This window comes from Jatropha curcas, chromosome 2 (genome assembly GCF_041381405.1).
Source record: "Jatropha curcas cultivar XTBG-Jc1 chromosome 2, XTBG_Jcur_1.0, whole genome shotgun sequence".
NCBI classification, from domain to species: Eukaryota; Viridiplantae; Streptophyta; class Magnoliopsida; order Malpighiales; family Euphorbiaceae; genus Jatropha; species Jatropha curcas.
This window is the reverse complement of record NC_143152.1, coordinates 5,995,549-6,067,637: the sequence shown is the minus strand read 5'-3', so window position 1 is coordinate 6,067,637 and position 72,089 is coordinate 5,995,549. Positions and strand designations below refer to the sequence as shown.

At 33.1% G+C, this 72,089-nt stretch overlaps 5 protein-coding genes, 1 long non-coding RNA gene, 1 other non-coding gene and 2 pseudogenes across 8 annotated transcripts; 8 read left to right on the top strand and 1 right to left on the bottom strand.

The window, feature by feature from the left end:
• The first annotated feature begins 5,223 nt into the window (after nucleotides 1-5,223).
• Nucleotides 5,224-6,205, top strand: LOC149498128 (short chain aldehyde dehydrogenase 1-like). The gene is made up of 2 exons (XM_089718075.1): nucleotides 5,224-5,261; nucleotides 5,407-6,205. The coding sequence occupies exons 1-2, from the start codon at nucleotides 5,224-5,226 to the stop codon at nucleotides 6,203-6,205; spliced, it is 837 nt and encodes a 278-aa protein (XP_089574201.1).
• Nucleotides 6,206-16,403: 10,198 nt separating this feature from the next.
• On the top strand, nucleotides 16,404-16,510 carry LOC149498127 (small nucleolar RNA R71). The gene has a single exon (XR_016319865.1). It is a non-coding gene; the product is annotated as a small nucleolar RNA R71 (small nucleolar RNA).
• Nucleotides 16,511-20,302: 3,792 nt separating this feature from the next.
• LOC149498126 (short chain aldehyde dehydrogenase 1-like) lies at nucleotides 20,303-21,519 on the top strand. The gene is made up of 2 exons (XM_089718072.1): nucleotides 20,303-20,415; nucleotides 20,631-21,519. The coding sequence occupies exons 1-2, from the start codon at nucleotides 20,378-20,380 to the stop codon at nucleotides 21,430-21,432; spliced, it is 840 nt and encodes a 279-aa protein (XP_089574198.1). The 5' UTR covers nucleotides 20,303-20,377; the 3' UTR covers nucleotides 21,433-21,519.
• Nucleotides 21,520-36,716: 15,197 nt separating this feature from the next.
• LOC149498125 (short chain aldehyde dehydrogenase 1-like) lies at nucleotides 36,717-38,013 on the top strand. The gene is made up of 2 exons (XM_089718034.1): nucleotides 36,717-36,904; nucleotides 37,120-38,013. The coding sequence occupies exons 1-2, from the start codon at nucleotides 36,867-36,869 to the stop codon at nucleotides 37,919-37,921; spliced, it is 840 nt and encodes a 279-aa protein (XP_089574160.1). The 5' UTR covers nucleotides 36,717-36,866; the 3' UTR covers nucleotides 37,922-38,013.
• A 996-nt stretch (nucleotides 38,014-39,009) lies between these two features.
• On the top strand, nucleotides 39,010-40,006 carry LOC149498124 (short chain aldehyde dehydrogenase 1-like; annotated as a pseudogene).
• Nucleotides 40,007-43,068: 3,062 nt separating this feature from the next.
• On the top strand, nucleotides 43,069-44,320 carry LOC149498123 (short chain aldehyde dehydrogenase 1-like; annotated as a pseudogene). The gene is made up of 2 exons (XR_016319690.1): nucleotides 43,069-43,263; nucleotides 43,448-44,320. The product of XR_016319690.1 is annotated as a short chain aldehyde dehydrogenase 1-like (transcript).
• A 4,437-nt stretch (nucleotides 44,321-48,757) lies between these two features.
• Nucleotides 48,758-49,974, top strand: LOC149498122 (short chain aldehyde dehydrogenase 1-like). Its single transcript, XM_089718279.1, has 2 exons — nucleotides 48,758-48,915; nucleotides 49,111-49,974. The coding sequence occupies exons 1-2, from the start codon at nucleotides 48,878-48,880 to the stop codon at nucleotides 49,907-49,909; spliced, it is 837 nt and encodes a 278-aa protein (XP_089574405.1). The 5' UTR covers nucleotides 48,758-48,877; the 3' UTR covers nucleotides 49,910-49,974.
• A 3,870-nt stretch (nucleotides 49,975-53,844) lies between these two features.
• On the top strand, nucleotides 53,845-55,653 carry LOC149498121 (short chain aldehyde dehydrogenase 1-like). The gene is made up of 3 exons (XM_089718036.1): nucleotides 53,845-53,994; nucleotides 54,065-54,292; nucleotides 54,935-55,653. The coding sequence occupies exons 1-3, from the start codon at nucleotides 53,954-53,956 to the stop codon at nucleotides 55,506-55,508; spliced, it is 843 nt and encodes a 280-aa protein (XP_089574162.1). The 5' UTR covers nucleotides 53,845-53,953; the 3' UTR covers nucleotides 55,509-55,653.
• Nucleotides 55,654-65,673: 10,020 nt separating this feature from the next.
• On the bottom strand, nucleotides 65,674-70,333 carry LOC110009656 (uncharacterized). Its single transcript, XR_002284534.3, has 3 exons — nucleotides 67,981-70,333; nucleotides 66,260-66,367; nucleotides 65,674-66,168 (listed from the first exon to the last, which is right to left on the bottom strand). It is a non-coding gene; the product is annotated as an uncharacterized LOC110009656 (long non-coding RNA).
• Between the last annotated feature and the right edge of the window lie 1,756 nt (nucleotides 70,334-72,089).

Here is a 72,089-nt window from a genome sequence, read left to right as displayed (position 1 = left end):
CATAGTTCCAATGCCTACATTCTAATAGTGAGAAAGGATTAAATACTACACAAAAATAAAAAGATATAACAACATAACACAATAATAATAATAATAATAATAATAATAATTATTATTATTATATAGGCATAATTGTTAAGAAGAAAAAAAAAATAAATAATAATAAAAATGGAAAGGAAGCATGCACTGTAGCGCAGGAACTGTAGCTGTAGCACGGCACTGTAGCACGACTGTAGCACGGGCACTGTAGCACCACTCCAAGAGTCAGAGGATAGCACGGGCCAGGGCGTGCACTGTAGCACGGGGGTGCTGGATAGCACGGGAACTGTAGCACGGGCGTGCTTTTTTCCATTCCAAGAGTCAGAGGCTTGCACGGGCCAGGGTGTGCACTGTAGCACGGGCGTGCAACTGTAGCACGGGGGTGCTGGATAGCACGGCCTGGGAGGTGCAAGAGCCTGACTTTTTTTTTGGACCTGCAATATGAGCATAAAACACCAAAATAAAAGAAAATAATGGTTTAAGGATGGGAGAACAAAATAAAAAATATAAGTAAAAATAAAAATAAATAAAAGAAAATAAAATAAAATAAAAATTTGCAAAGGAAGAGAAAAAAAATGATGGGTTGCCTCCCATTAGCGTTTTGTTTAAAGTCTTTAAACTCGACTTTTGAGAAGTTTATCAAATAAAGGCATTCGCCCATAGTATGTATCATGTAGTATCACACATGGGTCTTAGTTGAAAATGCCCTCAAGATTGGCTAGGTTGAAAAAATTTATGCTCGTCATATCAACAACATCTCGCTTTGAATGAACTTGGGAAAAAACCTGTATTAGATCATGAAGAACACAATTTATTAAATGTGAGATTATTGGAAAAAATGGATCTTCTGGTGGTGTATATATAAAGACCATTGATGAGCTCAAATCAATAGTGTCAATTATTTCTTCATCCACCAATATTGTTTTCTTCTTGTTTTCATTTAGACTCTCAACCAAGGTCCCTTCCAATTGTACCTCATTAATAATCATGTCTGGAAACAAGAAATTGAGATTTAACTCATCTTCAAAGGAATAACATTTTTCACATGTAGGTTTTACATCTTCTAAATATGCAATTTCCCATGAAGTTTCCTCAGAATTCATTTTGCACTCATTATCTTGATATCCATTAATTGCCATGGTTATCAATTCCATTGCTCGTATCTCCAGATTCTTTATTGCTGCTTGTTGGATCTTAAAATTCTCACGAGTTTCATTCATAAATTCAATGTGAGAATTAGTAAGGGCAGAAATCAAATCCTCTAAATTCTTTTGCTTTTCTTCTTCATACTCAAAATTTTGAGGATATTGGTGATTCCAATCCTGCAATGAAGGATCCAAATGACAACGGTAGTCAAAATCTACCATATCATTTAATATGTAAAGTACATCTTCATGGCTACTTTCAAGAAGGTGAATATTGGTTACAGAAAATCCATTATCTATCCAATTTTTAGTTTCTTCATCTAATCCATAATAGAATATGTAAGTGAGATATTCATTTGTAAAATTATGATAAGGAAATCTCTCTAAAAATTCATTAAATCTTGTCCAAGCTGCATAAAATGGCTCTGAATGTTGTTGAATAAAACTTGCGACTACTTGTTGATGAAACATCTCAAAATAATTCGCAGGAAAATAATGAAAATAAAAATCAATAAAAATAGAGAAACAAGAAACTACAAATAATATAAACAAATATTTTAATCAAGAAATAAAAACAAAATGTCTAAATTAATAACAAGATAATTCATATTGATATTGGTATTGCCAATCCCCGGCAACGGCGCCAAAAACTTGACAGCTTATTTCGCAAGTGTACGAATCGCTACAAGTAATATATGATGAGTAAGATATCGTTCTCACGAGGATTGTAAACCAAGTACCAAAATTGTGTTATCTTGTTATTATTTAAACGATAATTAAGAGATTTGTTGTATAAATGTAAAATAAACAAGAGTCAAGTAAACAAAAATTGATTAAAAGAAATCAAGGAAGTAAAGCTACTAGGGGTTTTGATTTCACTTAACTCTATCCAATTTATTTCATTAGTTCATTGATCAATTTAATTATTCAAGTAGGGGAAACAACCCAAAAATCACTAACAAGCTCTCCCGATGTATTGTTAGCTATTTTAACCCGATCTAATTACCTATCTTCCAATGGCGCAATCAAACATGAATTAAATCATTAAGTTTTATGGTTTGTTTTGTGAATTCATAACCTAAGGTCATTAACTTATGAAAACCCTCCATGAGTCAAACCGTATAGCTTCCGCATCAAGTTATTATTCTCATGTGTTTTATTAACCTTTTCATATCAAAGATCCTTCTTCCGATAGTGATAATTGAAATAAATCAATCTAGGGGAAAATTCTGCCTAGAAGCATTAGTTCATTAATAAATCATAACTTGAATAAAGAAAAATAAGTCTAATTGCATAAATTGGAAAAGAGATTAAGCTACATCAAACCCCTAGTATAAGAATTTAGTTACACATAGTAATTAAATAAAATTCAATAATACTTGATAAATATTCCATAATCAATAAAGATAATGAAAGAAATAAACAAGATTAAGAGTTTAGAAATAAGAACTAGTGATAAATTGCTTGGATCCTTGAAAACCTTGCACAACTCTTGAACACTTAACTTCTAAAAACAAACTATATACAAAGCTATAAAATGAGAGATGGGAGAAGAGATGTAGAGTATGCCAATCCCTTTTACAATGCATCCTTCCTCTCTTTATATAGACTTCTTGGGAGAGAACTTCTACATTGTTTAGGGAATAAATTCCACCTTGTTTATGGAATAAAGTTCTCAATCAAGCCTTGAATTTCTCTCAATCATGTCTTCCATGTGCATAAATTAAGGCTTGATTTGTATGTGAAGAAAGTTGTCCAAGATTAGCTCCATAAATTGGTGGAAGTTGGTTGGCAACTTTTGACTAAGTTTAGGATTCCTTGCTTGGCACGGGCGTGCACTGTAGCACGGGCTGGGGCGTGCACTCCTCTGGAAGTCTGATGCAATAACAGCACGGGCGTGCTGATTAGCACGGGCACTGTAGCATAGGCGTGCTTAATGAATTTTTACCTTATTTTTGTCCTTTTTCTTGGCAAACCCTACATTTTCCCTCAAAATCAAGTGAGTTGTGTTTCAAGGAAGCTTTTAAATAAAAACATATTAATATTACATAAAAACTAATTTAAATAAATTAAAAGTAATAGAAATTTTAATCAAAATCACAATAAAAATACTATAAAAATAACACTTATCAAAATTCCCCAAACTTAAACCATTGCTTGTCCTCAAGCAACAAACTAAAAACTAAGAAAGCTAGCTTAATATAGTAGGAATAATTATTCACGAATTTAATAAATATCCAAATTATTAACATAAGAATAAATTGTATATATTTCCTATGTTAGTTATTTCTAGCCAAAATTAATATAACATATTCTTTTTATTAAACATGAGTAAGAAATATTTTTGTCTCCTTCTTTAGAATATTAGTTACTTGGGACAAGTTTAGCCTACATGTAATATTTCTCATCTCAAGGCATTTTTAGGTAACCTACTTCTATTAAAGAAATTGGTTGCATTTTATGCTCCATACCACTTCTCATCTTTTTCTTCTTTTGTGGTTGCATTTTATGCTCCATACCACTTATATATTTATAGGAATATAAGTAATAAGTAGTTGCATTTTATGCTCCCTACTACTTTGTTTAAAAAAAAACCTTCATCCTTTATTGATTTAAAACATACATGTAATATGGCTTTAGTGTCCCTTGTTTTATATTCAAGTTAGGATTCAAAATTTTCTAAACAATTGGTTAAATCAAAGAAGTATGTTAACAATATCAATTTGGTTTCGGTTCAATGAACCGCCAGTTTCGGTTCATTGAACCGCCGGTTCGAGATGTTTAAAATTTTGAACCGAAACCTGCCCTTGAACCTCCGGTTCCGGCACGGTTCAGCACGGTTCCGGCGAACCAACGGTTCAAATTACGGTTCCGATTCGGTTCCGGCATTACGCAAATTTTTAAAAAAATAATAAGATTTTCATTTCGAATTCATGAATAAATAATAATTTTAAAATGTTTAAATTTTATTAACTAAATAAATTATTATAAAATTTTAAAACAAAAACTTCTATTAATTTAGAACTGTTATTACATTAAATTTACAAATTTTGCTAACTCACTAATATAGAAAATGAATAAATGGAATATGAAATTAAATGGAATTTAGAATTGGATGTATGAAAATAAAGCAATATTAAGAAGAGAAGAGGAGAGATAGAATATAATTGGTTGTGAAAAAAAAATTAATCAACTCATCATATTTATACATATTTTTCATTTATGTAGTTTCCCAAATTATCCCTTATAACAGAAAAAAAACAATTATATTTTTGGATAATTTAGTAAATTATAATAAATAAATAAATAAATAATTAATTAAATTATAATAAACAATTATATCCATTTGAAGTTTTAACATTGTGTAAATTGTTAATTGTATAGTTAAAAAAAATATGTGTTTGTAAACAAAGTTCAACGGCTAAGTGAAAATAAAACGATGAGCTTTCAAAAAAAAAAAGTGAAATGATGATGCTTCCTTTTTTTTAAACCAAAATGATGATGTTTTTTTTTTCACTATTTTTGATTATTGCGATAAATAATTTTGTTTGTGAATCCGGTTCGAACCGGACCGAAACCGCCGGTTAACCGCCGGTTCCGGGCCGGTTCAGGTTCATTTTTTAACATTCACATGAACCTTAACCGGCCCTTGAACCGCCGGTTCCGGTTCAAAATTTTGAACCGCCTGTTTCGGTCCGGTTTCAGTTCATCTACAGTACGGTTCGATTCCGGTTCGATTCCGGTTAGAACCGAACCGGTGGCCATGCCTACTTATTCCTATATATGTTATTACAAAGATCTAATATTATATATTAAAAAATATGCACATTTAATAAGAGTGCTTCACGTTTAAATTAATAAATAGTTTGTTCATCATCGTTTGCCGTAGAATAGCCTGCCTTTGACGCCTCAGTCAAGCTAGCTAATTATCCTTTGTCTATAAAGTTGCAATTAATTTACATAGAAAGCAAAATTCACAGTTAAGCTCATAGATTTTATTTGTACAGGTTCTTTTGCTTTCATCAATTTCTTGGAAAACATGAGTTCTGATCTTTCAGCAACATCAATCACTAAAAGGTAAATTGACTAGCCCCTAACTCATTTCTATTTCTATTTTATTTTAATTTTTTTGTATTTTCTTACTAAAAAAGTGAAATTTGTCTATCCAATTTCTACTACAATTCTATGTCGAAATAATATTATAATTTATGAAAATTTGTAGACTTGAAGGGAAGGTTGCATTGATAACCGGTGGAGCTAGCGGCATAGGGGAGTGTACGGCCAGGCTATTTGTTAAACATGGAGCCAAAGTATTGATTGCAGATGTACAAGATGATCTTGGGCTGTCGCTCTGCCAAGAATTCGACTCTCCGGAAACCATTTCCTTTGTCCACTGTGATGTAAGTAGTGATTCTGATGTCAAAAACGCCGTGGATTTGGCCGTCTCCAGGTATGGAAAGCTCGATATAATGTACAACAATGCTGGAATTGGAGGTAATCCAGACCCAAGCATATTGTCAGCTGAAAATGAAGATTTCAAGAAAGTCTTTGATGTAAATGTGTTCGGTTCCTTTTTGGGTGCCAAGTATGCAGCCAAGGTTATGATCCCAAACAAGAAAGGTTGTATATTATTTACTTCAAGTGTAGCTTCTGTTTGTTGTTCAGGTTCTCTGTATGCGTACATCGCATCAAAACATGCAGTGGTTGGGCTTGCAAAGAACTTAAGTGTAGAATTGGGGCAATATGGCATCAGGGTTAATAGTATTTCACCATTTGGAGTTGCAACTCCCATGCTAAGAAATGCTGTTGGAAATAAGGAGAAGAAAGAAGTTGAGCAAGTGATTGCATCAGCGGCGACACTGAAAGAAGTGATATTGGAACCTGAAGATATTGCAAATGCAGCTTTGTATCTTGCAAGTGATGAATCCAAGTATGTTAGTGGAATTAACTTAGTGGTTGATGGAGGTTATAGTCTCACCAATCCTTCATTTGCAATAGCAATGCAAAGCTTGTTTTCTTAAGATTGAGAAATTTTGGTCGAGATATTATGCACCGGGTATGAATAAATTTCTACAGTTCTTGTTCTATGTACCCTTTTCTCAATAAAAGAGTTTTTCTCATCGACAAAACGAAGTATTATTTTCACTTCAAGTGTTCTGTCAATCACTCATGGAATTGTTCCTCATTTGTATGCATTATCCAAGCCTTTGAATGATGAGTCTAACTACAATATTAGTGATGGGTTTGAATTTAGTTGTCGATGGAGGTTATAGTACTGCTAATGTGGCTATTGGAAAGAGAATCAAAAAATTCTTTTCTTCAGAACCGCCCAACTCTCACAAATGTCTGTGTTTGTCATCTCTCTCTCTCTCTCTCTCTCTCTCTCTCTCTATATATATATATATATATATATATATATGCATGCTAGCCATGTACATATTTTTTGCGCTGAACATGCAATTTTGTTATTATTTTTAAAATTAAAATAACATTATCCTCTTTCCATTCCATAATTTTTTACCTGTTTTGACTTGCAAATAAATTGTAATGAAATAATACTGCATTACCTCAATGGAAAAAACTCAGCAAATAAAATGGGATATCATCCCAAATTTGGAGACGAGCATCAGATGCTTTAGCAAGAGTTTGAGTATTAATATAATTAAATTATAAGTTTTGCATTATTTTTTTCTTAGTATATCCTTGTATTAGTGTTTCATTAAAATGAAATGATCCATATTAAATTAAATTATTATTAAAATCAATCAAACATAATTATTTATCCAATGATCAAAGCAATTTGCTAATCTTATATAGATTTGATATCCTTTTGGCAAAACTGCTCCCACATTCAATTTCAGCATGATTTTTTTAAGAAGCATAATTGCTTTGCGGATTCTTTGACGAAGAAGGTTGTTGAAATATCTAATGGTTTTCTACTTTAGTTTTTGACAGCTTATTTTGCAAGTGTACGAATCGCTATAAGTAATATATGAATGAGTAAGATATCGTTCCCACGAGGATTGTAATCCAAGTACCAAAATTGTGTTATCTTGTTATTATTTAAACGATAATTAAGAGATTTGTTGTATAAAAGTAAAATAAACAAAAATCAAGTAACCAAAAGTTGATTAAAAGGAATCAAGGGGTTGAAACTACTAGGGGTTTTGATTTCACTTAATTCTTTCCAATTTATTTCATTAGTTCATTAATCAATTTAATTATTCAAGTAGGAGAAACAACTCTAAATTCACTAACAAGCTCTTCCGATGTATTGCTAGCTATTTTAATCCCATTTGATTACCTATCTTCCAATAGCGAAATCAAATATGAGTTAAATCATTAAGCTATATAGTTGTTTAAGAATTTACAATTTAAGTTTGATAAATTATAAAAACCCCCCATGAGTCAAACCATATAGCTTCCGCATCAAGTTATTATTCTCATGTGTTTTATTAACCTTTTCATATCAAAGATCCTTCTTCCAATAGTGATAATTGAAATAAATCAATCTAGGGGAAAATTCTGCCTAGAAGCATTAAGTTCATTAATAAATCATAACTTGAATAAGGAAAAATAAATCTAATTGCATAAATTGGAAAAGAGATTAAGCTACATCAAACCCCTAGTATAAGAAATTAGTTACACATAGTACTTAAATAAAACTCAACAATACTTGATAAATATTCCATAATCAATAAAGATAATGAAAGAAATAAACAAGAGTAAGAGTTTAGAATTAAGAACTAGTGATAGGTTGCTTGGATGGCTTCCTTGAAACACTTGACAACTCTTGAATGCCTAACTTCTAAAAGAGAAACTATATACAAGCTATGAGAGGGAGAATAGATGTAGAGTGGAATGTAATGTGTGGGATGGGATGATTTGAGATGAACTCTCCTCTTCTTTATATAGACTTCTTTGGTATAGGATTCCATATGGTTTAATGATCAAAGTCTTCTTTTGTTAGGTTGTAAAGCTCTCTTTTTAGGTCTCCATTTTCTTTAATCATGACTCACCCATGTGCATAGAGTTGATCTTGGTTTGCATGTGAGGAAAGTTGTCCAAAGTGAGCTATGAAAATAGTAGGAATTAGTTGGCAACTTTTGACTCAAATTCAGGATTTCTTGCTTGGCACGGGCGTGCTGCCTGGTACAGTCTGGGGCGTGCCAGGCTCTGGAAGTCTAAGGCTCTCAGCATGGGCCGTGTTGTTCAGCATGGTCTGGGAAGGTATAGCGCGCACGGGCGTGCACATTGGCACGGCCTGGGATGTGCAAGCCCTTGGAAGTCTAGAACATGTGTAGCACGGGTGTGCTTCAGCTGCACGGGCCAAGCATTCTCCAGCTCGCGCACGGGCGTGTACCTTGGCACGGTCTGAGGCGTGCAAGCCCCTGGAAGTCTATGGCTGTTGTGGCACGGGCGTGCGGCTCAGCATGGGTTGGGGCGTGCGCGTCTCTGGATCTTTGCCTATTTTTCCTTGCATTTGGCACGGCCGTGCTGATCAGCACGGGCTGGAGCGTGCTAAATATGTTTTGCCTTTATTCTTGCATAATCCTAAAATTTTCCTCCAAATCAAGTGAGTTGTGTTTCAAGGAAGCTTTTTAATAAAAATATAACAATATTATATAAAAACTAATTTAGATATATAAAATATACTAGAATTCTTAGTGAAAGTTAAAATCAAAACACTATAAAACTTAGTGCTATCAAAATTCCCCAAACTTAAATTATTGCTTGTCCTCAAGCAATAAAATTCCCTTGAAATAGTATGGAATAATTATTCACGAATTTAATAAATACCCAAATTATTAACATAAGAATAAATTGTATATATTTCCTATGTTAGTTATTTCTAGCCAAAATTAATATAACATATTCTTTTTATTAAACATTAGTAAAGAACACTTTTGTCTCCTTCTTTAGAATAGTAAGTACTTAGGACAATTTTAGCTTACATGTAATATTTCTCATCTCAAGGTATTTTTAGGTAACCTACTTCTATCACATAAATTGGTTGCATTTTATGCTCCATACCACTTCTCATCTTTTGCCTCTTTTGTGGTTGCATTTTATGCTCCATACCACTTATATATTTATAATTTTATATAGGAATATAAGCAATAAGTAGTTGCATTTTATTCTCCATACTACTTTGTTTAGAATGGATTTCCTTCAATCTTTCTTTTTCATAATACCTTCACCCTCTATTGATTTAAAACATACATGTAATATGGCTTTAGTGTCCCTTGTCTTTTTATTCAAGTCAGGATTCAAAATTTTCTAAACAAATGGTTAAATCAAAGAAGTATGTTAAAAATATAATTTTGGTTAAAAACAATTAACTTTGGAAACATCATTAATTTATTCAAAGGTTAATGAATTTAAGATAAATTTTAAATTTTGATCATAATTATTCCATACTTATTTTATTAAAACAAAACAACACTTTATTAGAATTAATTTTATAGTTTAGATAAGATTTCTTCCCCCAACTTAATTGAGCACATTGTCCTCAATGAGCTAGATGCAATTCCCCAAACTTATGAAAGTTTTAATAAAGAAATAAAGAGTGGAGAAAAGTACCATTTTTTTTTATGTGAGACAATGCGACGTTCATCCAAGCTATGATAGAAGAAACATACTAAAAAGATAATCAAAATAGTGAAAGTGAAAAGCAATTAAAAGTCCAAAAATGTAACCGCAACAAACTGAATTCCAAAGTATTTAAACAAAAGCAATGTGAAATGTTTGAAACACAGAAAAATAAGAGAGAATAGCCAAAATGAAGTAAAAAAAAATATCAGGCCTCTGGTGGTGGAGGTGGAGGGGGCTGAAGCAAGTGAAGAATAGTCTGAAGCTGAACCTGCATAGTGTCAAGGCGAGAATCGATGCGGCCCTGCATGATCTCAAGTGACTGGAAATGATCAGTGATCATGGACTCCATGCCAGTAAGCCGAGTGTCGAACACGTCCATGCGAGAGAGCATTCGGGCAAGCACCTCATCATTGGACACAGTGGAAGTGCCCTGGAATGAAGGTCCAGCTCCGGAGGTACCTGCACCAAAACTAAAACCAGGGAAAGGAGGTGGAATATCCTCCTCTATGTCAGCGCCTCCTGCATCCTTAGTGTCTGCATGAGCAGAACTGTCTGCTGGAGCGCCCACTAAACGATAAGAATCTCCGGCTTTCTCCACTATCCGCATATGGATCATCATATCGATATCTAACCTAGTGCCTCTGCCTCCAAAAAGACTGTCATAAATAGGTCTAGCAAGGTTCCACACCCTCAAATAGTTAGCAATGCGTGTGACAAAGCTACCCATCATGATGGCTCCCTTATCCGCTCGTGCCACCCGAGCCCATTTTTGACCCAACCAGTAACCGACATGCAGCAAAACTCCGTGGTTAATAGCCCATAGAAAGTAAAGCTCATTTCTTCTTAAAACTCCATCAGTTTCACTTCGGCCAAATATGGTACTGACCAAAAATTTGTGTATGTATCATAAAGTAGGATTTTTCAGTTTGGAAGCCTTAAAGACTCTAGGGTTATAACTGGTTTCTCTCGTCAATTCATGCCACCTATTTGAATCAAAAGAATCTGTAGGGATTTGTGTAATTGCATTCTCAGTGGGAAAGCCAAAAATGTGATTCAATTCATCTATTGACAGTTCAAAATCTCTACCAAGCAGTCAAAACCGAACAAAATTCCGAACACATCCGACTGGAAATCTAATGAGTGAAGAATACGAACTTAAAAATTCTAATGTCAGAGGGGCATATACCGGATCCTTCATTTCAATAAAATTACCCCACCCCACTCGCCTCAATGGCTCAATTACATTATCCCTAAGTCCAACAATTGACAAAGCATGCTCATCGATAAATTTATTTGGCAAAATAGGGCGTGAGGAGAGTTTGTGATACCTTTCTAGTTATGCGGGAGAGCTTGTTTCAAACGGAGGAAGGGGTGGACTATCGGATGGTGGAGAAGCAGTGGAAGATCGAGAAGAGCGTCGTCCAGCGGCTACAGATGAAGCAGGTCTGCTTCTTTTGTACCTGGGAGGCATGATTGTAAAAAATATTGAAGAAAATGTGAAGAAAATGAGAGAAAAGGATAGAAAATGAGAGAAAATGAGAGAAAATGGAGAGAAAGGGCGCTGGCGGCTAGGGCGTGAGGAGCTGAAGTGGGGCGTGCCATTTAAATAGCATAGCGCGCATGGGCATGTAGTTCAGCACGGTCCGGACCATGCGTGCTCCTGGAGGTCTGATTGAAAGAGGGCACAGGCGTGCGCCTTGGCACGGCCTTGGTCGTGCAAGCCCCTGGAAGTCTATGTGCGAGCGGCACGGGCGTGCACCTTGGCACGGCTGAGGGCGTGCGCGTCTCTCCTGCAAGGCAAGGCTAACTCACCTGGCACGGGGGTGCGCTTGGGCACGGCCTGGGGCGTGCAAGCCCCTGGAAGTCCTTGTGCAAGCGGCACGGGCGTGCGCCTTGGCACGGCTGATGGCGTGCCATGCTCTGTTTCTAAATTTTTTTTTTTTTTTAGTTTAAATACCATACTTTGACCTGGCTAGGGCATGCTGTCTTTTGATTTCTTTGGTGTTCCTGAAACAATTTAACCAACAACAACGCAAAATAAACATTTAAATTGAAATGAAATTGGGTTGTCTCCCAAAAGCACTTTTGTTTAACGTCGTTAAGTTCGACGTACTGAACCTGATCCAAGCTAATCAAGACTGATAGCAGTTTTAATGAGATCAAAATTTCCACCTTGGTAAACCTTTAAACGGTGAGCGTTAACTTTGAAACTTTGGTCATCATCCATTATCTCAACTGCTCCATGCGAGAAAATTTCTTTAATCGTGAATGGGCCGGACCATCTTGACCACAATTTTCCTGGAAAAAGGCGGAGTTTAGAGTTGTAGAGTAATACCTGTTGGCCTATCCTTAGATTCCGTAGGATGATATGCTTATCATGCCACTGTTTTGTGCGCTCTTTATAGATTTTGGCATTTTCATAGGCATGGAGCCTCATCTCATCCATCATGTTTAATTGAAGCAGCCTCTTTTGGCCAGCTTCCTTAGTATCAAAGTTGAGGAATTGGATTGCCTAATATGCCTTATGCTCAAGCTCGACAGGGAGGTGACAAGCCTTACCGTATACCATTCAATATGGTGACATGCCAATTGGTGTTTTGAATGCAGTTCTGTAGGCCCAAAGAGCATCATCGAGCTTCTTGGACCAGTCCTTCCTTGATTGGCCAACTGTTGTCTCCAGAATCTTCTTGATTTCCCGGTTCGTGACTTCTACTTGTCCGCTCGTTTGAGGGTGATATGGAGTACCTACACGGTGTGTAACACCATATCTGGAAAGTAGTAAGTCAAGATACTTGTTACAGAAGTGCTTACCTCCATCTATGATTATTGCTCGTGGAGTACCATGTCGTGTGAAAATATATTTCTTGATGAAGCTCATCACACTTTTGGCATCATTATTGGGAAGGGCAACAGCTTCTGCCCATTTTGACACATAGTCTACCGCCACCAGGATGTATTGGTTTGAGTATGATGATGGAAAAGGTCCCATGAAGTCTAGACCCCAAACATCGAAGATTTCGACTTCAAGTATGCTATTCAAGGGCATCTCATGTCTCTTCGAAATGTTACCTAATCTCTGACAACGATCACAAAGACGAACATAGTTAAAAGCGTCTTTAAATAGATTAGGCCAATATAAACCGCTTTCCAACACACGCGCTGCTGTCTTGTTGGCTCTAAAATGCCCTCCACATTCCATTGAATGACAGAATTTAAGGACACTTTCCATTTCACTTTCCGGTATACACCGCCGGAATAGCTGATCACTACAATATTTGAACAAAAAGGGCTCCTCCCAGTAGTAGTATTTGATATCATGGAAGAATTTTTTCTTTTGTTGATAAGAAAAATTGGGAGGAGTGATTTTGCAAACAAGATAGTTAACTATATCAGCATACCAGGGGGTTTGAGTATGTGCCATTAGCAAAAGTTGCTCATGGGGAAAGCTTTCATTGATTTGTAGCTTGGTTGTATCCTCTTCCCCCAATTCTAACCTGGAAAGGTGATCAGCTACTAGATTCTCGGTTCTCTTTTTGTCTCGAATTTCCAGATTAAATTCCTGCAATAAGAGAACCCAACGAATTAGTCTTGGTTTAGCATCCTTCTTTTCTAGTAAATATTTGATAGCTGAGTGATCTGTGTAGACTATTGTTTTGGCTCCAATTAAGTAAGCTCTGAATTTGTCAAAAGCAAAAACAATAGTTAACAATTCTTTTTCAGTAGTTGCATAATTCAATTGCGCATCATTCAATGTGCGACTAGCATAATAGATAACATGCAACTTCTTTTCCTTCCTTTGCCCAAGAACGGCTCCGACAGCATGATCACTAGCATCACACATTAGTTCAAACGGGAGAGTCCAATCTGGTGTAGTGATGATAGGTGCTGAGATCAACTCCCTCTTTAACCTGTTAAAAGCATCTAAACACTCTTTGTCAAAATTAAAAGGAACATCTTTAACCAATAAATTACAAAGAGGTTTTGTGATTTTCGAGAAGTCCTTGATAAACCTTCTGTAGAAACCTGCATGACCTAGAAAACTCCTTATTCCTTTCACTGAGTTAGGAGGAGGAAGTTTTTCAATTACCTCGAATTTGGCTTTGTCTACTTCAATTCCTGCTTGGGAGATCTTATGCCCTAAGACAATACCTTCACTAAACATAAAGTGACATTTTTCCCAATTTAAAACAAGGTTAGTGTCTTCACATCGTTGCATTACTAAAGATAAATTATGAAGACATGCATCGAAAGAAGAGCCAAAAACAGAAAAATCATCCATAAATATCTCAATAGATTTCTCAACCATATTAGAAAATATGGACATCATGCATCTTTGGAAGGTTGCAGGAGCATTGCATAGTCCAAAAGGCATTCTCCTATAGGCAAAAGTGCCATAAGGGCAAGTGAAAGTAGTTTTCTCTTGATCTTCAGGAGCAATAGGTATTTGAAAGTATCCTGAATATCCATCCAAGAAACAATAGAAAGGATAACCTGCAAGTCTTTCAAGCATTTGATCAATAAAGGGTAGGGGAAAGTGGTCTTTGCGTGTTGCTTTGTTCAATTTTCTGTAATCTATACACACACGCCAACCTGTGACTATTCTAGTGGGAATTAATTCATTGTTTTCATTTGAGATAACAGTCATACCTCCCTTTTTTGGCATAACTTGAACAAGACTTACCCAACTACTATCGGAGATTGGATAGATAATGCCAGCATCTAGAAGTTTTATGATTTCAGCCTTCACTACCTCCTTCATGTTTGGATTCAATCATCTTTCATGCTCAATTGAAGGCTTGTAGTCTTCTTCCATCAGGATTTTGTGCATGCATACACTCGGGCTTATTTCTTGTAAATCAGAAATCGACCACCCTATTGCTTTCTTGTGCTTTCGAAGAACCTGCAACAACCCTTCCTCTTGATCAAGCGTTAAGTGAGAGGAAATAATAACAGGAAAAGAGTTGTTCTCCCCTAGAAATGCATGCTTCAAATGAGGAGGAAGCTGCTTCAGTTCTTGTTTGGGTGGTGTACCTTCTTTTTCTTTTTCTTCTGTTTTATTTTCATTATCATCTAGGCTATGTAAAGTGTTCTCTACACATTTATCAATTACATCTATTCTAAAGCAATCATCATAGTCCATAGGAAGTTTACAAGATTTTAACACATCAAAAACAGCTTCTTCTTGACCTACTCTCAATTTTAGTTTCCCATCATGTACATCAATTAGAGCTCTTGCAGTTGCAAGAAAAAGGTCTTCCAAGGATCAATGATCCTTCTCTGCCTTCATCAATGTCAAGGATGACAAAATCAACTGGAAAAATGAATTTTCCTACCTTGACTAGTACGTCCTCTACAATTCCCTTGGGGTATTTGATTGATCGGTCAGCTAATTGTAGAGACATCCTCGTTGGCTTGAGCTCTCCCATACCTAGCATTTTAAAGACTTTATAAGACATCAGATTTATGCTAGCTCCTAGGTCAGCTAAAGCCTTTTCGAAATTTAAATTGCCAATATTACAAGGAATAGAAAAACTCCTTGGATCTTTAAGCTTTGGTGGCAATTTATTTTGAATGATCGCACTGCATTCTTCAGTCAGTTTCACCATTCCTTGGTCATCAATCTTTCTTTTCTTGCTCAAGATTTCTTTTAAGAACTTCGCATAGCTGCGCATTTGAGCAAGAGCTTCAGCAAAAGGGATGTTTATTTGAAGCTTTTTGAAGACGTCCAGAAATTTCATGAAGCTTTGGTCATCCTGCGTCTTTTTCAACCTTTGTGGAAATGGAACGGGTGGAACGTATGGTTTCAGTTCTTCCCTCTCCACCAGATCAATGATAGGCGCCTTTCTCTCTTCTTCTTTCTCCTTCTCCTTTCTGGGCTTGTCTTCCAATTCTTTACCACTCCTCAAGGTTATGGCCTTTACTTGTTCCTTAGGATTTTTCTCAGTGTTACTAGGTAACGTACCTTGAGGTCTAGCTGCCATCATGTTTGCAAACTGTCCCATTTGGATCTCCAGATTTCTTATCGCAGCTTGTTGGATTTTGTTGTGTTCTTTTGTTTCATTCATAAAATCCATGTGCGATTTCGAGAGGGCAGTAAGGAGATCATCATGAGACTTTTTCTCAGGAGGCAAGAAACCTGATGGTGCATTTAAACTGTTGTTAGAATTACCATATGAAAGATTCGGATGATTTCTCAACCTATGATCGTAATGATTCGAATATGGATAATTCCTCCTCTGTTGGTTCATCACGTAGTTCACTTGCTCCAAAGTTTGTGGATTTGCAGAATCTAATATGCATTCTCCAACTCCATGTGGTTCGTTGCATCTGTCACAGGTTTGCATGATGGAGTTCACAGATTTAGTGGTTAGTAAGTCTAACTTTCTCACCATGTTGTCAACCTTTGCATTTAGTGCAGTGATGGCATCAATTTCATAGATCCCAACAGTTTTTCTTCTTTCAGAACTGCTTTGATAATGGCTATTGCTTGCCATTTCTTCTATTAAATCGTATGCTTCATCGATCTCTTTTCTTTCGAAAGATCCTCCTGCAGCTGCATCAAGTGTAATCTTAATATTAGGTGACAATGAATTATAAAAAGTTTGGACTTGTAACCATTTGGGCAAACTATGGTGAGGACATTTTCTCAACAAATCTTTAAATCTTTCCCAAGCTTCATATAAGCTTTCTTGATCATGATGAACGAAAGTCATGATCTCATTTCTCAATTTGGTGGTTTTAGAAGATGGAAAGAATTTAGCCAAAAATTTATGGGCTAATTCTTCCCAAGTTGTAAAACTTCCAGCTGGGCAAGATTGTAACCATGATCGTGCTTTATCCCTTAGAGTAAAAGGAAAGAGTCTTAATCTAATGGCATCGTCAGAAACACCATTTTGCTTAAAAGTATCACAGATTTCCAGGAAATTAGTGATGTGAGCATTTGGATCTTCACTAGGGAGTCCCCCATATTGAATAGAAGTGGAAAGCAACTGAATAATTGCTGGTTTGATTTCAAAGTTATTAGCTTCCACTCTTGGTCTAGTGATGCTGGAGGTAGCACTAAGAGAGGGCGTGGTGTAGTCTCGCAAGGTGCGAACATTTTGTTGTTGTCCGATCTGAGGATTTGCAGCAAGAGGTATGTTCGGAAGTTGAGGATTAATGTCGTCCATGTTTGATTGTTGCTCGGATCTGTTTTCTTGCGCTCTCCTTGCTGCGTTATTTCTTCTACAGGTTTTCTCAATTTCTGGATCAAAGATCAGAGGTTCTGTTCTCCTTGATCGTCTTTGCATAAAACCTGAGATGTTTTAAAAAAAATAACAACAAATGAATAAGTGAATGTCTAAATTAATAACAAGATAATTAGTATTGATATTGGTATTGCCAATCCCCGGCAACGGCGCCAAAAACTTGACAGCTTATTTCGCAAGTGTACGAATCGCTACAAGTAATATATGAATGAGTAAGATATCATTTCCACGAGGATTGTAATCCAAGTACCAAAACTGTGTTATCTTGTTATTATTTAAACGATATTATATAAAAACTATAACAATTTAGATAGATAAAGTATACTAGAATTCTTAGTGAAAGTTAAAATAAAAACACTATAAAAATTAGTGCTATTAGTTTTGATTAGATAGGTTGCCGGAAAGTTGTGTGCTTTTAAATTCTTTTTACTTTCTTATCCTAAGAAGGGTGCTATTGAGGGTTTTTTCATATTTTTATACTTATCATTACGAATTAGGTTGGGTGTATTTCGCACACTAATGGTTTGGATTTAAAATTTTAAAAATCCTTTTTTGAATATAAATTAATAAAATAATTATACAGAGTTCTCATTATTCAGTTTTAATGGAGATCTCCACAGCTAAGAAGGGTGTTGAAATATCTAATGGTTTTCTACTTTAGTTTTGATTAGATAGGTTGTCGGAAAGTTGTGTGCTTTTAAATTCTTTTTATTTTCTTATGACGATGAAGGGTGTTGAAATATCTAATAGTTTTCTACTTTAGTTTTGATTAGATAGGTTGCTGGAAAGTTGTGTGACTAGATAGGATAAGAAAGTAAGAAGGGTGCTATTGAGGGTTTTTTCATATTTTTATACTTATCATTACGAATTAGGTTGGGTGTATTTCAGACACTAATGGTTTGGATTTAAAATTTTAAAAATCTTTTTTTAATATAAATTGATAAAATAATTATACAGAGTTCTCAATATTCAGTTTTAATGGAGATCTCCACAGTTAAGAAGGGTGTTGAAATATCTAATGGTTTTCTACTTTAGTTTTGATTAGATAGGTTGCCGGAAAGTTGTGTGCTTTTAAATTCTTTTTACTTTCTTATCCTAAAAGGGTGCTATTGAGGGTTTTTTTCATATTTTTATATTTATCATTACGAATTAGGTTGAGTGTATTTCGGACACTAATGGTTTGGATTTAAAATTTTAAAAATTTTTTTTTTGAATATAAATTGATAAATAATTATACAGAGTTCTCATTATTCAGTTTTAATGGAGATCTCCACAGTTAAGAAGCATTTTTTTTCTTCTTCTTCTTTATTTAGATTTTCAATGGTGACATCACCTTCTATGTCATGTACTTCTTTAGCTTGGTTGTAGTTATTTTTTAGCTAAGAAGGGTAAAGGTCATAATGCTGCAGTAGATTTTTTAGTTTAATTGTAGTTATTTTTATTACTTCTTTATTTGATGGTATGTGAATTTTTTTAGAATATTTTATATGTCTTTCTCATAGCTCAAAAGAAGAAGAGATTTTTCCTGATCAGGTTGTGTTATTTTTGTCATGTTTTGGTTTAATGAGGCTAACTAAGGGTATATCAGGAAAATCTATTGACTTAGGATAGATCTCTGAAAATGCACTTAAACTTTTGTTGCTGATGAAAAAAAAAAGTAATGCACATCTATTATCAATTTTGCAATAGCTATAATATTTATGTTTGTAGGTACATATTGTAACTGTTCAATCAAAATAATTTATCATCTATTACTAATAATTTGAGCTTTGAAATGGATTGTTATTAATTTACTATTATTTCATTAGAGTATTATATATTTTCTCTTTTCTGCACACAGATGATGTAGCTGCGGGCCGCCTTGTATACAATAAAAAAGAAATGATGAATCGTGCAATTTGATCTTTCAATTACAAATAAAAAATTGTGAAATTAGATTTTACTTCATAGCTAATGGATTGATTTGGATTTTTAATCTAATGCTGACTTTCTTTTCTTTTTTTTTTTTTTTTTTTTTTTTTTTTTTTTGGCTTTTTCCTTTTTTTTCAATAGTGCTGACCATCTTCACATGGGCATAGCAGTAGTCATAATTTAGACTATATTTTTTTAATAGGCAATTTAATTATTTTATTAATTTTTGTAAATTCAGAAAAAATGTAACATCTTGACGTGTCTAAATTTAATTTAATATATATTTGGTAAACGAGTCTATCAACTATCAAGCATGCTCAACTTTAATAGAAAAACTTACTTATGTCAAGGCATAAATAGAATTTTGGATCAATTCAAATTGAATTACTCATTATATGAGTTTATTTGCCTTTAAGAATTAATTTAAAATTCAATAATTTTATATATTTAAATCAGGTTGAATTCGAGTAATGCGAAATCATATTTGGGTCGAGTAATCCTCAAGTATGCTAGCCATTTTAAGTTTCATTTGTTTCCGTAAAATAATTTATAGAAAAATATTTTTCATAATTTTCCGTTGTTTAGGGGCGTCAGAAAAATAAATCAATGGAAAATATTTTATTGGTTAAAAGAAAATGACTTTCCATTTTTAAAAGCGTAAATATTTTATAGGCTTTGAAAAACTTATTATAACTAACATGAAAGCAATTGTGGTAAAAATGATATTGTATTCACCACTGCTATTTACATGAATAAAGGAATTGCTTTTATATACAAGAGATAGCTGGAAATCAGTTATAAGATTCCAGCTAAGCAAAACTAAGCAAAATATAATCTAACAACTCTAACAAATTTGTAACTAAATTATAACAATTTAGAACTAATGATAAATTAATCTTTTTTCTGCTGTTTGCATTTCTTTTCTTCTAATTTCTTTTGGTGCTGCAGCTATTGCTGCTATTGTTTATCTGTCATCCGTTGACAATAATCTCATAAATCTATATTTTTTTTAATTTATTAATTATCAGTAGTCACTATCACCGCTCATCGTTTACCATTCCCCATCACCGTCAGCCACCATAATCAGTCATTTTAATATTTTTAACTAATTTTTAATATTACAACCAAATAATAGAAAATAAGTCATTTGAAAAATATTTTAAAGGGTAAATTATTTTCCAGAAACAAATAGAGCATTAAATTTTATATAGATTAAATCAAAAGTCAGTATATATTTTATTAATCTAATTCCAAACAATGCGCATAGTTATGATAATCTATTTTATTAATTATAATAGAACATATCTCTCCGAATCTAAAGTCAGTATATACTCTTTGTCTTTGTCTATAAAGCTGCAATTTACATAAAAAGCAAGATTCACAATTAAGAGCATATATTTCATTCTTTAGCTTGTTTATTTCAACAATTTCTGGGAAAGCATGACTTCTGATCTTTCAGTACCATTAATCACTAAAAGGTAAATTAACCAGCTCCTATTAACTATTTTTATTTTATTATTAGTATTTTGTTCTAAGAAGATGAAATATGTCTACACAGAGAGCACTATGAGGCATAGATACAGACGGGCTAGAACGATTATTCTCAACTTAAATATAAATATGCACATAAAAAAATTGAAGTTTTCTTACTTTATAAATCTGATATAATAGTACAATTTATCAAAATTTGCAGGCTTGAAGGTAAGGTTGCATTAATAACTGGTGGAGCTAGTGGTATAGGGGAGTGTACGGCCAGGGTATTTGTAAAACATGGAGCCAAAGTATTGATTGCAGATATACAGGATGATCTTGGGAAGTCATTCTGCCAAGAATTCAGCTCTCCCGAAACCATTTCTTATGTCCATTGCGATGTAAGTAGCGACTCTGATGTAAAAAATGCTGTGGATTTAGCTGTCTCTAGGTATGGAAAGCTCGATATAATGTTCAACAACGCTGGAATTTCTGGTACAATGGAACAAAGAATCTCGTCAACTGATAATCAAGATTTCAAGAAAGTGATTGATGTAAATGTGTTTGGTGCTTTCTTGGGTGCCAAACATGCAGCCAGGGTTATGATCCCAAACAAGAAAGGTTGTATATTATTTTCTGCAAGTGCAGTTTCTGTTTGTTCTTTAGAATCTCCACACGCATACACAACATCAAAACATGCAGTGGTAGGGCTTGCAAAGAACTTAAGTGTAGAACTAGGGCAATATGGGATTAGAGTTAATAGTATTTCACCTTTTGGTGTTGCAACTCCTATGCTAAGAAATGCTTTGGGAGGAGTGGTGGAGAAGAAAGAAGTTGAGGAAGTGGTTTCATCATCAGCTAACCTGAAAGAAGTGATATCGGAGCCTGAAGATATTGCCCATGCAGCTTTGTATCTTGCAAGTGACGAATCTAAGTATGTTAGTGGGATTAACTTAGTTGTTGATGGCGGCTATAGTCTTACTAATCCTTCATTTGCAATAGCGATGAAAAACTTGTCTTCTTAAGATTTAGAAACCGTACTCAAGATATTATGTAGTGATTATTAATAAATGTGTAGGTTCTTTTATCTACACTATCAAGGTCAAATCAGAAATCACCTCAAAATTTTAGATTTTTTTTTACTAATTATGTCTATTCTATCAGTAATTATTTCCTGTTAATTTTTATTATTAAGCATCTTAATTTTACATAGACATTTAGCAAACATTTAGACCCATCGACAAACATGGTACAAGACATAAAACATTCTTCTTTTTGGTTAATCAATTAGGTTAATTAAAGTTAAAACGACATAATTTAAATTTCTAATTATTAAGAAAAAATTAATTTAAATTGATCACAATTTTTTTTTTTTTTTTTTTTTTTTTGTAAATCACCGGTATATCCAGACTCTATAACTAAGGACGTCTAATTTAGCTTGGGGCTCGATCACAAATTATTTAATCAAATGCTAATTAATTATTTTTCCTTTGTATACAGACTACAGTGTGCCATATATATGTATCTTTAAAAGGATATATATATATAACCAAATTGTTGACAATTGGATATATATAACCAATATATATATATGTATCATAGGGGTTCAAAGAAGGAATCATTATATAAGGAGAAATGAAATGTGTACATCAAATCTGATGCAAGAATTTTTAACATGTAGACTATTTCTTTGAATGTGATGTTAAATAATATTTTTTTCCTCCTTGATAAGGATTTAATTAATAGTTTTTCGATGTACATTGACTGTAACACCCCTTCCCGGTCCACCCGTTAACCCGAATGAACCGAGTCGAGATGCTACAACACTGGTTGACTGTATGATTAGACATGCTGATATCATAATACTGAATATTTATATATATATACCGATGCCGTTTACATTACTAGTGTACTGAATATTTATATACATTATACAAGTGTTCAAAATGAGATGGGCCCAACTGTGTGCCCTGTACATGCCATGAAAGAATAATAAAAGATACATATCAAAATAGGGAGCTACCCTGAAGACCGTGTCTTCTACAGATGAACTGCTGCAGTTGTACGCTGACGCTCTATAGACCAGTCTCAAAACCTGCGAGTTAAACAGGTAACTCGCTGAGCTATTACAGCTCAGTGGATATCTCAATATAGAAAGACATAATTAAGCACACATATATGCAGAAAGAATTATGTAAGTACATATAATCACACATAACATACGGCTTTCATTTCACCTTGATGATCTTTCTTACTGTTTATTTTACTGTCTGATTCATGCAATAGCAAGTTAAAATATCTGTATGGCTCCATAAGGTTATAGTGAAACCGAAGTGATAAGATAAACTGTATGAAACTGGATGAAACTGTATGCTATAGGCCCCGAACCGGATTCGCCTATGCCAATATTGTCCGTTTTGGTGCCCCTAACCGGATTTGCACCGCACGGTTTAATCATATCCACTCAACGGCTTGTAGCCGGAGTTCCAAACTGTATGGGGCGCAGATCTGCTATTCTATGTCGCGACATAGCCTTATCTACATGGTTTCTACCTAACCTCAATGGAGCTTAAGATTAGCATGTCAACAATGTAACACAATAGCACATAAATGGTTTCACAACGTCATAGTTCATCATATTGATTTGATTTCACACCATATAAATGCTTACATGTTGTTTTAATCCATGTTCTTATATTATATTTTTGTTTTACAATGATTGGATGCATGCATGTTGAGCAAAGGAATGTAATTGTATAGAAAATGAAGTCCAAAATGCATGAAAACACAAGTCGTGAGCGCGCAGGGAAAAGTCGCGAGCATGAGATGCTTCCCAGGGAGAAGTCGCGAGCGCGTCTTCAAACCTCGCGAGCGCGAGAAGTGCAATCGAGAGTCAGAGAGGTTTCTGGCTCAAGTCGCGACCGCGCAGCACAAGTCGCGAGCGCGAGATGAAGTCGCGAGCGCGCTTGTGGAGTTCGCGAGCGCGAAATGTGCCATTTGAGAGTCAGAGAGTTTTTGGCCAAAGTCGCGACCGCGCATGTGAAAGTCGCGAGCGCGACTTGCTTTCCAGACCGCGCGGGCGCGCGACGTGTTTCCAGATTGTGCAGTCTGTGTTCTTTTGGCCATAACTCTCAATATACAACTTCAAATTGAGTGATTCAAAAGCCCACGTAAAGATAACACATAGAGGAACAAATAACTCTTCTATGACAATTCCTAGTTCCATCATTTACTGGGGTCAAAATCAAGATGAAATTGCTGGTAAAATTTCCAACAAACTCTGGTTCATAAACTCATTCCATCCCCTGTTTTCACATCATTTTCAATCCTCTCACTCCACAATAAGCAACATATGATCTCATGAGCAACACTCCACACAATTTTTCATGCAAAGAACATGGGAAATAACAAGAGATATCAAACCTGTCTTGCCACAAAGCTGGGGCTCTGTTTTAGCTTCTCTTTTCTGCTACCTTTGAACTTTCTTCTCCTATACACAAGAATTCTCATAACTCATCTCCAATATAACTCAATTAAAGAGTGAATAACATATAACTTCAAGGAATTCTACTTACTTGGAGTGGACTTACTGCGTAACTTGCATGAAAAGTGCAAGGAAATGGAAGGGAAACGTAAGAAGAAAATGAAAAACGTGAAAATAGGAAAGTGAAAATGATAGGAACGGGTAGACTCTAGAAGAAGTGATTTGGCTGTGTAAACTCTCTAATTGGTACCTCAAGTATACAAAGGCTGCAACTTACTACCCAAGCTATATGTTTGGAGGCAAACAAGTCCTAAACTTTCCATGCAAATAAGTCCACTTATCATCCATTCTACCCCAACCAGGTTTGGTTCAACCCGACTCAACTCAAGAGGATGTTACAGTTCTCCCCTTCTAAATAAAAACTTCGTCCCGAAGTTTACCTGTTGTAAACAAATGCGGATATTGTTGTCGCATGTTTTCTTCTGATTCCCAAGTTGCTTCTTCTGTCTTATGATTCCTCCAAAGAACTTTCACCAATGCTATTTTCTTGTTCCGCAATTCTTTAGTTTCTTTGGCTAGGATCTGAACTGGTTCTTCTTCATACGTGAGATCCGGCTGAATTTCAATCTCGTCTGCTGATAACACATGTGAGGGGTCTGATCTGTATCTTCTCAACATGGATACATGAAATACATTATGGATTCGATCTAAGGTTGGAGGTAATGCTAGGCGATAGGCTAATGGTCCTACGCGTTCAACAATCTCGTATGGACCAATGAACCTAGGACTTAGCTTACCCTTTTGTCCAAACCTTAGGATCTTCTTCCATGGTGAAACCTTCAAAAATACTTTATCCCCAACTGAATACTCAATGTCTTTTCTCTTTAAATCCGCATAGGATTTCTGTCGATCACTTGCTTCCTTCAGCCGTCTTCTGAAGATTTCTACTTTCTCTTCTGTGTCTCTCACCAAATCTGGACCCAAAATCTTCTTCTCACTAAGTTCTGTCCAACATACAGGTGTTCTGCATCTTCTACCATACAATGCTTCATAGGGTGCCATCTTGATGCTCGCTTGATAGCTGTTGTTGTAGGCAAACTCCATGAGAGATACATATTTGTCCCAACTGCCTTCAAATTCAATAACACATGATCTCAACATGTCTTCCAGGATTTGAATCACTCTCTCTGATTGCCCATCTGTCTGCGGATGAAATGCAGTGCTGAAATGCAGTTTCGTTCCTAATGCCTCTTGAAGTTTACCCCAGAACTTCGATGTAAACCTTGGATCACGATCAGAGATAATGGATGATGGAACTCCATGTAGTCGAACTATCTCACTAACATAAATTTCTGCTAACTTGTCCAGAGAATAGTCCGTCTTAACTGGTAGGAAATGAGCAGACTTGGTTAATCTGTCCACAATTACCCATACTGCATCATGCTTCCGCTGTGTCTGAGGTAAGCCAGTAACAAAGTCCATCGTGATCTGATCCCATTTCCATGTTGGCACTATTATGGGATGAAGTAACCCGGATGGCAGTTGATGTTCTGCTTTTACTTGTTGACATGTTAAACATCTTGTTACAACATCTCCGATGTCTCTCTTCATGCCTGGCCACCAGTAGCCTTTCTTCAAATCTTGATACATCTTGGTGCTACCTGGATGCATTGTATATGGACTGTTATGAGCTTCATGCAGAATCTTTTGTCTGACCTCCCCTGTCTGTGGTACAACAATTCTATCTGCATAAAACAAAACTCCATTGCTATCCAATCTAAATTTCCCACCATGATCTGCCTGGACTTGTTTAACCCATAGGGCTATTTGTGCATCTTTCTTCTGTGCTTCTGCAACTTCCTGAAGCCAAGATGGTTGTACTTGCATCTGTGCGAGAATAGCTCCTTGCTGTTGTAACTCCATACTAATTCTCATTAAGCTCAAAGCATACAAGGATTTCCGGCTAAGGGCATCCGCTACCACATTAGCCTTGCCCGGATGATAATTAATGACATAATCATAATTAGCCAGAATCTGCATCCACTTCCGTTGTCTTGAATTCAAGTCCTTCTGTGTTGGTAAGTACTTTAAACTCTGATGATCTGTGTAAATGTAACACTTTTCACCATACAGATAATGCCGCCATACTTTGAATGCTAGAACAATGGCTGCCAGTTCTAAATCATGGGTTGGATAATTCAACTCATGTGGTTTCAATTGTCTGGAGACATAGGCGACCACTTTCTTATCTTGCATGAGTACACATCCCAACCCAGTATGAGAGGCATCACTGTAAATCTCAAAGTCTTTACCTGACACTGGTTGAGTTAACACTGGTGCTTCAGTCAACTTTCTCTTCAAAGTGTCAAAACTCTGCTGACATCTAGCATCCCATTGAAATACAACCTCTTTTTTCAATAGTCTTGTTAAAGGTGATGCAATGATGGAGAATCCTTTTACAAACCTTCTGTAATAACCGGCTAAACCCAGAAAACTTCGAACTTCTGTGACATTTCTGGGTGGTCTCCAATCAACAATAGCTTCAATCTTCTTAGGATCCACTCTGATACCAAAATTTGTAACACCCCTTCCCGGTCCACCCGTAAACCCGAATGAACCGAGTCGAGATGCTACAACACTGGTTGACTGTATGATTAGACATGCTGATATCATAATACTGAATATTTATATATATATACCGATGCCGTTTACATTACTAGTGTACTGAATATTTATATACATTATACAAGTGTTCAAAATGAGATGGGCCCAACTGTGTGCCCTGTACATGCCATGAAAGAATAATAAAAGATACATATCAAAATAGGGAGCTACCCTGAAGACCGTGTCTTCTACAGATGAACTGCTGTAGTTGTACGCTGACGCTCTATAGACCAGTCTCAAAACCTGCGAGTTAAACAGGTAACTCGCTGAGCTATTACAGCTCAGTGGATATCTCAATATAGAAAGACATAATTAAGCACACATATATGCAGAAAGAATTATGTAAGTACATATAATCACACATAACATACGGCTTTCATTTCACCTTGATGATCTTTCTTACTGTTTATTTTACTGTCTGATTCATGCAATAGCAAGTTAAAATATCTGTATGGCTCCATAAGGTTATAGTGAAACCGAAGTGATAAGATAAACTGTATGAAACTGGATGAAACTGTATGCTATAGGCCCCGAACCGGATTCGCCTATGCCAATATTGTCCGTTTTGGTGCCCCTAACCGGATTTGCACCGCACGGTTTAATCATATCCACTCAACGGCTTGTAGCCGGAGTTCCAAACTGTATGGGGCGCAGATCTGCTATTCTATGTCGCGACATAGCCTTATCTACATGGTTTCTACCTAACCTCAATGGAGCTTAAGATTAGCATGTCAACAATGTAACACAATAGCACATAAATGGTTTCACAACGTCATAGTTCATCATATTGATTTGATTTCACACCATATAAATGCTTACATGTTGTTTTAATCCATGTTCTTATATTATATTTTTGTTTTACAATGATTGGATGCATGCATGTTGAGCAAAGGAATGTAATTGTATAGAAAATGAAGTCCAAAATGCATGAAAACACAAGTCGCGAGCGCGCAGGGAAAAGTCGCGAGCGCGAGATGCTTCCCAGGGAGAAGTCGCGAGCACGTCTTCAAACCTTGCGAGCGCGAGAAGTGCAATCGAGAGTCAGAGAGGTTTCTGGCTCAAGTCGCGACCGCGCAGCACAAGTCGCGAGCGCGAGATGAAGTCGCGAGCGCGCTTGTGGAGTTCGCGAGCGCGAAATGTGCCATTTGAGAGTCAGAGAGTTTTTGGCCAAAGTCGCGACCGCGCATGTGAAAGTCGCGAGCGCGACTTGCTTTCCAGACCGCGCGGGCGCGCGACGTGTTTCCAGATTGTGCAGTCTGTGTTCTTTTGGCCATAACTCTCAATATACAACTTCAAATTGAGTGATTCAAAAGCCCACGTAAAGATAACACATAGAGGAACAAATAACTCTTCTATGACAATTCCTAGTTCCATCATTTACTGGGGTCAAAATCAAGATGAAATTGCTGGTAAAATTTCCAGCAAACTCTGGTTCATAAACTCATTCCATCCCCTGTTTTCACATCATTTTCAATCCTCTCACTCCACAATAAGCAACATATGATCTCATGAGCAACACTCCACACAATTTTTCATGCAAAGAACATGGGAAATAACAAGAGATATCAAACCTGTCTTGCCACAAAGCTGGGGCTCTGTTTTAGCTTCTCTTTTCTGCTACCTTTGAACTTTCTTCTCCTATACACAAGAATTCTCATAACTCATCTCCAATATAACTCAATTAAAGAGTGAATAACATATAACTTCAAGGAATTCTACTTACTTGAAGTGGACTTACTGCGTAACTTGCATGAAAAGTGCAAGGAAATGGAAGGGAAACGTAAGAAGAAAATGAAAAACGTGAAAATAGGAAAGTGAAAATGATAGGAACGGGTAGACTCTAGAAGAAGTGATTTGGCTATGTAAACTCTCTAATTGGTACCTCAAGTATACAAAGGCTGCAACTTACTACCCAAGCTATATGTTTGGAGGCAAACAAGTCCTAAACTTTCCATGCAAATAAGTCCACTTATCATCCATTCTACCCCAACCAGGTTTGGTTCAACCCGACTCAACTCAAGAGGATGTTACATTGACAGCTTATTTCGCAAGTGTACGAATCGCTACAAGTAATATATGATGAGTAAGATATCGTTCCCACGAGGATTGTAAACCAAGTACCAAAATTGTGTTATCTTGTTATTATTTAAACGATAATTAAGAGATTTGTTGTATAAATGTAAAATAAACAAGAGTCAAGTAAACAAAAATTGATTAAAAGAAATCAAGAAAGTAAAGCTACTAGGGATTTTGATTTCACTTAACTCTATCCAATTTATTTTATTAGTTCATTGATCAATTTAATTATTCAAGTAGGGGAAACAACCCAAAAATCACTAACAAGCTCTCCCGATGTATTGTTAGCTATTTTAACCCTGTCTAATTACCTATCTTCCAATAGCGCAATCAAACATGAATTAAATCATTAAGTTTTATGGTTTGTTTTGTGAATTCATAACCTAAGGTCATTAACTTATGAAAACCCCCCATGAGTCAAACCGTATAGCTTCCGCATCAAGTTATTATTCTCATGTGTTTTATTAACCTTTTCATATCAAAGATCCTTCTTCCGATAGTGATAATTGAAATAAATCAATCTAGGGGAAAATTCTGCCTAGAAGTATTAAGTTCATTAATAAATCATAACTTGAATAAGGAAAAATAAATCTAATTGCATAAATTGGAAAAGAGATTAAGCTACATCAAACCCCTAGTATAAGAATTTAGTTACACATAGTAATTAAATAAAACTCAATAATACTTGATAAATATTCCATAATCAATAAAGATAATGAAAGAAATAAACAAGATTAAGAGTTTAGAGATAAGAACTAGTGATAAATTGCTTGGATGGCTTCCTTGAAAACCTTGCACAACTCTTGAATACTTAACTTCTAAAAACAAACTATATACAAAGCTATAAAATGAGAGATGGGAGAAGAGATGTAGAGTATGCCAATCCCTTTTACAATGCATCCTTCCTCTCTTTATATAAACTTCTTGGGAGAGAACTTCTACATTGTTTAGGGAATAAATTCCACCTCAAGCCTTGAATTTCTCTTAATCATGTCTTCCATGTGCATAAATTAAGGCTTGATTTGTATGTGAAGAAAGTTGTCCAAGATTAGCTCCATAAATTGGTGAAGTTGGTTGACAACTTTTGACGAAGTTTAGGATTCCTTGCTTGGCACGGGCGTGCACTGTAGCACGGGCTGGGGCGTGCACTCCTCTGGAAGTCTGATGCAATAACAGCACGGGCGTGCTGATTAGCACGGGGCACTGTAGCAACACGGGGCACTGTAGCAGCACAGGCACTGTAGCATAGGCGTGCTTAATGAATTTTTACCTCATTTTCTTGCAAAACCCTGCATTTTTCCTCAAAATCAAGTGAGTTGTGTTTCAAGGAATCTTTTAGATAAAAACATATCAATATTACATAAAAACTAATTTAAATAAATTAAAAGTAATAGAAATTTTAATCAAAATTACAATAAAAATACTATAAAAATAACACTTATCAAAATTCCCCAAACTTAAACCATTGCTTGTCCTCAAGCAACAAACTAAAAACTAAGAAAGCTAGCTTAATATAGTAGGAAATAATTATTCACGAATTTAATAAATATCCAAATTATTAACATAAGAATAAATTGTATATATTTCCTATGTTAGTTATTTCTAGCCAAAATTAATATAACATATTCTTTTTATTAAACATGAGTAAGGAATATTTTTGTCTCCTTCTTTAGAATATTAGTTACTTGGGACACGTTTAGCCTACATGTAATATTTCTCATCTCAAGGCATTTTTAGGTAACCTACTTCTATTAAAGAAATTGGTTGCATTTTATGCTCCATACCACTTCTCATCTTTTTCTTCTTTTGTGGTTGCATTTTATGCTCCATACCACTTATATATTTATAGGAATATAAGTAATAAGTAGTTGCATTTTATGCTCCCTACTACTTTGTTTAAAATAAAACCTTCATCCTTTATTGATTTAAAACATACATGTAATATGGCTTTAGTGTCCCTTGTTTTATATTCAAGTTAGGATTCAAAATTTTCTAAACAATTGGTTAAATCAAAAAAGTACGTTAACAATATCAATTTGGTTAAAAACAATTAACTTTGGAAACATTATTAATTTATTCAAATGTTAACGATTTTAAGATAAATCATTAATTTTGCTCATAATTATTCCATCCATATTAAACTAATGAAATAAACAAACAAAATAAAAAATAAAAAAATAAAATAAAATTTTAACTAAAATTTTTCTTTCCCCAACTTAATCTAGCACATTGTCCCCAATGTGTGCAAAAATAAGATCAATTCCCCAAATTTATCATAATTCATCAAAACAAGGTATAAGAATAAAATAGAGTTGAGAACAACTTACCACCGTTGTATTGAAAAATACAATAATATTCAAGGAAGCAAGTGCATAGTTCCAATGCCTACATTCTAATAGTGAGAAAGGATTAAATACTACACAAAAATAAAAAGATATAACAACATAACACAATAATAATAATAATAATAATAATCATAATAATAATAATTATATAGGCATAATTGTTAAGAGAAACAAAATCTAATAAATAAATAAATAAATAAATAAATAATAAAAATGGAAAGGAAGCATGCACTGTAGCACGGGCACTGTAGCTGTAGCACGGGCACTATAGCACGGGCATGCTTTCTCCACTCCAAGAGTCAGAAGGTAGCACGGGCTCGGGCATGTACTGTAGCACGGGCGTGCCACTGTAGCACGGGGGTGCTGGCAGGGGGTGCTGTGTAGCACGGGGGTGTTGGATAGCACGACCTGGGGGGTGCTAGAGCCTGACTCTCTTTTTTTTTTTTTTTGGACCTGCAATATGAGTATAAAACATCAAAATAAAAGAAAATAATGGGCTAAGGATGGGAGAACAAAATGAAAAATATAGGTAAAAATAAAAATAAATAAAAGAAAATAACATAAAAATTTGCAAAGGAAGAGGAAGAAAATGATGGGTTGCCTCCCATTAGCGTTTTGTTTAAAGTCTTTAAACTCGACTTTTGAGAAGTTTATCAAATAACGGCATTCGCCCATAGTATGTATCATGTAGTATCACACATGGTTCTTGGTTGAAAATGCCCTCAAGATTGGCTAGGTTGAAAAAATTTATGCTCGTCATATCGACAACATCTTGCTTTGAATGAACTTGGGAAGAAACCTGCATTAGATCATGGAAAACACAGTTTATTAAATGTGGTATTATTGGAAAGAAAGGATCTTCTGGTGGTGTATATATAAAGACCATTGATGAGCTCAAATCAACTGTCTCAATTATTTCTTCATCCACCAATATTGCTTTTTGCTTATTTTCATTTAAACTCTCATCCAATGTCCCTTCCAGTTGTACCTCACATTTTTCATGGTCATTAATATTCATATCTGAAAACAAGAAATTGAGATTTAATTCGTCTTCAAAGGAGTTGCATTTTTCACATGTAGGCTGTACTTATTCTAAATATGCAATTTCCCATGAAGTTTCCTTAGAATTGCACTCCTCATTTCGATATTCATTAATTGCCATGGATATCAATTTTGCTGCTTGTACCTCCAAATTCTCTATTGCTGTTTGTTGGATTTTAAAATTCTCACGAGTTTCATTCATAAATTCAATGTGAGATTTAGTAAGGGCAGCAATCAAATCCTCCTCTAAATTCTTTTGCTTTTCTTCTTCATATTCAAAATTTTGAGGATATTGGTGATTCCAGCCCTGCAATGAATGATCCCAATGCCAACGGTAGTCAAAATCTGCCATATCATTTAACATGTAAAGTATATTTTCATAGCTGCTTTCCAGAAGGTGAATACCGGTTGCAGAAAATCCATTATCGACCCAACTCTTTGTCTCTTCATCTAGTCCACAATAGAATATGTAAGGGAGATATTTATTAGCAAAATTATGATAAGGACATTTTTCCAATAATTCATTAAATCTTGCCCAAGCTGCATAAAATGGCTCTAAATGTTGTTGAATAAAACTTGCGACTACTTGTTGATGAAACATCTCAAAATACTTCGCAAGAAAGATAAAAAAAAAAAAAAAATCGATAAAATAAAGAAAAACTACAAACAATATAAACAGATATTTCAATTAAACAAATAAAAACAAAATGTCTAAATTAATAACAAGATAATTCGTATTGATATTGGTATTGCCAATCCCCGGCAACGGCGCCAAAAACTTGACAGCTTATTTCGCAAGTGTACGAATCGCTACAAGTAATATATGATGAGTAAGATATCATTCTCACGAGGATTGTAAACCAAGTACCAAAATTGTGTTATCTTGTTATTATTTAAACAATAATTAAGAGATTTGTTGTATAAATGTAAAATAAACAAGAGTCAAGTAAACAAAAATTGATTAAAAGAAATCAAGAAAGTAAAGCTACTAGGAGTTTTGATTTCACTTAACTCTATCCAATTTATTTCATTAGTTCATTGATCAATTTAATTATTCAAGTAGGGGAAACAACCCAAAAATCACTAACAAGCTCTCCCGATGTATTGTTAGCTATTTTAACCCGGTCTAATTACCTATCTTCCAATAGCGCAATCAAACATGAATTAAATCATTAAGTTTTATGGTTTGTTTTGTGAATTCATAACCTAAGGTCATTAACTTATGAAAACCCCCCATGAGTCAAACCGTATAGCTTCCGCATCAAGTTATTATTCTCATGTGTTTTATTAACCTTTTCATATCAAAGATCCTTCTTCCGATAGTGATAATTGAAATAAATCAATCTAGGGGAAAATTCTGCCTAGAAGCATTAAGTTCATTAATAAATCATAACTTGAATAAGGAAAAATAAATCTAATTGCATAAATTGAAAAAGAGATTAAGCTACATCAAACCCCTAGTATAAGAATTTAGTTACACATAGTAATTAAATAAAACTCAATAATACTTGATAAATATTCCATAATCAATAAAGATAATGAAAGAAATAAACAAGATTAAGAGTTTAGAGATAAGAACTAGTGATAAATTGCTTGGATGGCTTCCTTGAAAACCTTGCACAACTCTTGAATACTTAACTTCTAAAAACAAACTATATACAAAGCTATAAAATGAGAGATGGGAGAAGAGATGTAGAGTATGCCAATCCCTTTTACAATGCATCCTTCCTCTCTTTATATAGACTTCTTGGGAGAGAACTTCTACATTGTTTAGGGAATAAATTCCACCTCAAGCCTTGAATTTCTCTTAATCATGTCTTCCATGTGCATAAATTAAGGCTTGATTTGTATGCGAAGAAAGTTGTCCAAGATTAGCTCCATAAATTGGTGAAGTTGGTTGACAACTTTTGACTAAGTTTAGGATTCCTTGCTTGGCACGGGCGTGCACTGTAGCACGGGCTGGGGCGTGCACTCCTCTGGAAGTCTAATGCGATAACAGCACGGGCGTGCTGATTAGCACGGGGCACTGTAGCAACACGGGGCAATGTAGTAGCACGGGCACTGTAGCATAGGCGTGCTTAATGAATTTTTACCTCATTTTCTTGCAAAACCCTGCATTTTTCCTCAAAATCAAGTGAGTTGTGTTTCAAGAAATTTTTTAGATAAAAACTTATCAATATTACATAAAAACTAATTTAAATAAATTAAAAGTAATAGAAATTTTAATCAAAATTATACATCAAATCTGATGCAAGACTTTGTAACATGTAGACTATTTCTTTGAATATGATGTTAAATTTTTTTTTCTTTCTCTTTAATAAGGATTTAATTAATAATTTTTCGATTAACGGGAAATCTAGTGGGCCGAAATATCGTTGTATGCTACATGGCAGGGGATAATCCTCCCTTTAAATAACATTCATCAAATTCGTATTTTGATACATCAGGATTATAATGATCAAATCACAGTATACCTCTCTAATTTAAAATCCAGTAATGCCTTAATCATTAGACATTAAACAAGCCAGGATATAGAAGTTATTCTTATTCCCTTACGCAGAGAAGGCCCTCCAATTTACAATAACAAGCACAAAATGAGTCCCAACCATTCAGTGCCTACTTCCATCACTAGAAGGTAAAAGATCAACCCATCTAATTAATGAGTTAATTAATTAATTAAAATTAATTGATAAAATAATTATACAGAGTTCTCATTATTCAGTTTTAATGGAGATCTCCACAGTTAAGAAGCGTTTTTTTTCTTCTTCTTCTTTATTTAGATTTTCAATGGTGACATCACCTTCTATGTCATGTACTTCTTTAGCTTGGTTGTAGTTATTTTTTAGCTAAGAAGGGTAAAGGTCATAATGCTGCAGTAGATTTTTTAGTTTAATTGTAGTTATTTTTATTACTTCTTTATTTGATGGTATGTGAATTTTTTTAGAATATTTTATATGTCTTTCTCATAGCTCAAAAGAAGAAGAGATTTTTCCTGATCAGGTTGTGTTATTTTTGTCATGTTTTGGTTTAATGAGGCTAACTAAGGGTATATCAGGAAAATCTATTGACTTAGGATAGATCTCTGAAAATGCACTTAAACTTTTGTTGCTGATGAAAAAAAAAAGTAATGCACATCTATTATCAATTTTGCAATAGCTATAATATTTATGTTTGTAGGTACATATTGTAACTGTTCAATCAAAATAATTTATCATCTATTACTAATAATTTGAGCTTTGAAATGGATTGTTATTAATTTACTATTATTTCATTAGAGTATTATATATTTTCTCTTTTCTGCACACAGATGATGTAGCTGCGGGCCGCCTTGTATACAATAAAAAAGAAATGATGAATCGTGCAATTTGATCTTTCAATTACAAATAAAAAATTGTGAAATTAGATTTTACTTCATAGCTAATGGATTGATTTGGATTTTTAATCTAATGCTGACTTTCTTTTCTTTTTTTTTTTTTTTTTTTTTTTTTTTTTTTGGCTTTTTCCTTTTTTTTCAATAGTGCTGACCATCTTCACATGGGCATAGCAGTAGTCATAATTTAGACTATATTTTTTTAATAGGCAATTTAATTATTTTATTAATTTTTGTAAATTCAGAAAAAATGTAACATCTTGACGTGTCTAAATTTAATTTAATATATATTTGGTAAACGAGTCTATCAACTATCAAGCATGCTCAACTTTAATAGAAAAACTTACTTATGTCAAGGCATAAATAGAATTTTGGATCAATTCAAATTGAATTACTCATTATATGAGTTTATTTGCCTTTAAGAATTAATTTAAAATTCAATAATTTTATATATTTAAATCAGGTTGAATTCGAGTAATGCGAAATCATATTTGGGTCGAGTAATCCTCAAGTATGCTAGCCATTTTAAGTTTCATTTGTTTCCGTAAAATAATTTATAGAAAAATATTTTTCATAATTTTCCGTTGTTTAGGGGCGTCAGAAAAATAAATCAATGGAAAATATTTTATTGGTTAAAAGAAAATGACTTTCCATTTTTAAAAGCGTAAATATTTTATAGGCTTTGACAAACTTATTATAACTAACATGAAAGCAATTGTGGTAAAAATGATATTGTATTCACCACTGCTATTTACATGAATAAAGGAATTGCTTTTATATACAAGAGATAGCTGGAAATCAGTTATAAGATTCCAGCTAAGCAAAACTAAGCAAAATATAATCTAACAACTCTAACAAATTTGTAACTAAATTATAACAATTTAGAACTAATGATAAATTAATCTTTTTTCTGCTGTTTGCATTTCTTTTCTTCTAATTTCTTTTGGTGCTGCAGCTATTGCTGCTATTGTTTACCGCTCCCCATCACCCTCAGCCACCATAATCAGTCATTTTAATATTTTTAACTAATTTTTAATATTACAACCAAATAATAGAAAATAAGTCATTTGAAAAATATTTTAAAGGGTAAGTTATTTTCCAGAAACAAATGGAGCATTAAATTTTATGTAGATTAAATCAAAAGTCAGTATATATTTTATTAATCTAATTCCAAACAATGCGCATAGTTATGATAATCTATTTTATTAATTATAATAGAACATATCTCTCCGAATCTAATTATTTATAGAACATATCTAATTATATATATATGTGATCTCATTTTGTGACAGAGAGTTAGGTGTTACAAATTAATCAAATATATTTTAGCAATCGCCTAGCATTCTTCCATCTGTCAAACCAGTTAGTTACTCTTTGTCTTTGTCTATAAAGCTGCAATTTACATAAAAAGCAAGATTCACAATTAAGAGCATATATTTCATTCTTTAGCTTGTTTATTTCAACAATTTCTGGGAAAGCATGACTTCTGATCTTTCAGTACCATTAATCACTAAAAGGTAAATTAACCAGCTCCTATTAACTATTTTTATTTTATTATTAGTATTTTGTTCTAAGAAGATGAAATATGTCTACACAGAGAGCACTATGAGGCATAGGTACAGACGGGCTAGAACGATTATTCTCAACTTAAATATAAATATGCACATAAAAGAATTGAAGTTTTCTTACTTTATAAATCTGATATAATAGTACAATTTATCAAAATTTGCAGGCTTGAAGGTAAGGTTGCATTAATAACTGGTGGAGCTAGTGGTATAGGGGAGTGTACGGCCAGGGTATTTGTAAAACATGGAGCCAAAGTATTGATTGCAGATATACAGGATGATCTTGGGAAGTCAATCTGCCAAGAATACAGCTCTCCCGAAACCATTTCTTATGTCCATTGCGATGTAAGTAGCGACTCTGATGTAAAAAATGCTGTGGATTTAGCTGTCTCTAGGTATGGAAAGCTCGATATAATGTTCAACAACGCTGGAATTTCTGGTACAATGGAACAAAGAATCTTGTCAACTGATAATCAAGATTTCAAGAAAGTGATTGATGTAAATGTGTTTGGTGCTTTCTTGGGCGCCAAACATGCAGCCAGGGTTATGATCCCAAACAAGAAAGGTTGTATATTATTTTCTGCAAGTGCAGTTTCTGTTTGTTGTGTAGAATCTCCACACGCATACACAACATCAAAACATGCAGTGGTAGGGCTTGCAAAGAACTTAAGTGTAGAACTAGGGCAATATGGGATTAGAGTTAATAGTATTTCACCTTTTGGTGTTGCAACTCCTATGCTAAGAAATGCTTTGGGAGGAGTGGTGGAGAAGAAAGAAGTTGAGGAAGCGGTTTCATCATCAGCTAACCTGAAAGAAGTGATATTGGAGCCTGAAGATATTGCCCATGCAGCTTTGTATCTTGCAAGTGACGAATCCAAGTATGTTAGTGGGATTAACTTAGTTGTTGATGGCGGCTATAGTCTTACTAATCCTTCATTTGCAATAGCGATGAAAAACTTGTCTTCTTAAGAAGATATTATGTAGTGATTATTAATAAATGTGTAGGTTCTTTTATCTACACTATCAAGGTCAAATCAGAAATCACCTCAAAATTTTAGAATTTTTTTTACTAATTATGTCAATTCTATCAGTAATTATTTCGTGTTAATTACTATTATCAAGCATCTTAATTTTACTTAGACATTTAGCAAACATTTAGACCCATTGACAAACATGGTACAAGACATAAAACATTCTTCTTTTTGGTTAATCAATTAGGTTAATTAAAGTTAGAACGACATAATTTAAAATTTCTAATTATTAAGAAAAAATTAATTTAAATTGATCACAGTTTTTTTTTTTTTTTTTTTTTTTTTTTTTTTTTTTTGTAAATCACTGGTATATCCAGACCTTATAACCAAGGACGTCTAATTCAGCTCGGGACTCGATCACAAATTATTTAATCAAATGCCAATTAATTATTTTTCCTTTGTATACAGACTACTGTGTGCGATATTTATGTATCTTTAAAAGGATATATATATAACCAAATTGTTGACAATTGGATATATATAACCAATATATATATATGTATCATAGGGGTTCAAAGAAGGAATCATTATATAAGGAGAAATGAAATGTGTACATCAAATCTGATGCAAGAATTTTTAACATGTAGACTATTTCTTTGAATGTGATGTTAAATAATATTTTTTTTCCTCCTTGATGAGGATTTAATTAATAATTTTTCGATGTACATCAAATTTGATGCAAAACTTTTTAACATGTAGATTATTTCTTTGAATATGATGTTAAATTTTTTTTTTTTTCTTCCTCTTTAATAAAGATTTAATTAATAATTTTTCGATTAACGGGGAATCTAGTGAGCCGAAATAACGTTGTATGCTACATAGCAGGGGATAATTCTCCCTTTAAATAACATTCATCAAATTCGTATTTTGATACATCAGGATTATAGTGATCAAATCACAGTATACCTCTCTAATTTAAAATCCAGTGATGCCTTAATCGTCAGACATTAAACAAGCCAGGATATAGAAGTTATTCTTATTCCCTTACGCAGAGAAGGCCCTCCAATTTACAATAACAAGCACAAAATGAGTTCCAACCATTCAGTGCCTACTTCCATCACTAGAAGGTAAAATATCAACCCATCTAATTAATGAGTTCATTAATTAATTAAAATTAATTTCTGGGTTTTTGCAGGCTTGAAGGGAAGGTAGCTCTGATAACTGGGGGCGCAAGTGGAATAGGGGAGGCCACTGCCAGGCTATTTGTTAAACATGGAGCTAAAGTCTTAATAGCAGATGTTCAAGATGATCTTGGAGACTCTTTTTGCCAAGAATTCACCTCTCATGAAGAATCTATTTCTTATGTCCATTGCGATGTAACTTGCGATTCTGACGTCAAAAATGCTGTCGATTCAGCCGTCTCCAGGTATCAACTGCATGAACCTCAAGTCACTATAGTCGACATAATTATTAATTTAATTTAAATTATTTCTGCTTTTTCCATTGCAGGTATGGAAAACTTGCTATCATGTTCAACAATGCTGGAATAGGAGGATGATTAGAAAATGAAATCTTGGGTTTTAGCAATGAAAATTTCAGGAAAGTCTTTGATGTAAATGTGTTTGGTGCTTTCCTAGGTGCCAAGCACGCTTCAAGAGTGATGATCCCAACTAAGAAAGGTTGTATACTATTTACTGCAAGTCTAGCTTCTGTTTCTTGCATGGGCCTTTCTGCTTCACATGCTTATGCAGCATCAAAACATGCAGCGGTGGGTCTTGCAAAGAATTTAAGCGGAGAGTTAGGTCAATATGGGATTAAGGTTAATTGTATTTCACCATTTCTTGTTGCTACTCCGATGGTAACAAATGGTTTGGAGAAGGACAAGTTGGAGGTTGAAGAGTTCATTTCATCTACAGGGATATTGAAAGAGGCGGTTCTTGAACCAGAAGATGTAGCACGGGCAGCTTTATATCTAGCCAGTGATGAATCCAAGTATGTGAGTGGAGTCAATTTAGTAGTTGATGGTGGTTATAGTCTTACTAATCCCTCTTTTGCAATCGCAATGAAGAGTCTATTTTCTTAAGAGAGTACATGATATTTTGAATAATTAGTCAAGATTCATGCTTAATGCTTACTAATAATTAATGAGAATTGATATTACATTTTCTTATGAATATTGAGGAAGAAGAATTCAAATTATTAGATCATCTATTCCTAAATCGACAGATGCATTATCATTAAATTAGAATGTTCAGCGACTTATATTTTATTTTGAAAACAATTTTTCAATTCAAATTACAATCGGTCAATTCTGAAGAAAATTCAATTTAAAAATCTTAAGTTCTAGATCAATTTGTTGCATTTTTGGAAGCTCCGTTTTCACGGGAAGATGCAAAACATGCAGTATGGTCTTGTGAAAGTTCTTGTGCACCTATACTTTTTTTTTATCAGAAAATAAAATTATTAGCAAAATCAATGAAATATACCTTAGTCAATAGACATCCAAATACACCCAAATCTATTTAAAAATGATAAGTGAAAAAACCTGGACAAGTTAAAAATAAAATACAAGTTTCTCTTGTTTACCTATACCTAATGGTTACAATTTTTTATTCATCAAAAATTTTGGAGATCTGATAGAAGATGACATCTACCGCATGGTTTAAGAGTTCTATAAGTTTACCAGGTAGAATTAATTCTACTTTTGTGACTTTGATACCAAAAGTATATTCTTCTTTGTCCTTAAAGGATTATCAACCTATTTCTCTTGTGGGAAGTTTATAAAAGATAGTGGCTAAACAATTGGCAAATAACTTTAATTTGCTGATAAAAAAAAAAAAAAAAAAACAAGTATAAAATTATACTCACACACTAATGTATAGCTTTGTGATAATTGCATATATAATTTAATAATAAATCTAGATTTGAATCTCTCTTTCAATACTAAAAAAAATATAAAATAATACTCGACCAAGAGAATAGAAATATAATTCAATAAGAATATTCAAATAATGTATAAATATTTGTGTATGTGTGAAGCATGATATAAAGTTATTCGCAATCAAAACTCTAAAATGGGGGGAAATTATAGCATAGTTTGGGACAAAAATATTATGTTAATCCATACACTTTGAATGTATAAATAAATAGATACAAAACCTATATAAACTGGCGTCGCCCACACTTTAACCAAAGACCTTCAGCGTGTTAGACTGACGTGATAACCAACTATAGCACGACACCATAACAAAGGATGGTACGGTCATGACATAAGCCAAATTGTATTCAAGCACTCAGCAAACCATATATACAGTCTTCTTTCAAAAAAAAAAAAAAAAAAAAAACCATACATACAGTTCAGAAAGGATTCTATTCATTGCTAATTATCAATAGTTAGAAACGGATATAACAAATACATCGAATATTGAAATCTTATTCAGAATATAGCAACTAACCTTATTGAAATTATATATATGTAGAAATATGTCTAACTATTAGTTTAATTGGAAAATTGTTAACTATTAGTGTAGATAATTGGTTATGATAATAATGATGACTTCTTTAAGGTAAATATCCAATTTCTTTGAAGTTAATTGTTGTTTGTTACAATTTTGTTTGCTTCATTTGAAGCATTCTAAATTCTAATTATGCGTTAATTGCATTTTGTGATTTTGTTTGGAGCCAATTTGATTGCTTGAACAAGATAATGTTTGGGGTCAAAATTTCGTATAACAATTATTTTGTAAGAGCCAAACTTAGCAACTTAGGCTTCTAATCAAGCGGGCATCCCATTCTTCATGGTGGATAGTAATCATTAACAAAAAAATATATATATATTGTCTACGTGTTATATATGGAAATGGTTTTACTATTCATAATGAGTTTTTTTCCCTTACAGTATATGCAATAAAAAATATGTAAATTATTTTAAATTATGCAAATAAATAGGTTGAAACAAATTCAATATTAATCTTAATATTTTACTAATAAAAATTGCAATCACAGCATATGGTTGCAAAAATTATATATAATTAGAATATTGGTAGTGACTAGATTTTGATTACGACAACTTATTTATTAGTTGCTTATAGTCAGTACTTTTGGTTGCAATTTAATAAGAACAAAAATTATAAATTTTCAATTGCAAACGGTGTTAAAAAATATGGTCGGCAGTTGCAATTATAAAAAACACGGTGTTACAGTTTTAGTCAAATTATTTTATTGGATTAACTTTTTATATGAATAAAAATTCGTTCACTTTGTTCATGTTTAGGGAAAACTTTTGAATTAGTTATTAATGTTTAATTGTATCCGTATTAATTGCATTAATTATACAGTTCGGTAACATATCTAGAACACTTTTTATAAAACGTTAAATATTAATAATTTTTAACTTTTAACATTCAGCTTTTAATTAATATTTTTTAACAATTATATCTATTTTTTTTCCTCTGAATTCAGCTAATTAAATAATTAATTTTTTTATTATTTTAAATTAAATAGCTGATTAAAATAATTATTTTCATAGAATAATTTTAATATATAAACAGCTACCACATGATAACTAATAACTACTATAATTGTTAAAACAGCTAATATTGTGAACAGACCCTAAATATAAGTAGGTGATTTGTGTAAATTTAAGCTTGATTGGTCAGATAGATAATAGTAGGTCCAGTTACTTACGTTTGTGTTTATTTATTCTTAAAATTGTGCCACATGAGGTAAGTGGTGACCGGTGTTATGGGCTTTCCTGAACTCATAAGCTTGGATAAAAATTAAAATGAGGAAAATGATCAAATTTGGACAGCTAGTCTTTGTTGTCTTATTCTCATTAAAATAAACATACGGATACTGTATACATTAGTTGTAATATCTTATTATCTGTTTTATATTTAAATATTGGAATCTTTATCTATAATCACATGCAATATTCAATTTGTTTAAGACAAAATTAATATTTTTTTAAAAAAATCTTATATATTTCTGGAATTGGATACAGAGTGGACTTTAAAGTTGTATCAACAAAAAGCCAGCTATATATGTATATTTATTGTTAAAATCGATATAAACGTGTCATAATATCATTAAATGATCTGTTTAATGAGTTATATTATTTCATAGCAGAGCAGTAATATCATTGTTTCCTGTAGAATAGCCTACCTTTCATGACTCAAGTCCAGTTAGCTAATTATTTTGTCTATATAGATGCAATTAGTTTACGCAGAAAGCACGATCCATAGTTAAGCCCATAGATTTCATTCTTACAGGTGCTTTTGCTTTCATCAATTTCTGGGAAAACATGAGTTCTGATCTCTCAGCAACATCAATCACCAAAAGGTAAATTGACTAAACTCTTTTTATTTCTTTATTTCTTTATTATTATTATTATTATTATTTGTATTTTCTTACTAAGAAAGTGAAATTTGTCTATCCAGTTGAACTGGGATGCATAGGTATAGTAAAATTGACAACTAATATATAATATATCGAAATAATATTATAATATATCAAAAATTTGTAGACTTGAAGGGAAGGTTGCATTGGTAACTGGTGGAGCTAGTGGCATAGGGGAGTGTACGGTCAGGCTATTTGTAAAACATGCAGCCAAAGTACTGATTGCAGATGTACAAGATGATCTTGGGCTGTCGCTCTGCCAAGAATTCGGCTCTCCGGAAACCATTTCTTATGTCCATTGTGATGTCAGTAACGACTTAGATGTCAAAAACGCTGTGGATTTGGCCGTCTCCAGGTATGGAAAGCTCGATATAATGTTCAACAATGCTGGAATTTCTGGTAACCCAGACCCCAGAATCCTATCAACTGACAATCAAGACTTCAAGAAAGTTGTTGATGTAAACGCGTTTGGTGCATTCGTGGGCGCTAAACATGCAGCCAGGGTCATGATCCCAAACAAGAAAGGTTGTATATTATTTACTTCAAGTTTAGCTGCTGTTACTTGTTCCGGTTCTCCACATGCATACACAGCATCAAAGCATGCAGTGGTTGGGCTTGCAAAGAATTTAGCTATAGAATTAGGGCAATATGGAATTAGGGTTAATAGTATTTCACCATTTGCTGTTGCAACTCCTTTGCTAAGAAGTGCTTTTGGAAAGGGGAAGAAAGAAGCTGAGGAAGCGGTTTCATCAGTAGCGACACTGAAAGAAGTAATATTGGAACTGAGGATATCGCAAATGCGGCTTTGTATCTTGCAAGTGATGAATCCAAGTATGTTAGTGGGATTAACTTAGTGGTTGATGGAGGTTTTAGCCTTACCAATCCTTCGTTTGCCATAGCAATGCAGAGCTTGTTTTCTTAAGGTTGAGAAATCTAGCACAAGACATTATGCACTGGTTATGAATAAATTTCTACAGTACTTGTTTTATTCTTTTAAAAAGTTCTTTAAGAGAGGTCCACCTCTATTGTGTGGTCTACAAAGTTTTTTGGGATAATGAACCTCTCAATAAATTAAAAAATATATATATATCTAATGGTGCATTTAAATGGACAAAAAAATATGCATACCAAAATTGTTATAGTCCAGTCGTAAGTGTATATACGATTTGGCAATAGTTCCAGGTTCAAATCTCTTTCCAAAACTCAAAAAAGGAAAAGGAGAAAAAAAAAAAAACACTCTTAGTGATTTTTCATTATTGCTAATAAAAGACAAATAAATAAGAAATCATATTAAGTTACCATTTTATTATAATTATAGCTTAACTAGTATATATATATATATATATATATATATATATATATATATATATATATATATATATATATATATATATATATATATATATATATATATGTACGAGTGTTTAATTTCCCTCCGGAAAAAAAATTCAAAACCATCTATTGATGAAACCAATCCATTCATGTGCTTAATTGGAAAAACAAAAATCAGTAAACAAGTTCGATAACTTAGGCGATTTGAGAAATTAGAGACGGAAATCTTAATTTTGTCTACATTTGGCTCCCTTGGCTCTTTTGTCATCAAGCGGGTAAATATTGAAACTTTAGGATTGGGTTTTCAGTATTACTATGTTGAGAAAAATAAGATTCTATAATAAATAAGTAAACTAATTCTAGTTTTAGATCGGGGTTGTCGCCGTTTATCAGCAGTAACCCTACTTATCTCCTACTATATCTTCCGCTTCACTTTCTTTTGCTTTTAATTTTTTTTTTCTTATAATAAATTCAGATTTGTTTTCGTATAACAGATTTGTCTTTTTCGTTTTATTATGATTAATTGTTTCCATATTTGATTTTTTTTTTTTGCTCCTTCTTTGTGAGGGTAGTCCATTAATGTGAGGGTTTATTACTAAACAAAACTATAATATTTGATTTTATTTAGTTAAAAATTTTAAATTTTAATTTGCAGGTGTAAATCTTCGATCAACGGAGCATAGTAGTGTGGCATGTTCCTCTATTGATGCCATTGACACATAGCGGCGGAAACTCATTTATATTCGTTATATGTTTCAACGTATTGGATAAGCAATCTCATTATGAAGATCCAGAAGAGTTATTATTTTGACGTCCAAATCAATTAATGAGTTAGTTGTTGGTATGAAAATTTATATCTTTTATCAAAATCAACTCCGCGAAAAGATCTAATATTATATTTTTTTAGTTTTAGTTTCATTATTTAAAAAGATATGAATTCTTTTGTTTCATTATAAGATAATTGAACTCTATTAACTAGTAAAGTTCTAAGTCTAGTCCTTTTGCTTATTTGTAATTCTTGATATTATTATTAATGTATTACATTTTCAACAAAAGAAATAAATTTATTGACTAGATAATAATTATAAGTTTAATTACAAAAGTAAATCTTGAATATCAAGTGATACATAATAATTGAGAGAAAATGTCCATTATAAAATATTGAAATAAACGATTTGTTTAAAAAGATTTGACATAATAACATGCGATGCTATTTAACGCTTTGGTATTATACATTTAGTGTGTGGGTTTAACATTCATCAAAAGTATTTTGAAAAAAAAAAAAGTCAATATTCAAATCGAACCGGAGTTGAACCCTGTAAACCTGGCCAAACTTGCACGAATTTTGTTGAGTATGTAGCATCAAGATCAATCTAATTAGGCATGGCCGGTTCATTAAACTGCCGATTTCGGTTCACAGAACCGACGATTTAAAATTTTTAAAATGTTGAATCTGAACCGGCCCTTGAATCGCCAGTTCCGGTCCAGTTTCGGTTCTGGCTAGTTCCGGTGCGATTCCGATGAACCGACGGTTCCGATCACGGTTTCCGGCGATATATGTTTTTTTTAATTTTAATTAGTTCTAACGTTACATCTTTCTTTCGAAAATATTAATATGAATTTAAAAAATATTGATAAATTTTATTTTAAATAAATTTTAAAATGATCATACTCATATAAGAATAAAATTAATTAATTTTACAAAATAATCAAATAAATTATCACTTTATTTTGTTTAAATGTTATTAATTAAATAAATTATAAGAAAATTTTGAAAAATGCTTCAAAAGGATGTAATTTTAAACTTAGTAAACAATCTAAAAGGGTAAAAAAAAAAGTTAAAAACAATATAAGTTTAGACTAAATATTTCTCTCTTTTTTTACCATTTTACTTTTAAATTTTTAACTTTTAAAGTAAAGTGTATTTAAAAAAAAAAATCTTTAGTAAAGTATGTCATGTAGTAAAATATTATTGAGATATTTAGAAATATATAAAATAGACTAAGTGATTATTATTTTAAAATAAAAATAAAAAATTTTCGATTCGAACTGAATTGGAACCACTGGTTCGAGGCAGATTCAAGTTCAAATTTTAACATTCACATGAACCTTAATCGGTCATTGAACCACCGGTTCCGGTTCAAAATTTTAAACCGATGATTTCATTCCGGTTCTGATTCATCTACAGTACAGTTTGATTTCGATTCGATTCTGGTTTAAAATGAACCCGTGGCCATGCCTAATCCTAATATGATTGAATTAAATAACCTAAGTTTTTCATTGATTTAAATAATAAAGTAAATAGCACAATGGAATGTTGCTAGAAGGTATAAAGTAGTGTAAGGTTGATGCTAATTCTGTATCTCTAGGAAACAACACGAGTTCAGTTCAAAGGATCCTCACATAGGTGCAAGAAAATAATAAAACGGATTCACTCTATAACCAGTAGTGGATCTAGAATTTTTTTTTTTTTCCGAAATCAATATATAATTTTTTGAACAAGGAAGAGTAAAAACATAAATAAATTGATTTTGTGGATTAATTTAAATAAATATATATATTAAAAGTTCTAAAAAAAAAGTCAATTGATCACTCTTTTTATAAAGTAGATCCACTACTCTCTATGATATATTAGGGCCAGTAAGATATTCATAAAGGGTGAAGCTAGATGTCCAAAGTTTTTCAAAATTTTTGGGGTCAAATGCAGTGGTGTTCCTGGTGGGTGCATGTTACACGTTAAGAAAAGGGCGTCAATTGACCCTCTTTTTTATAATTTTTTAAATATTTATATATTTTTTAAAATTAAGCTGTCATAAAATTAAAATAAACTCTTTTCATAATAATTTATTATACATTGATCATGAAAAATTTTTTTCTAGATCCGCCATTGGTCAAGAGATTTTAAATGAGAGGTCTCTCACTTTCTATATTAGTCAATCAAATTACATTGAATTAGCTACTTTGGTGGTTAATTTGAACACCAATGAGTTAAAAAAAAAAGTATTCTAATAACAGTACATTCGAAATGACTCATACTGATTTTTATATCATTTTTTCATAAAATAATAAAATAAACCAGCAAACATTACTTCAATTATTTTTAAAAATTTTCATGTCAAAATATTGTTATAAAATAAAAAGGAATATTATATTTTGTTAAGTGATCTACCAAGAATTTTCCATGCTCCACTAGCGGATCGCGACAAAAACCGTCTTTGTTTTTTTTCTTTGCTTTCTTTTGTTTTTGTTTTTATTTATTTATTTATTTATTGACCTTTTCAACGTCAATTAGGAGAAGTTTGAAAATTAGTAGTCAAATGTTAGGACTACAAGGCATGATTAGCAGACACCAACATGAGAAAATTTGTATCGCATGGTGATGATATGATATGTGTATTAATCGATAAGACAAGAAAATCATAACCTACAGACTATTGTTTAATTAAGCTTTGGATTAGATTTTTTTTTGAGTATTATAAAAAAGAGAGATTCAAACATGAATTTTTTTACTAAATTATATTTATATTTATCATTAGATTCTGTCTTATGTACAAATTTTATCAATTTATTATTATGTTATTGATTAGAAAACATTAAGATATTGATTTTTCAACGTAATTAACAATTGTTGCCCAGTCAAAGTGAAGCATATGCCAAAACAATCATCCTAACGGTGGGAGGGAGTATATGGCAAAAGAGTTGAGATAGACATTTAGCATTTGGATTAGACTTGCTTATATCTAATATATAAATTCAATTATATATAAAATCAACGAAAATATAAATTTTTAAAAATTATTGCTACTTTATTTTTTTATATGCAAAATATTAATTTGATGTTTTATTAACACAACTTTTCAAATAATAATTTTCATATTTTTCAACTAACTAATAAATATTTAATTGATATAATTTTGTAAATTTAAGCATTTAAATTGAAATATTTAACGCATTATACATATAATTTTATAAATTGATGTGTTTAATATGTATAAATTTTTTCGCAAATAAAAATAGAAAATTTATGCATTTGGGTAATTATTAATCAAAATATTTTATCTATATATGATCGTTTTCTGTGGTAATGTCTATCTTCCACGCAGAATTAGTCAAGTTAGCTAATTATTCTTTTTCTATAAAGGAGCACTTTTACATAGAATCCAATTGAGCGCATAGATTTCATTCTTAGAGGAGGTTATAATTTTATCAATTTCTGGGAAAAAAAATGAGTTCTGATCTTTCAGTAGCATTAACCACTAAAAGGTAAATTGACTATCTCAATAAACTCTTTTTATTTCTAGTTTTTTTTGGTTCCTAAGAGGGTGAAAAATGTCTAATCAAAGTGCACTAAGAGGCAAAAATACAGCAGGAACGACGCGATTGTTCTCAAAAAATTTGACATATAGTGTTCGTACTTTATAGCTCTGATATAATGTTATAATTTATCAAAATTTGCAGACTTGAAGGAAAGGTTGCTCTGATAACCGGTGGAGCTAGCGGCATAGGGGAGTGCACGGCCAGGCTATTTGTAAAACATGGAGCCAAAGTTCTGATTGCAGATGTAAAAGACGATCTTGGGCTGTCACTTTGCCAAGAATTCAGCTCTCCCGAAACCATTTCTTATGTCCACTGCGATGTAAGTAGCGACTCTGATGTCAAAAAGGCTGTGGATTTGGCCGTCTCCAGATATGGAAAGCTCGATATTATGTACAACAACGCTGGAATTGTTGGTATTCCAGACCCAAGAATCTTGTCAACTGAAAACGAAGATTTCAAGAAAGTCTTTGATGTAAATTTATTTGGTTCTTTCTTGGGTGCCAAGCATGCAGCCAGGGTTATGATCCCAAACAAGAAAGGTTGCATATTATTTACTGCAAGCTTAGTTTCTGTTTCTTGTTTAGATGCTGCATATGCATACACAGCATCAAAACATGCAGTGGTAGGGCTTGCAAAGAACTTATGTATAGAATTGGGGCAATATGGGATTCGGGTTAATAGTATTTCACCATTTGGTGTTGCAACTCCTTTGCTAATAAGTGGCCTTGGGATGAAGGAGAAGAAAGAAGCTGAGGAAGTGATTTCATCAATAGCTACACTGAAAGAAGTGATATTGGAACCTGAAGATATTGCTAATGCAGCTTTGTTTCTTGCAAGTGATGAATCCAAATATGTTAGTGGAATTAACTTAGTGGTTGATGGAGGTTTTAGCCTTACTAATCCTTCATTTGCAGTAGCGATGAAAAACTTGTCTTCTTAAGATTGAGAATCTCGCTTAGGATATGTACTACTACTTATAAACAGATTTCTACAGCTCTTGTTCTATATGCTCTTTTGATATATATATATATATATATATATATATATATAAGGGTCAAATCACTCAAATATCCTGAACTCTTTTTTTTTATTAATTATGTCAGTTCTATCAGTAAATTTGATGAGTGTTAATGATTATCATCACGCGTCTTAGTTTTATTTAGAGATTTGCGAATCTCATTTAGACTCGTTGAAACAACATTGCAATAAGACGTTTTTTAAATTTTCCTTTTCTTTTTTTGTTAATTAATTAGGAATAGGATAGTCAACTTACAACTTGATAAGTTAAGATAGAATTAATTTAAAATTAATCACAAAATTAATTAATCAATACCAATTTAAACTTATACAGTATTAAATATATGCACACCAAAGTATAATTTACTAATAAGTGTATATATAATCTGGTAATAGATTTAGGTTCGGATTCTCTTATCCCAATACTAAAAAAAAAAAAAAGTATAATTAATTAATTAATTTAATAATCAATTTAGTACTAAGTATAATTCACTAATTGGGAATTTGCTATAACCCAGTGGTAAGACTCCCCTCCCCCGCCACTTTTGCAATGGCTCTATGTACCCCTCCCTCGTTGGTGTATCTATATATATTTATATTTATAATTAATTAATCAAGATAAACTTTATGAATTAAAATGTTAATAGAAATCATAAGTTAAGACTTTATAGTTTAAAAGAAGCTATTATGAATGAAATGATCAATATATTAAGGATTACGTTTTTTCTTTTTTTAAACAAAGGACCCCATAATTAATTTTGAGAATAGAAGTTCTCATATATATAATTTGAATATAACTCAAGAACTAATTTATTTTTTCTTTGTTTTCTTAACCAAATCTGAAGGGGTGTTTTAATAATTTATACTAAAGGATCGCATAAAAAATAAAAGAACGGATCGAAATAATATGTGTTCAAAGGATCAGAGCATTTTCTTTTTCTAAAAAGAAAATCTAAAACATTATATGTATGTCAGTAAATGCTTTGAAGACTGCAGCTAGAAAAGAACGAAATAGAAGTCAAAATGTATACATCAAACCTAACGCATGAATTTTCTAACATGTAAACTATTCCTTATTTGAAATATAACTTTAACTATATTATTGTCCCTCTTTGATAAGAATCTAATGTTTTCTCACTAAATAATATATTCATATTTGAATTTTCTTTTTAATACTGAAAATAAATAAATAAATAACACTAATTAAGTGTTGTTTCCTTTCTAATTTAAGATCCAATGGTGCCTTAATTGTCAAACATCAAATAAGCAATTACAATAACAAGCACAATATTCAATGTGGAACCACATACTTTTACAAGGCCAATATGGAATTGAGGTTAATTGCATTTCCCCATTTGTTGTTGCTACTTAGATGGTAACTGATAGAATATAAACAGGGGCGGAGGGAGGCGAACTGGGGGGAGCCCGAGCCCCCCACCCAAACTCCAAAATTTTTTTAAAATTTTCTCTATAATTTTAGTACAAAAAATTTGTCTTCACTTTGGTCCCCTTAATTTTTGAAAAATTTATTTTAGCCTCCCCAAATTTTAAAGTCTAATTCTGCCCTAAAATTATAAGGGCTTGTCTATGAAATTTTGAATAATTAGTGACAGATTCATGCTTAATGCTTACTGATAATGCCATGTACGCTCTTGTTTCCTAATGAATATTGAAGAGGACCTTAGTTTGAAGATTTATCATTATCATTAAATTGTACATGTGAATCCAGTTTTTGGCCATTTAGAGTTTTAGTTTGAAGATAATTATTGAGTGGACAATGTGCATGCATCCAATATACTCGTACGTATGTGTCTTAATTGATGAAATTGTCAGACAAAAACGACATGTCATACTTTTTTTTTTCCTTGTTTTGAATATGAAGGACAAAAAGATTTGAATTTAGCTCTCAACCCATGTGGTATTCATTATTAAGATAAGCTTGAAAGTGCCGATTGCTGCTGTAAAAATAGAGAGTTTACTGAATAAGGTTTAGTATTGATATTGGAGATGTATATATACGCGATTTACAGAAAATGTATAATTAAGAATAAGAATTCTAAAACTGATAGAATTTACAGCTAGCTTATAGATATCTAACAAGCAAACAGATAAGGAAAACAATATAGTTGTACATGAGATAAATATAAAACAAATACAATATATGTACGTCAATAGCTGCCATTTCAATTGGGGAAATTTGGACTCTGGAGATCTATTTCATACTTTGGATCTATTCAGTAAAATTAGCTATTTTAATACTGTTAGTTGCTTTAGTAGCATTTAACTGATATGTGTTTGAGTAACTTCTCATAAAATGTTAAAAAGCTAAATTTTACATGAATTAATTTTTTATAAAATGTTATCTTAACCTTTAAAAGATAGTTAAAAAGTTATATTATCGAGCATTATAAAAAAATATCGTCAAAACACTAAAAGCTATTTAAAAAACTGTTACCGAACAAAATCTTCATATGCATTTTTTTTCATGTATAAAACAGTAAAAATATCCAAACGATCTCAACGACAACTTTTTGGATTTGAAGTTAAAAAAATGTACTATCATCCAACGGATCCTTTCTTTTGGATTTTCCACCATAAATGATACCTAGGCTTTTAGTGCAGTCGGACTTTCGTGGGTTTCTAAATTAATTTAGCCCAACGACATAAACGACAAGTTAGCATCATTTTAGCAACTTATTTCCTAGATTTAGCAAATACAAAAATCATTACTAAACTTTTTTATCTTTTCGTTTGTTATAGTGAAAGTTTCTTTCGATTAACAAAAATGGAACAGCAGATAAATGATAAAGAAAATCAATTTTTTTATTAAAACATAAAATATTTAATCTATTTTTTTATTATGTATTAAATTTAATAAAACAATTAACTTGAATGAAATTTAATAAATGGAATTCTATCTAAACTGCTACTACTTCCGTTCCAAAAAGATAGTTCACTTTTTATTTTTATACAGATTAAAAAATATGGTTAAAGGTATAAAATTTTTCTATTATATCCGTCTTAAATAACACATAAGTATTGAAATAATAACTAATAATTAATGAAGTTTATTGAAAATAAGGTAATTTAATAAATGTATAGTAGACAATTCAATGATTAAGTATAATGGAAAAAAGGAAAGTGAATTATATTTTGGAACAAATTAAAAAGGAAAGATAGATCATCTTTTTGGAACAGATGGAATATTATTTATTCATGATAGACCATTTCATATAATATGCAAAGGATAAAGAAAAATCAACTGTTTATCTTCTTTGCTAATTAATTTATTAACCAATAGGTCAATGATAACGGAAAAAAAAAAAATTAAAACATTACTTAGATTAACAAAATTTGGATAAAAAACAATAAAAGTCTAATGTCCAATGCCAAGCGAATGACTTTTCATATGTTATTTTGCGTGTACGAATGACTTTTAACAAACTAATAATCTAAGTCTAAGGAGATTTCTTCTTCTTTTTTTTTTTTTTTTCTTTTATTCTTTTGTATCAGAGGCAATTGAGATCATGGGCGGATCTACAATCGAGATAATGGGAACACTTGCCCCGTTCGTTGTTTATAGTTTTTTATATTTTAGTATATATAATTATGTTAATTTATATTTACTCGAGTAAATTTTTACTCTTTTGATTCCACTGAATTATTATTTTTATATATTACGCCCACTAATTAGATTTATTCAATTCCTTAAAATGGAGATAAAACAATTCTAGATTATTCAATTTCCTTCTTATTTGAATATGATTTTAATTTGTATCCTTTTCCTTTCCCTGATAAGGATTTAAAGGTCAATAACAAACACACAAGCATAGAAATAGTAAAATAGTTCCTTTCAAAAAAAGAAATAGTCAAATAGTTATCTCCTTATAAATTCTCCAATTTGCAACCAAAAGCACATAACAATCTCTTTTGCTCTATTTTATAGCAAATTTTCTCCAAATTAAATATGAGTTCTAGCAATTCAGGACCTAATTCCATAACTAAAAGGTAAAATACTAACATACACTCATTAATTAAGCAAATCTATTATTTTTGTTTAATATCTTCGCTTTTGCAGGCTAGAAGGCAAGGTAGCATTGATAACTGGTGGCGCTAGTGGAATAGGCGAAGCTGCTGTTAGGCTATTTGTTGAACATGGAGCTAAAGTTGTAATAGCAGATGTTCAAGATGAGCTTGGGCTATCCCTCTGTCAAGAATTCAGCTCTCAAGAAAACATTTGTTACGTCCATTGTGATGTAACTAGCGATGAAGATGTCAAAAATGCTGTGGATTTAGCCTTCTCCAGGTATATATACGCATAGCCATTTGAATGCAGAGATGTACATGAGTTGAGCTACTTTGAATAAACCTTTTTCTTTTAGTATTAGAGGGAATATTCAAATCTGAATCTATTGTCAAATTATACATGCACTTACCATTAGACTATGCTTGGTGTGCAATTTTTGAATAAACTTTTGAATTGTTAAATTTATAAACAAAAATGTTAAGCTCAATTGATCTCATCTAGGTTCATGAACTCTATTTGTACCCCCTCGATACCACGAACGAGTTATGCCTCAGTTAGCCAAAATTAAGCTTAGCTTGATTTATTTCAAGTGTCTACTTGAATATGGTCAATTGACTTCACTCTTATTTGAAAAAAAAAAAAAAAATGGGAAAAACATAAATATATGGACTTATGAAAATAAGGTAAAATTTCATAGTTTTTTATTTGATGGCTTGATTTTGTATTTTCAGTCTTTGATTTACACAAGGAAAGCGAATCTAATATAATAGCTTCATAATATTATAAAGTGAATTAAATATGAAGTTTACAAATATTTATTTCCTTAGTATGCAATTTTAATGACATGTAATTGTTCTACACTGTAAATCATTGAATGGATTTATACCGTGCTGAAAAGAACTTTTGGCTTTGTGGCTGCAGGTACGGGAAACTCGACATTATGTATAGCAACGCTGGAATTGGGGGAAAATTAGAAACTGAAGTCTTGGGTTGTAGTAATGAAAATTTCAAGAAAGTATTTGATGTAAACGTGTTTGGTGCTTTCTTGGTTGCCAAGCACGCAGCTAGAGTTATGATCCCAGCCAAGAAAGGGTGCATTTTGTTTACAGCAAGTGTATCTTCAGTAATTGGCATGGGTGATGCTGCTTCACATGCATATGCATCATCAAAATATGCGTTGGTGGGTCTTTCAAAGAACTTGAGCGTAGAATTAGGTCAATATGGGATAAGGGTTAATAGTATTTCCCCATTTGCTGTTGCAACTCCACTCGTATCAAAAGGTTTGAATATGGAGAAGAAGAAGGCTGAAGAGTTGATTTCATCTACAGGGATTTTGAAAGAGGCGGTTCTTGAAGCAGAAGATGTAGCGCAAGCAGCTTTGTATCTAGCAAGTGATGAGTCTAAATATGTGAGTGGACTCAACTTAATTGTTGATGGAGGCTACAGTCTTACTAATCCCTCCTTCGGATTGGCAATGAAAAGCCTATTCTCTTAAGAGCTTCTTGTCTATGAATTTATATTTACTTAGATTTGAAAATACACCCAATTTGATATTAATAACAAATTTATGATGCCTATGTAGTGTTAAAGCACAAGAATAAAGTTTTAGTTTTTTAAGGACAGTTTGATTGCTTTTTTTTTTTTTTTCCTTTTAAATATATGTATAAATGTTTGCTTAGTTTTAATATTTGTTTCAATTCAGTTTATATATATATTTTTTTAATTCATTGGAGGCTTTTAAAGGGTAGTGCTCTCTCTGGCTCACCAAATTGATGAAAACAACTGTGGTTGAAAAGATTCGAACTCGAGACCTCTCATTCATTACATAAGTGAAAAGACCAATCAGACCACCACCCGATTGACAATTCAATTTATATATTTGTTCATTCATTTTTTTTATCTAGTTATTTACTTTTTAACTAAATTACTTAAACAATCTCAACTTTAGCTGGTTTATATTCCAATGTAAAATAACTTTTATTTTTTTAATGAAAATATTAAACCTTCTTCTTATAAAAAAAAAAAAAAAAAAAAAAAAAAAACAAAGAAAATATTGAATCTAGTAAATCAATTTTAATGCTAACTTTCAATTCAACCTTGCTCAATTTCAAATTAAAATTTGTGGTAAATTTTCCAGATCATATGCTAGTAAGAAAATAACATTCAAAATCTTTAATTATGATAATGTACAGAATAATCCATACCTAAATAACTAACTCAACCATCTTACAGCCTGTCAACAATCACCACAGCACAGCCTAACAGAGCCCAACAGCAATAACTAATCATTAGCCAATCATTGTGCATCATCTGCTGATTCAATCATTTCCATTCATTTATTTCAGCAATATAATCCAATGTACAAAATTTATCTACCAATTAGATTTAGACATTTAGCTAATTCTAGATCAATCTCTTTTTGTATATAAATTCTCCCTATAGCTGAATATTGATACTTGAGAAATAAAATATAGAGCAATATTTTTTGTCCAATATTTGAATTCAAAAGCTGTTTATGGTATCAGAGCCTGCAGGTTTGATTCAGAAACTTTTCTATTTATTCCTTTGTCTTTTCCATTAAACCTTCTTGCTGCATTTTTCATTGTTCTCTGTTTTATCTTGAAAATGGATGATAATACCACTGCAAATAATGGTAAAATTAATGATTCTGATCCGTTAACTCTTGTCAACTCCAATGCTCCTGGTCAATCTCTAGTAAGCATTAAATTGAATCCTGGTAATTTTTTATCTTGGAGTAGATCTGTTAAGATTGTTTTAAGGGCAAAGAATAAGCTTGGTTTTATTACTGGGTCTGTTGCTAGTCCTGAACCTACTGCTGTTAACTATGAAACTTGGGCTAGAACAGATAGTATGGTTATATCTTGGCTATTAAATTCCATGTCTAAAGAAGTAGCTGATAATTTTGTTTTCTGTCCTACTGCCAAGGATTTGTGGGATGAAGTTACCCATAATTATGGCCAAGTTAATGGTCCTCTTGAATTCCAAATTCTTAGAGATCTAGCAAATATCGTTCAAGATACCCAATCTGTTAATGAATATTACTCTTGTCTCAAAAGAAAATGGGATGAATTGTCTTCTATTAGAACTCTACCTGTATGCACATGTGGAGCTGCTCATTCTTTTTCACAGCTTGAAAGAAAAGATAAACTAATGCAATTTTTGATGGGACTCAACAATGAGTATGATAATACCAGAAACAATATCCTGATTATGGATCCATTGCCTCCTGTTAGTCAAACCTTCAGTATGATCCTGAGTGTCGAGAAACAAAGGGAGATTCATCACCAGCCCATTGAATCATCAAATTCTACAGCAATAATGCTCACTCATCAAGCCAATCAGCCTATTGTAGCTTATCGAAGAAACAATCAGAGGGAAAAGACAAGGGAACCACAGAACAAGGCTGACAGATACTGCACTCACTATAAAGGAACTGGACATACAAAAATAAGCTGCTTCAAGTTGATTGGATATCCAGACTGGTATTTTGATCCACAGAAGAGGAAGGGCAAGCAACAAACTGCAAATTTTGCTTCCGTTCATAATATTGTTGCATCAGAATCACCACTTGACATTCCAGCTCCAACTGCTCCTGCAACAATTAATGACACAATCAGTCCTCATCTCAGTCAGTTTATTCAGCAAGAAGTGAACAGAGCAGTCACAGGCAAATCCATTTCTCACAACCCTGATACATCTGATGCTGCTGCTAATATTGTTCAATTCTCAGGTAGCATTCTACTTTCCCTCATCTCTGGTATTGATTTTAATGATAAAGGTAACTAGATTATTGACTCCGGAGCAACTGATCACCTCACTTATAATTCAACCTTTTTTGTTTCCTTGCACATCTTACCACAACCCAAATTCCTTAAGCTGCTTGATGGAACAGTTAAAATAGTGACACAATATGGAAAAGTGATTTTAAACTCTAAGCTTACATTGCATAATGTCCTATATGTACCCTCCTTGAAATGTAACATTATCAGTGTTAGCACCTTAACTAGTACCTGCAATTTATCTGCTCACTTATTTCCAAATTACTGTTTCTTTCAGGATATGCAGACTGAGGTCACCATTGCTTCTGGTGTAGTTGTGGCAGGCCTATACTACTTCACCAAAGACTCTTTTACTTTTTCCAGCAACAATCAAATTCAAACAAAAGACTCAGATCGTCCCAGCCATAAAGATTTCTTATGGCACTCTAGATTAGGACATTTGTCTTTCAAAAGATATCAGCATATTGCAAATTTACCTAAATGTGATTTTTCATCCTTTATATGTCCTGTTTGTCCTCTTTCAAAACAGTCCAGATTACCATTTTATCCAAGTAATTCTATTTCAGTTCATGCTTTTGATCTTTTACACATTGACATTTGGGGGCCCTATGGGGTCAAATCTATTACAAATGCTTTCTATATGCTCACAATTGTTGATGATATGTCAAGATATACCTGGACTTTCATGTTACATTCAAAAGCACAAGTTCACCAAGCCTTAACCACATTTTTTAACTTTGTTCAAACCCAATTCAATAAAAGAGTCAAAGCAATCCGAACTGATAATGGCAGTGAATTTATTAATTCCAGTTGCATTTCTTTATTTGAAAATTTAGGCATTGTTCACCAAAAATCCTGTGTGTATTCCCCTCAACAAAATGGAAGAGTTGAGAGGAAACACAAAACCTTAGTTTAAGTAGCCAGGTCCCTAATGTTTCAATCTCATCTTCCTACACATTTCTGGTCTGAGTTGCTCCTTACTGCCACATATATCACAAATAGATTACCTTCAGAACCCCTTCATTGGACCTCTCCATATCAAAACTTATACAATAAAATCCCTGACATTTCCTATTTCAAAACCATAGGTTGTCTCTGCTGTGCCACAGATGTTACCCCACACAAAACCAAATTTCAAAAGAGAGCTTCTCCTTCAGTACTGATTGGCTACTCAAACCAACATAAAGGGTATAGATTATATAATCTCGAGTCCAAAACCCTTTTTCACTCAAGGGATACTGTCTTTCATGAGCATATATTTCCCTTCTCTAACAATCATCCAGAATCAGTTGCCCACTCTTCCTTGCCAAAATACATTACTGACCATAATCTTTCTTCTTATTCCCAACCTTTACAAACTGATACACCTTCTCCACCAGCACCTCAAGCCCCTACACAGCACCTTACACCAGAACATACCTTACCAGAACTAGACTCACCATCACCAACTAAACCACTTGAACCAAACCAAATTCCACAACCTGATTTGCAAATAAGAAGGAGCACAAGACAACATACAAAGCCAAGATGGTTGGATGATTTTGTTGCCACAACTAATACCAGCAGTATAGCCTCAGCTGCTATATCCTCAGGTACACAAACATCTTTACTCTCCTTTTCTCCCACAATACCTCATCATAATTTTGTTGCTCAAGTGTCAAATATTCAGGAACCTAAGTCTTACAGTCAAGCCAGAAGTGATAGTAAGTGGGTAGCTGCCATGGAACTTGAACTTAAAGCCCTGGAACAAAACCAGACATGGGTCATCACTAATCTGCCAAAAGGAAAAAAACCAATTGGGAACAAATGGATATACAGAATCAAACATAATCCTAATGGGAGCATAGACAGGTATAAAGCAAGGCTTGTAGCTAAAGGGTATAGTCAAATCCCTGGAATTGACTTCACTGACACATTTTCTCCTGTTGCTAAATTGGTAACAGTCAGAACCTTCTTATCTATTGCTACTGCAAAGTCATGGCACATTCACCAACTAGATATTAACAATGCATATCTTCATGGTGAAATTACTGAAGATATCTATATGTCACCCCCACCAGGCTATCACCAAGTCCCTCAAGGCAAGGTTTGCAAATTATTGAAGTCCCTCTATGGTCTCAAACAAGCTGGGCGGCAATGGAATAAGGAATTTACTTCCTTTCTTTTATCTTTGGGCTTTATTCAATCACCAAATGACCATTGCTTATTCACACAAGGGTCTGAAAATAATTTCCTAGCTTTATTAGTATATGTTGATGACTGTCTAATTGCAGGGAATAATTTTAGTCTTATTTGTGATCTCAAACAATCCTTGCATTCCAGATTCACTATCAAAGATCTTGGGAAAGCCAAATATTTTTTAGGCATTGAAATTGCTAGATCACAGCGTGGAATGATTCTTTCTCAACACAAATTCATCACTGATAGCATCTCAGACACTGGTTTATCTGCAGCCAAACCAGCACAAACTCCATACATTCAGGGCACCAAATTAACAGCTAATATGGATAATTTACTTCCTGATCCTGAACCTTTCAGAAAATTGCTTGGTAGATTACTTTACTTGTCACTCACAAGGCCTGACATTTCCTTTGCTGTACAGCAGTTGAGTCAATATATGCAAAGTCCTTGTTCTTTCCACTACAAAGCTGCTCTGCATATTGTAAAGTATCTTCTTGGCACCTTATCTGTTGGATTATTTTTCCCAAGCAATAACAACTTTCAAGTTACTGCATACTCAGATGTAGACTGGGCTGCTTGTGCAGAAACCAGAAAATCTGTCACTGGTTTTTGCATCTTTCTTGGAGATTCTCTCATTTCATGGAAATCCAAGAAACAACAAACTGTTAGTAGATCATCTGCAGAATCAGAATACAGAAGTATGGCCTCTACAGTTTGTGAAATTCAATGGCTCTTCAACCTTCTTCAGGATTTTCATATACCTATCACCCTCCCCATACCTCTTTATTGTGACAATAAAGCTGCCATCCATATTACTTCTAATCCTATCTTTCATGAAAGGACAAAACATATTGATATAGATTGTCACATTGTTAGATCCAAATTATCCTCCGGGTTTATAACCACTCCCCACATCTCTTCAAAACAACAACCAGCTGACCTTTTCACCAAACCACTTCCATTTCCTACCTTTCATCATTTCATTCTCAAGCTGGGATTAGCGTCACTCCCCCATCTCCACCTTGAAGGGGGGCTGTACAGAATAATCCATACCTAAATAACTAACTCAACCACCTTACAGCCTGTCAACAATCACCACAGCACAGCCCAACAGAGCCCAACAGCAATAACTAATCATTAGCCAATCATTGTCCATCATTTGCTGATTCAATCATTTCCATTCATTTATTTCAGCAATATAATCCAATGTACAGAATTTATCTACCAATTAGATTTAGACATTTAGCTAATTCTAGATCATTCTCTTTTTGTATATAAATTCTCCCTGTAGCTGAACATTGATACTTGAGAAATAAAATATAGAGCAATATTTTTTCTCCAATATTTGAATTCAAAAGCTGTTTAGATAATCTTATTACATGTACTTACGGTAATTGTGGAACAATATGAGGATTCAAATATTATATTTATGATTCTTAATTAGAACATAGTTGTTGCCTTCCATAACTCTTCTAGATAACTGGTTGTAGAGAAGTACATCATAATGGAAAACCTGCAACCTAAAAAAATATTTGAAATAAGGGCATGAGTGTTTCAACTTAGTGAATAGAGTTCGGTAATTCTCTCACCCCACAGCCATACGATATGTGGTTGATTTATTATTTCTAATTATAAGAATACGTTCGTTCATACAATGACAAACAAGGCAAACACATCCAGTAGCACATTACACAAGTAACCAAATAATTGATATTAGTCAGTGGCATCACCAACTTTTCTTGGATAAATTGTTCCCTCTCACCTGGTTTCATCCGCGTGCACAAGGAGTTTTATCCCTCCAATATTGGAGCCTTTCGACTTTAGGTCCGGGAACTCTACCTCTTCTTTCTAAAGAAAAACGGCATTTTCGGCTCAATGTCAAGAAATACTATCCCTCTAAACGGAGTCTTATATATAACTTATACCTATATATATATATATAGAGAACTAAAGTGAATTATTCTTCTTATATGATTCATAAAATTTTTCATTCAATTTATTACTTTTTATGTTTTATATTTAATTACTCTTTGACAGGTCAGTACCCTAATCTAATTTGGTTTCAAATAATGGCTTAATTTAAATTCAAAATTTAAAATTGATTGATTTGACAAACTCGTTTGCATATCATCCGATAGAAACTCCATTGTTCTTTAAAAAGAAACAAATCTAAACTTTATTACATTCACTAACTAATTTTAATTATCAAGATAATTGATTTAATAATTCACAATTTAACTAAATTAAATTAATAATACTATTCAAAAAATTATAATTAAATCACTAAAAAAATATATATTTAGCGACCAAAAAATTGGTAGCTAATTTTTTTTCTGTCGCTAAAACAAATATAGTGTTCCATCGGCAAACATTGTAATCCATCGTCCAATATCTTGTCGCTAATTACTTAGCGACTGAATAAGAAGACCATCTGCAAAATCGGTTGCTAAAATTGCTGAAGCGGTCGCTGACTCGCTTACTCCCATTAAAGATTTTGTAGTCACTATTCAGTCGCTAATTACGTCAGTCGCTAGTCCTCGACTAGCGAATTTATCCCTAAGGCTGTCACCAATCAGTCGCTATATTTGTAAGAATTAATTTTCAAAATATTGTTATCCATCGTTCTGTCTCTCAGCTGTCACTATTTTTTTGAAATAAAAAAATAAAATTTAAAATTTTGACAACAAAAAATTTTCACATGTAAAAAATGGCAATATATGATGATTCACGTAATTAACACAAACAATCTATCATGACCCGATTCCATAGGCCGGACCGGCACTAGAGCCCAAGTAAGCTTAAAGCCCCCGAGGCCTGTAGTAAGCCTAAAACACTAAAAATTTACTATCTCAATATAATTTTAAACATTCAGCCCATATTTATAGGAAAATAAACCTCAAGATTTTGTTAAATCTCGGCCCAAATTTATCAGCTACCACATTCCACAGTTCGGGCCCAATTAACAATACATCACATTTTTAATATGGACTCACAGAATAATTTCGTCTATGATAATACACGACTAAATGTAAAGAAATTCTACAACTGCGGAGTCACTAACTGATAGATATACATAGATTTTTTATACATATAGATACACAGCAAAATAATTATTGAACTAGGAAAATTTTCTTTCTAGACCTGCAGCGAAGGAACATAGCTTGACCGAATTAAAGAGAAATTACTTCCTGAAAAATTGAACAAGATATGTGAGCTTTCTAATGAGTAACTATTATTGCACAACACACACATTCACACAAATGTGTAAATACATCAATCTAGTCATCCGACTAGTTATATGCTCATACAGTCAGTCACACAAATGGCATATCACCAGCACTCACAATTAATATCACCTTCAAATAATCACATCACGTGGAAATTAGTCAGTGGCGTCACCTAAACCCCCAACGAGTCGTCCTCTCAAACAGTCCATCCTCTCAAACATGTGCACCAAGGGAGCCAATCCCCATATCTGGCAGATCGGTCTAATTCTCACTTGACCAGTCCTCTCAATATTTTATTTTACATTTTCTCTTTTCTTTTCCATATCATCAACATCATTTCATCAGTTCATCAGGTGCACACGGGGACGCCGATCTCCCATTTACCCGGCCGACGGTCCAGTTTCATAGTTTCATCAGGATCCATATTTATCGACCGTCCTCACAAACCCATGGTGACCCACTTCATTCTAATTCCACACAAACAGAGCATAGCATTATCACAACACAATTAATCAAACATTGCAATCAAATGCAGACATATTAATCAATTAAACATCGTAATGCAATGCACAATTAAACATCCAAAATCAATGCAAATAAATAAATAAATAGTATTAACAATAAACAACAATAATAACAATAATAATGAAAATAATTAAATAATTAAATAATTAAATGAATAATAAAGATAATAAATAATCAAAGCGCTCTATTTATTATGTATTAAGTTATAGAATTAATCTAAATAAACTTATTAATTATGTCATTAATTAAAACTAATCTAGGTTCTATTGAAATTTCGGCAGCACCTCTCCTAAAATTTGACTAAACCACAATTCAACAATATAATATCTAAGCCCATCCGTCGGGCAATTCAAATCAACTCATCCCATCCACCATAACCTTATTTATCAATTATTCGATCAATCAATTCACACAGCCCATCCATCGGGCAATCAATTCAACCAACCCATCCGCTTCAACCTACATGTATCATCCATCAAACTCACATATATACACTTAACAGTTCCAAATTAACTAATTAACAAACTATATTAACCTCCAAGCATGATTCAATGATATTATTAATTGCTTTAAAACTATTTACTTGTCTAAGCCTTAAATTATAACTCTCCCCTACCAATATTTATTAAAATTCCTAAATTAGCTTACATAAATATTAGCTAGGAATTCTTATATTAATACCGAACCTTCTAGTTGTAACTAATGTTCATGAAGTATATATAACAATATGCAGAACTAATTTGCATCTACATGATACCGATTGATTCTTAGCAAAAATTATATTTGATTGATTATTCATTCAAATTTAATTTAATCAACTAATAATTATTAAGTTTAGGATTTATACCAAAAATAGGAAATTGATCTTAGAACGTACCAATTGAAATTTGGGTGACGATTCCACGATCCTCGCGAAGAGAGAAAAATTCTGTCCTTGGTGTCTCGCCGGAGTCTCGCCGGCCGGTCATCGGAACGCCTCCGCCGCCGCGGTTTACGATGGCCGGAAAATCAATAATGCCCAGAAATTTGCCACGATCATACCATTCAACTCGAAATTCACCAAGGATTCCATTTTCGGCGTTGGTTTAGTGAGATCAACCCTCTAGTTGGTCGAAACGAGCTTGACAGTCGCCCCTTACCAGCATTTATGGTGGTTCCAGTTCCTTCCACCAAAACCGTCGTTTCTTGGATGAAAATTATTCACACAAGACAGGGGAATCAATCAGAGCTCACCTTGAAGCTTCACGTTGCCAAAATCGCCTGGTATCACCGGAGATCGAAGAACGAGAACTGAAGGCTCGTTCGCGCCACTGAAGGCTCTACTAGCGGGGAAGGAGGCCGGAAAATGGACCAGAGACTCTAGGGAAGACGATCGCCACCTCGCTCTCGTCGAGCGGTGGTTGGAAATGAGAAGGAAAGTGAGGAGGAGGAGACTGTCGCGCGTGCAGAAGAAGAAGAAGAAGAGAGGAAGAAAAGAAGAAACTAAGTCGGTTTCTAGATCATTCCAGTTCTATTCGAACCGATTTGGTCTGATTCAATGATTTGGCTCGATTTTGCTCGGTTTGCAGGTTTTTCACTTGGTTTTCAGGTTATTCGTGTGGTTTTCGAGAAATCAATTTGATTTTAGGATAATTAATTTATATATATTCATAATAGATTAAATTGCTAGAGTTTCATATTATCTCTTGAAAATTTTAACTGTTCTCAAATCGAAAATTTTGATGATATATTTGGGCTGAGGCCTAACTCGCAAACTTGGGCTCGAATTGAGATTTTATTATACTTGCAGCCCACACGATCAAAATTTCTGATTTTTGATTTAATAAAAAATTCGAAAGTTTCGAAAATAAAACTTCGGGGTATTTCACAATCGCATCAATGAAAAAAAAATTCTAAATTTTCAAAAAAAATTATTATTAATGTGTGGATAAAATTATACAAATTATACAGTAATATATATACAAAATAAACATGATAATAAAAAAAGTCTAAGGGGGTTTGATCTGCAAGATTTGTAATGGGACTCTGAGAAGCAGGCAATGTTGAAGAAGTTGGGGAATCAAAGTGATCTATCGGTGCAGAGAGAGTTGGCAGTGTAGTAGGCCATTCTCAAGCATACATATGCATCAGCTACTGCTGCTGCAATATAAGTTGTGATATGTGCTGCTGCTACGCCTAAAGTTCAGCCCGTAAATCTTGAATCTCCTCAGTACGTGCCTCTGGCTCAACTAGTGTGGCTCTACTCGCTAAGCCCCATACGTGCGGCTATAGAAAATGTCTGACTGTAAATCAATCCTATACACTTTTCTCTTCTTCTCGCCTCCTGCAGCCTAAAGATAAAACTGCAACTCCTCGATCATAGGCTGCTCAGCAGTTTGAGCCGGAGATGCAGTAGCTCACTCTTTCCTAATAGTGTAGTTATCTTTACAAATATAGAATACAGCAAGATTAGAACAATGCAAAAATATTTAAATTTAGATGGAAAAACAGAAAAAATATTCAATCGTGCTTACACTAACAAGCTCGGCACGCCTATCAATGAATGTGACTGCATCATGGTCCTTCTTATGTGTAAATATGAAGACTTCCATAGGGATAGGCTGACGGTTCAACTTATTGGCCTGCAATACATTTCATAAAATGCGAAACATTTTCAAATACATTTAATAATCAAGCTTAAAAAATGAAGCTACATAAAATTCTCTAAGGGGATTTTCCTTACCAATTCTCTAAGGTACTTGTATTTATATTAATTAGGTTCATTATGGTTCATTATGATATTTTCAAGGAAAAATTCGACAATATTTCCCCTTAAAAACCAACAAATCAAAATTTTCAAACAAAAAAAAAAAACTCTTCTATAACTCAATATCCACATCAATAATCACTAGTAGGCCTCCAATTATTACATTCCATACACAAATAAAATGAAATACTTCTATAAAGCAATATTCACATCAATGGCCACTATTAGGCCTCCAATCAACACAAGTCGTCGATAAATTCATAAAATTCAATAAACTGCAATCAAATGCGTAATAAAAAAAATATGCTAACTAGGCTTTGAATTCATATGCATCTTTAAGTTTTATGCTCTTAATTCACATGAATCTTTAAGTTTTATGCTTTTAATTTATATAAACAATGTTTAGTTTTATGCTTTTAATTCATATAAATGTTTAAGTTTTATGCTTTTAATTCATATGAATCTTTAATTATATGCTTTTAATTCCTATGTTTGTTATGATTATGCTAAGTTTTATGCTTTCCTAATTAAAAAGCTAAAATTAGTACACTACTTACATTATAATAAAAATATAGCTTATGATAAATTCTTGTTTATCACTTTCCTAATTAAGTTTATGTGATCATTATGTTTTATTCTTTAGATTAGAATTATTAAGTTTATGCTTTCTCTAACTTATTTTTTATTACTTTCCTAATTAAAACCTACTACATAAAGAAAGAAAGATAAAGAAAATGACTACTGGATTTGCGAGATTTCACAAATGTGCTGAGATGCTTGAATCTATAAATTTTAAATGAATCTTTTTTAGCAAATTAAGTAGAATATTAATTGACCAAAATTAGAAACTAATTATCAAGGTAATGTAAATAACAAACTAACCTAATTAAAAACTGTCCTAATTAACAAAGAAAACTAATTAACAAACTAACTATCCTAAAAATCATTTTTATTAACAAATACATTAACAAATTAACCAAATATTCAAAAATCATTTTCATTAACAAACCATTTTATTAACAATCTCAAATTAACAGCTTCATTAACAAACCATTTTATTATCAAACTCAAATTAACAAATTGGAATTTAACAAAAACATAAATTTCCATCAACATTTTTATATTAAAACTAAAATAAAAACTCAAATTTACAGCCTAATATCTAAAAAATAACAAACAACAAAATATTAAACCAAAAAAATACACAATCAAATGTAAAGTCAGAATAACTACAAAAAGGAAACAACGAAACCACAAAAACAATATAAACCCGTAACAGAAAAAAAAAAAAAAAAAAAAAAAAAATCCAAATAAACCAAACAATCGACATAAAACTATGAACAACTAACTAAAACTACAAACAAAATCGACATAAAATGAAATGCAAACAAAAAAATAAAAAATAAATAAAAATGCAAAAAGAAAATTGAAGACAGTTGTTGCACTACTGAGTACAAAAAAATAAAAAATAAAAAATAAATTACTTACTTGCGGTGCTGCTCGACGGCAGCGAGACGAGCTGCGCTCTTCACCGGTGCGGAAGTGAGAGATAGGGCTAGAGATGTAGAGGGAGCAAGTAGACAGAGAGGGAGGGAGAGAGGCATGAGACTGATTTTTTGAAATTAGTCTCGCGTGAGAGAGAAAGGCGACTAAATCGCCCTACAAAATTAGCGACCGCCGTATCGATCGTAATTTAACAAAATCGGTCGCTATTTTAATTGACATGGCAAATAAGTTCTGTCGCTATATTATCAACTCGGTCGCTAATGTTATTGGAATTTTGATCGTCACATCTGTTTCCCAATAATCGCTAATTGGTCACTATTAATTCCCGTCAAATATAGCTAGGAATCCACACCCGTCGCTATTTCATCGTCATGGTGGTCATTGATTAGTCGCTGATCTTTACCTTTGGTTGGCTCCAATTCTTCGCGTGAAAATGAGTGACGGATGTTGGGTCCCTCGCTATACCTGTCGTTAATAGTTGCTGATTCTGTCGGTAAAAGTACACAAGTTTCACGTTCAGTTTCCCTCATAGTCGGCCGCTGATCTGTCACTATTTAGCGAAAGCGTCAAGTCAACCGCTAAATTCGTTTACTAAAATCCATTTTTTTGTAGTGAACTGGAATCAGAGCCTAATACTCACCTATTAAAAAGAATGCTTATATTATCGCAATCCACACAAAAAGACGAAGATTATGTCTTCTATGACTTGTCAGAACTTCGGAATTATTCCACCGACGACCACTTTTGCCATCATTATTGTTGGGGCGGCAGGGCTAGAAAATTGGATTGCCATAAAAAATATACCAATTTACTTCTTTAATCACAAGGATCACAAGTTTGGTATTAATTTGATGTGATGTTTGTCCAATTAGCGGAGATAGCCATGCTAATAATCTCAAGGCACCATCAATGATGATTTTTACCAAAACTCAACCAAATCCAACAATTACTATGGGAGAAATGCTTAGAACAAAAGGAAAAGTAGTTTACTACTAACCTTTTAACTATGAATCGCCAAAGATGGTGACATCGTCTGAAGCATCTCTCTCACTCTCTTTATCGTGTAAAGAAGAAGCCAAGTAGATAGAGAATGATGTGCGAGCGTGAAGGAGAGACTAAGAACGACTTATAAGAAGTCTAGTAGCTGTTCATTGACACTGAGTTCACAGAAATTGATTGGAGGCAAAGATGATGTTTTGGGTTCTTCTCGCTCTTCAAGTTGAATTTATAGTCTCAGTCAATTCGATCTGTTTCGAATTTCGATTCACTTTTAATCAATTGTTCTTTAGTTTTCAAGTAGTTTAAATCACAATTTCCTCCAGTTCGATATGTTTTAAATTGTTCTTTATTTTATTTAGGGAAAATTATTATTTAGTCCCTCAGGTTTTACATAATTATCCAACTAATCCCGACATTTAAGCTAATATATAATTAGTCCCTCAGGTTTAACTCCATCTAATTAAAAGGTCATTCCATCCGAAAAGTCGGTTTTTTCCGTTAATTGAAGACTAAAAGACTAAAACACCCCTCCCTCGCTAAATCACCATATCATAATTAACCTGAAAATCTTTTAAAACCTACAACTACACCAGTACCCCTAATCATAACCCAAAAGCTAATATTTAAAACATCACATAAAAACTGATTAATAGTCTTAAAAGAGACATTACATAAGATAATAACAAAACACAAGTAATTAACACAGTAAATACATTAATAATTTCAATTAAAAGACTGATTAGTAGGTCCACATGCAGTCAAGCTTGGTGGGACCCATCGCCACCCTTCCACCACCACTGGAACCACCATTAGCAGCACCAACGTTGGTAGCACCACCCTCCTCCGAACCTGTTGCCATCCAATTCATGCCAGTAGTGGTACCACCTCCATTAAATGGCGCAGCAGCCACAACTGGGGATGGAGAAGAGAAAGAGAAAGGTAACTGAAGATTCTCTTGCAGAGACCTCAAACTAGGGAAAGCTGAGACACCCATGTTTCTTGGGAACCGACCAAATGGATCCGCTGTCATAGGGAGGAGAGGTGGCGGAGCGAAATCAAAAGTGGTGTTCTGGTTAGCAGCGGCTGCAATGGTGGAGAAACAGGACACGTGCTCAGGTTGAGCATGGCTGTCTGAACCGACCAATGGATCCGCTATCATAGGGAGGAGAGGTGGCGGAGCGAAATCAAAAGTGGTGTTCTGGTTAGCAGCGGCGGAAGCAGCGGCTGCAATGGTGGAGAAATAGGACACGTGCTCAGGTTGAGCATGGCTGTCTGATCTTTCGTTTCCCTCGCTTGGAAGGTCATACTGGTCCACGTCAGCGAGGGAGGGGTATTTTAGTCTTTTAATCTTCAATTAACGGAAAAAAATTAACTTTTCGGACGGAAGGACCTTTTAATTAGACGGAGTTAAACCTGAGGGACTAGTTATATATTAGCTTAAACGTCGGGATTAGTTGGATAATTATGTAAAACCTGAAGGACTAAATAATAATTTTCCCTTTTATTTATCAAAACTTTGATTTACACAATAAATAATTTTTTAAAAAAATTTTCAATTTACAATTTTCAATTTAAATCAAAAGTCTTTTGAAAATCATAAATCAGATTATTTTAGTGGCCTTCAAATCCTTATAAGATGTAAGATGTATATATTAGATTATAATGATCAAAACCTTTTTTCTTTAAGTTAGCAAGTGTAATTTACACCTTTCCTTTGACAGTTGGATGAAAGACATCTCTGTCGAATTATAAGGCGATTATTGTTAAAATCACTTTCAAGATGTTGATTTCAAAACTCGACTTTGAGCATGTTCGGTAAAATCGGATGTTTTGATAGTTATTAGCTGTTTTAATAACATTTAATTGTTTTAATAGCTAGTAGCTGTTTGAATAGATTTTTAAAAAATGTTAAAAGTTCAACGTTACATGGGTTAATCTTTTATAAAACGCTATCTTAACCTTTCAAAATTTGTTCAAATATTATATTACTGAACACTATTAAAAATAGTAATCAACATCCTAAAAGTTATTTAAAAAGTGATTGTCGAACATAACCTTTATGGTTAAGTGCATACCTATCATTATACCAAGTTGTCTTGACTAATAATCATTATTCTGAAAAATAGACCGGACCAACGGATTCAACCGGAAATCAAATTATGATCCGGTCCACATTGCACTAGAAAATTAGGTGTATAAAAAATGGTATGAACCGATAAAATCGGATGAAAACCAGCTAAAAATTGGTGAACCAGACGGGTTAAAAATCGGTTTGATTTGATTTCTAGTTTTTTTCCATAAAATGTAGGCTTTTTTGAAAATTGGGCCCACCGATTTTTATATTTTTTGGCAACTTTATTGCTAAACCCAAAATACTATTATGCTAATTAAAATAATTAAATTGTCTAACCTTAACCACATATGAAACATAATAATATATTTTATGGTAACTAATTAATTTTTTTAGTATTAAATTTATTCATATATTTTTATTTTTATTTAAAATGTTTTGTTCATTTTATAAACGCGGAATTTGGAACTGTTTTTTTTATTTGAGATTAAAATTTTTTTAAACCTATATTTTCAATTTTATTTAATAAATATATTTAAAAATATTATATATAAAAATTCGATCGAACCGTATTGAATCCGGTCAAACTTTCTAGTTAGTAAATTCTTACCTTCATCAGTTCACTGACCCGTCCGGTTCTCAGAATATGCTATATAAAAATTCGGTCGAACCGTATTGAACCCGGTCAAACTTTCTAGTTAGTAAATTTTTACCTTCATCAGTTCACTGACCCGTCCGGTTCTCAGAATATGCTAATAATATAATCCTTTTAATTGAATGGTTTGAAATCCAAACTTGACAATCATCTTGACTTTATGCAATTGCAATGAAAGGTCATCTTCACCTAACGCTTGACCAATAACAAATTAAAAATCAAATATTTTGGCTGAAACCTCATTTTATTTAAAATAAAAAGAAAATAATAATTCCACTTTGGCACTATTATTTTATTATTTTTGAACCTAATAAGATAAATATTACTCCATAGAAATTGATAAAGCGTGCCGCCAGCTATGACTAT

What these genes read in the sequence shown, in the direction of transcription:
- LOC149498128 (XM_089718075.1), top strand. Translation starts at nt 5,224, where the DNA reads ATGAGTTCTGATCTTTCAGCAACATCAATCACTAAAAG. An exon ending in GCAACATCAATCACTAAAAG is followed by an intron (nt 5,262 to 5,406) that starts GTAAATTGACTA and finishes GAAAATTTGTAG; the next exon opens with ACTTGAAGGGAAGGTTGCAT.
- LOC149498126 (XM_089718072.1), top strand. Translation starts at nt 20,378, where the DNA reads ATGACTTCTGATCTTTCAGTACCATTAATCACTAAAAG. An exon ending in GTACCATTAATCACTAAAAG is followed by an intron (nt 20,416 to 20,630) that starts GTAAATTAACCA and finishes CAAAATTTGCAG; the next exon opens with GCTTGAAGGTAAGGTTGCAT.
- LOC149498125 (XM_089718034.1), top strand. Translation starts at nt 36,867, where the DNA reads ATGACTTCTGATCTTTCAGTACCATTAATCACTAAAAG. An exon ending in GTACCATTAATCACTAAAAG is followed by an intron (nt 36,905 to 37,119) that starts GTAAATTAACCA and finishes CAAAATTTGCAG; the next exon opens with GCTTGAAGGTAAGGTTGCAT.
- LOC149498122 (XM_089718279.1), top strand. Translation starts at nt 48,878, where the DNA reads ATGAGTTCTGATCTTTCAGTAGCATTAACCACTAAAAG. An exon ending in GTAGCATTAACCACTAAAAG is followed by an intron (nt 48,916 to 49,110) that starts GTAAATTGACTA and finishes CAAAATTTGCAG; the next exon opens with ACTTGAAGGAAAGGTTGCTC.
- LOC149498121 (XM_089718036.1), top strand. Translation starts at nt 53,954, where the DNA reads ATGAGTTCTAGCAATTCAGGACCTAATTCCATAACTAAAAG. An exon ending in CCTAATTCCATAACTAAAAG is followed by an intron (nt 53,995 to 54,064) that starts GTAAAATACTAA and finishes TCGCTTTTGCAG; the next exon opens with GCTAGAAGGCAAGGTAGCAT. An exon ending in GTGGATTTAGCCTTCTCCAG is followed by an intron (nt 54,293 to 54,934) that starts GTATATATACGC and finishes TTGTGGCTGCAG; the next exon opens with GTACGGGAAACTCGACATTA.